This window comes from Oreochromis aureus, linkage group 5 (genome assembly GCF_013358895.1).
Source record: "Oreochromis aureus strain Israel breed Guangdong linkage group 5, ZZ_aureus, whole genome shotgun sequence".
Classification (NCBI taxonomy): domain Eukaryota; kingdom Metazoa; phylum Chordata; class Actinopteri; order Cichliformes; family Cichlidae; genus Oreochromis; species Oreochromis aureus.
In genome coordinates, this window is record NC_052946.1 from 11,559,794 (window position 1) to 11,630,762 (window position 70,969).

Here is a 70,969-nt window from a genome sequence, read left to right on the forward strand (position 1 = left end):
GGCAACCCTTGCTATTGGATTCCTGTTTTCTCAGGATGGACACATGCTTATTGTGCTAAACCAAACCTTGCTCTCTTTAACACCTTTCAGCACTTTTCCCCTTCCTGCCTTTGGGATGTGTATTTGTGTGTGTACATGCGGGGAAGCGGCCCACATTTTATCTACAGCGGCACTTTTCATTACTCTCATAAGGTGAGGTCAAAGGGTCAGGTCTTACAGCGTGGGTGCACAAGTATTGTCAGTGAAATGAGATGTAATATGTGGCAGAGTAGCTTTTATATATATATATAAAAGTGGCTTTGTGGCAGACACTGAGCCGAGCAGATGGTGACAGGCAGGGAAATGAAGCTTTAGGTGACAGCTGAGATGGAGCAAGAGATGTCTCAGTCAGATAGATAACAGCAAACAGCAGAGCCGCTGATCCCTGCAGAGACCGTCAGCAGAGCGAAACATAAATCACAAGACGGACACATTTACACTTGTAGGCTACGTGGTGACCAGACAGACGAACAGAAATTTTCATCAGAGACGTGCTTTGAACATTTGAGATATCAAATTTGATGATATTAAAGCAAACTTCTAAAATACATTTCCTTTTATGCAGCTGTGACCACCGTCCTAACCTGCAGAGGACAAGCATGTCACAATCTCATCTCAGATGTGCATCCATTACTGTGTGGAATTATAATGGGACAGAGTCACTACAAGGGCAGAGTCAAACACTAACATGATTATGGTAATGACTGCCAACAGCTACTCCTCCAAGTGCAAGGGAGATGGCACTGAAAAAGCCAATTCCTAACAATTAATCAAAACACATAAGTAGACTTAATGTCATTGACTTTCACTCTTGGCAGACAAGTGATTGGTGAATATTGTTGATACCTCTAAAGCTATTCAATCACTGTGATGCAGGGGGTTGGAGGTGGAGGAATTTGGCAGGCTATGATACATCATGTCAACATTTACCTTACACTTTGTAAGCAAATGTAATTAGCCAGTATCACAGTTTCTCAGGTCTCTTGCATGTAAAACGGTTGGTTGCATTTCGGATTTAACTGACCGAAGGTGTTCCTGCTGTGATGACAAACTGCAATTTTCCTCTAACGTGATGTGAAAAATTGCTGAAATTATGCTTTTAACTGTGTAAAGCAGGAGGGCAGCGAGAAGTTTTGACAGTGGAGAAATAGAGGCTAAATAAACTTGAGTCCTCAGCTATGCTAACAGCTCAGTGAGCGCTACCTATAGAATGTATATGAAAGATGAATGAAGCCACCATGAAATCAACCACTGATTCCTACACTCCACCCCTTTGTCCAGAAGTGAGGCCTAGCGTGCAACTGTCGGCTACAGATGCCTGTGTCAGCACACTGCTCAGTCAAAGCCCAACTTTAGGCCTTAGCAAAAATCCAAATGAATGAGTTATTTAAGCATCTCCTTAGGAGTTATTAGTTATTAAAGAGGAAACTATTCCCTGAGGTTAAGACCTTTTTATATCACTTTGTACGCTTGCTATTAATGCTGTTAGCTTGGACATTTTAACATGGGAATTTCTGGGGACTGACTTATTTTTAGAGCCAGTCCCATGTGACCAAGGACCTGCAGCTTTGCCACTTAAGTAGTGGTTTAATTTTTCAGTTCTGGGAACTGACGCTTGACTTTCAGTCATGCTAGCAGCCCTGTGAAGTTGCACATGCACAGCTAAGCTTTGAGCTAAATGCTAACATGGCAGCAAAGGTAATCTGTCCACATGTTGTTTATCTTAGTTTAGAATGACCAGAAGAGATGGAAATTATTAGAAATAGATTAGTAAGAGAGGCAAAGATGTGATGGTTTAGACATGCTGAGTTGAGGGACTGTGGATATACTGGACAAAGAAAGCTGAAGATGGAGCTACCAGGCAGGAGGAAAAGTGAAAGACCACAGAAAAGATTGGATGTAGTGACGGAGGACATGCAGAGGGTTGGTGTGACAGAAGAGGAGGCTAAGGATGGTGTGAGACAGGGGGAGGTTATCTGATATAGCTACACCTTAAGAGAGAAGCTAAAAGAAAATAAAAATGTATCTTCTTCGTTTGTGCTTCTAGGTTTATCTTTGCTTCTAGTCCTTGGTTCCTTATGATTTTAGTTTCTTTCTATGTCCAGTCCTTAGTCTAAGTCTCATTCTGCGTCTCCTGTCTTGCATGTGTGAGGTTCAGTTTTCTTTCTCCAGTCTCATCAGGCTGATTTTGTTCAGCTGTGTTCCCCAGGTGTGTCCACTCCGCCCCAATCTCCTCGTGTATTTATTGTCTGCCTCTCCCTTGGCTCTTAGTTGTGTTCTCCCTGATTGTAGGTGATGTTTCTGTTTATCTGTTTTCCTTCCAGTCAGTATATCATGTCCTGTTACTATTTACTTTTGCATTTTGCTTTTTCTTACTGTTTTTACCAGCAATGAAGCTGTGATTTTGAGTTTTGTTCTGTTTAGCCGAGTCCCGCATTCTTGGTTGCCACACACTTGCTTAAATGACAATTTGCTGAACACAAAATACCACCAAGGCAATGTTAATGTCTATTTGGTAATAACCTTGGGATCAAGTGAAGTGAGATGGACCAGTGTCAGCAGTAATGCAGGCATGTACTTGTCTTCTGAACACGAGCTGAGTCAAAAGGTGAAGCTTTCAATTTACCCATCTAAATTTCAGCCCTCACCTATAACCATAAGATTAGAGTAATGATCGAAAATGTAGAGTTACAAAGATGTGGCAGAGTCAGCATTAGACTGCATTAGACTCTGCCACAGAGTCAACTGTAGACTCAGCATTAGAAACAGAGTGAGGCACTTGGACATCCAGACAAAGCTCCTGTACAGGTATTCCACATTGCTGAAAGGAGCCAATTGAGGTGGTTTGGGAATATGGTCAGGATGCCTGCTGCCCACCTTCCTTTGAAGGTTTGGAGATTATAGATCGCATCTGGCCTGGATGCCTTGGGGTCCCCCAGGAGTATCTCAAAAGGGGTGACAGGTTCAAGTGGAAGATGATGGATAGATGGATGCTCAGTGAGAAACCAAAGAAATCTTGATGATGGTATTAAAGGTTAGAGAATGAGCAAAGAAAATACATTCCATTTAAAGGAGGACACGAATGCTGATGCTATTAATATAGCATTATAAAAATGTCTTGTACACAAGGAGCTTTTATCCTAAAACTGGGCTTATCTGAGTCAAGTATGAAGCCTATGAAAGCAACACTTTCCTGGCATGCCATCCTTCTGATTGGGTCTTCCACTGCTCACTAGAGCAGCAGTTACCTACACTGGGTGTAAAATGCCTTTGAGCCACCTTTTTTTTTTCACAGGAACATCCCACCTCAGCACATACGCTTGGTGATCTGTGTGATCAGTCGAACATATGCTTGAATGCAAGTGTTCAGTACTTTGTCCACAGAGACAGATGGTGCTGTCTCTTTTTCACACCCCCTTTCTTTCCCAATCTCCCCCTTCGCCTTCTTTGAAAAAAAAAAAAAAAAAAATACATGGCTTTGATTTATGTTCTCCACCCATTAGCAACTTTCTCTTTTACCCCCTTTCTTTTTAATTGCCACAGTATTTTAGTCTGTCACCACTTTCTCTTTAGGCTTTTGGGTAGGAAATAATAGGAGAAAGAGCTACTATTTGTAGTATGTAGCTGCAGGCTTTGAATTTAGTGATAAAGCCTATCTTGTGCTTTTCTACCTGAAGCTGCACCTGAGGGCAAGACTGGCATCTAAGAGGATTTTATATATATATAAATATATATATATGTTTCATATAAAGTACCCTAAATATCTTGAGGGATGTTTCTGTTTATCTTGCTGGTGTCAAGTTATTGAAAACTCTAAAACCACACTAAACAGTAATCTTTTTCCTTTAGCCTCATTTATGTTTCTGTCACTTTCCTCATAGCACATGCTGTAATACTTCAACCTCAATACTGCCATGGGGGATGTACAACCAAGACACATATGGCTCTTATCAAACAGTATCTGTATTTCAGTGAAGGCTTATCACCACTGCATTATCTCAAGAAAAATATGATACTGGAACAACTGATCTCGTCAGATTTATTATCATTTATTTGGAGGCATGCACAATATGTTTTTCTTCTGAAATGACACTAGAGATCACTTTTCTAGACATTCTTTGCCTTCAAGACAGCTGGAAGCACGACTTCAAATGCTGCCGATAGTCCAGGGGCAGGTTAAATAGAAAAAACCCCCCATACAATATGTGATGTGTGCGACCACATCCGAAGAGAACAAAATTTACTAATCTTGCAGGATGGTCAGTGTGTCGTGGATTTGGTTTGCTCAAGTGGTGTTCAAGTGGGTGATGGTTTGCGTTTATTAGAACTGAGGGAATGGCTTAGTCCTGATGGAGTCGTATCGATCCTCCGTCAACATCCCACATGCTAAATCCTCATCTTGACAGCTCTGATTGAACACTTTACAGATATTTGCCTGTGGGTTGTGTGTGACAGTTCTATGTTAGAAGTACAAATTGACTACAGCACTTCTGCATTTGTAGTCAGGCTTTCGTCCAGGTCTTAGGGGCTGAGAGGAGGTTGTGTGGCCTCCATCTTAGTGCAAATGTGATATTGTCTCAGTCTAGTCTGACTGCCATTGCATGTCTGATATTGTGAAGTCTTGGCTTTGTGAAGAAGACTGTGATTTTTTTACTGATGGATTCAAACTGGAAGCTAAACCAGGCACTACAGTCATGAAGTTCAGTTACATACTGTAGTGTGCTGAACCATTAATTAGTGTTGATATGTTTTTCCACATTGGTATTTCAATGAGAAGCTTGCTAGTGCTTATCAAACAAGCTAATAATGTGCATGTTACGGTCTCCAAAATATAGCATAGTACTAACGACAACCATCTGTCCCCCTCTGTGTTAATAGATTACTTCACTTTGAAAACAAGTAAATTAACTGTAGGGAGACAAAATAAGAAACACAAAAAGCAAATAGATACACTAAAAACTAAGGGGCCTGCCCTAGGCTGTTCATAAATTGTTTGCAGTGAAATCTGTGCACTTGTGTCAATTGCCTTTTTTTTCCCTACATACCTGTGTGCACAAGCTGTTTGTTGTGTAAATGAGTTAGACTCCCAGCAGGAGTCTTTTCCTAGTATCTGATTCAGTGAGCTTGCACGTATACGTTAAGTAATGCTGGTTTTGCAATAGTGGTTGCTCCAGAAATGCATCCACCAGGACATTTTAGGAACAAAAACAAATGTGGGTTGATGTTTTTAAACCATAAATTTTGTATACGTCTTATTGTCTTCTCTTCAGGGTAGCACTTAGTTATCTGTTTCTATCCTTACGTTTTATGCCCGTTGTTTATTACTTTCTCTTTTCAAGAGACAAACAACTGTTGGCAACTCGTAAACTAGATTTTCAATAAAAAAAGTTATCCAACTCCCCCAGTGGCAGAAGATTTCAAGGGCTTCATTTATAATCAAGCATTCTGGTGACTTTGTGTCGACTGTTATGATCACTGGCAGAACCATTATCTACTTCTACAGAGAGATATAAACTTAATGAGTCAGCATAATCTCATTTTCCACAACATTATTAATCTGTTCCTCGGCAGCTGTTATCAGGAGGGTAAATCTGTTCAAAATGAATGGCTATATAATACTTGTTGCAGTCACGGTGCACGGTGTTCATCGCGTCTCGCTAGCTAATAATGAACAAAAAAAGGTATGATATCGTCTGTGAAAAATATATTAGTGTTATGAAACAAAAAGAAACCTGAACTTATACTTTTGATCTTGCAGTGAAAGACATGAGATCCTAGGAAAAGAATAGCAATATGCTGATTCAGATGAGCTTTAATTGTGTAAATAAGCAGCTGCGAAGTCTTATCATCCATATGCACAAAGACAAACATGTGTGTTGAGGGTTAATCTAGCATTGTAGCTCTTCCACCAAATTCAAACAGTTACCGTGTGCATGAAAATATACTTATAATGGATAATTTGAGATCAAACTGCCTGGCACACCACTCTCACCCACAGGCGAAGACTACAGCTGTGGGCATGCTGTTTTTGGAAAAGTCGTAAATCCCCACTAGATGAGGTGTAATGAGGGAATGCTGAGCTGATCCCCTCTGTCTGGGCTTAATATGGTAATACCTGCCCCCACAATGCCCTGGCCATGGGCAGAGAATACAAGCAGGATTTACTCTCTTTATTACCTCGGTAGAGCATTTAATTTCCTGGGCATTTGGGTGGGTTTGTGGTACAAGCAGGCGGGTGTCATGGCTGGCAATCACTCAGGGTGATGCTGGGAGACAGTGACATACTGAGAGATACAAAGAGAGAGAGAGAGAGAGAGAGAGAGAGAGAGCCTTTGTTTGTTATGTTGAACCACAGCTGCCCTGGGTTGAGAAACGGGATGTGTGCAATGTACACTTGTAGCTGTTAAATATAAATGTGTGGGTGTCCCTTTGTTTCTGTGTAATGTAAGATACATTCACTAATGCATAAAGAGACAGCTATTACTTCACTGAGAGGCCCACAGGAGCAGATGACACTGTTTGCCCATCATCCTAATAAATAAGTTAGCATCCAAATTGGTTTAATAAACATTCTCCTTTTAGTTGTGCATTTGTTATGGTGGGAGGGGAGAATGTGAACTCGACACTAGCTGGCACTCTGCTTGCATCAGCACAAGGAGAAACACAAATATGCCATTACAGCTGAATGAGTGAAGTGAATGTACAGGTATAATAATTTCTACAGGTGAGAGGATGGGGTAGGAAGCGTTCTGTTTACACTGTTAGTTAATTTCATCTTCTTTTACACTCTTTTCCCCCCACAAGTGATTTTCTAAGTGCTTCACATCCTGCAAAGCTCACCTCTCATTTATTGTAATTATGGGTTATATTCCTTGCATAGTTCAGCCTTATGTAGACATCATTTACAGGTTATGTGGGCTGTAAAATGAAACTCCTTTTTCATCCTTTTATTTTCTCTATGCTTGCTGTGTAGTTACACAGTATTACACCTATAAATTAAGGCAGTTCTCTTTTCAGTGTGATTACAAAGCAAATGTTAGGTAAGGAGACTGTAACCATATTAGTAAAAGGTATTTGTCCTGGCCATCGATTTAATATTTTACATCCCTCAAATGAATACGCGTATTATTAATGTTTGATATGTGAACAAGGAGCCTCATGATTACAGCCCACCACTTAAAGTACTCAATTAAAATGGAATAAAATGTTACTACTCTTTTCATTAGGTGACATAGACAGTCGTTATGAATGCATTTAAAAATCAATTATTGCTTCAGTAAATATCACTGATATGACCAGATAGAAGGCAAATATTAAAAAGCTAAATAGATTTTATTATAGATGCGGTGAAGCTGGTACAATAGAAGAGCCTGTTTTACTTTTACAGTGCAAATCTCGTGAGCGCTTTCACTTTAGTGCAGTTACGCTGCCAGCTAGGCTGCTGAGTATTTCAGTATTGCAATCTTCTGTGACTGCTTTGTGTGAATATTACCTGAATACATCTCAGTGCAGTGATGGAGGAGATATGCTTTAAGTTGCTTGTGGTTTCTGAATTCTTGCCAGTGGTGCCGAGACACAGCCATCCAAACCCGCGGCCTCTCCCTCAGTCATGTTCTCATTGGAGAGGAAGGATATACCCCACTTCCTAAAGCTCCACCCTGGCCCATGCTCTGTAGAGGAAGAGGGAGAAAATAAAATGAAGGGCCAAAGAACTCCTAGTGAAACCTTAGGGTGGGAACTAGCCTGACCCTAACCCTCTATTTTGGAGAAGACAAAATGTACTTTTTTGGAAAAAAAATAGTTTTTGAAATGTCATCTAGAACAATTATTTTCTTGTCTTCTTGTTGCCAAGACTTGGGAGAACAATTAAACAATACATATCTGGATTGAATTGAAGGTTACTTTTAGGGTTGGGGTCATCACAGATGATGACTTGGACCTCAGAGGGTTACATTCAAACAAAACTTGCCACAAATAAAGAGGTCAGAGGAAATCACTGATGCAGTTTTCATTTGCTGACTAAATGAGTTCTGCAGTAACTCTGGGCCTTACCTTGTTCTGTCAAAAACTAGAATACTAGGAGCATTAAGGTTGTTGAAGCAGAAAGAAAATTACATTCTGTGTCACAGACATCTGTTGAGGGCATTTGAATGGGAAATCAATGAGACTTCTTCGGGGTTATGATATATTTTCTGCCCTACAGTGACATAAGAGTAACACGTGACAAGTGCAAAGTGGTGAAGCGCACCTCTTTTTTGTCCTTTATGGACCGCTAGTCAATAGATTTAAGAAAAAAATGTATGTTCTCTGTTCTGCATTTTCTTCTATTTTATGTTTTGTTTTATGTTTTGCAAGAGTTGTTTGTCACTTAATTCACTTCTGTGAGGAAACTGTAACTGCTAAAGGACTGGATGCTGTCATTACTATGTACAGTGTCTCCTTCAGGCATGCAAAGGACAACAGGGATGGAGGAACAGTAGAAATGGCAGAGCAGGAAGCATACCGAGGAGGTCAGGAAATAGGAAGTACAAGCAGGAATAAAAGCAGTTGAAGTAGTCAGAGGAAAATTCCGTCTCATGGTCTTAAGGATTCCCGTAATTCCTCTGGAGTCCTTGAAAGAAACCTAGAATTAGCCTCTCCCAAATATCCGTTAAAAGGAATATATCAGCGTTGCTATCAACACTACACAGATGCACACCAAGAAAGATGACAGATTTTCCTGATGCTAGAAAAATAGCAATAAGCTACTTGTTCCAAACCTATCCCCAAGGTAAAGTCTACTACTAAGGAATAGATGTCTCAACTCAAGCAACCAAGAGTCGAAATGAAAGTAAAAGAATTACAGGGAAAGAGAGACACCTCTCCCATGTTTGTACATTGTTAGTCTCTTAGCTTAAGATAAACCGGAGAAGCACTGTCATTAAAAACTCACTACAATAATATATTTCATGTGATTCATTTCCTGTGTAATTCCAGTTTTCTGTAAAAGCTAGATAATGAAACTAATCATCTACTGACTGAAGCTTTAAATTTAGTGTAAGGATGAGTGTGGTATACTATATATAATGAACAGTAACAGTCCCTTTAAAATCTAACAAAACAACAGTAAATAAATAATAACATAGTGCTAAATACACCCAAACCAGTGGAGTGGCTGTGTTTAATGAGTTGAGTTACATTTCACTGAGCACAGCTGTATACCTTTTGCTTTAAAATCACCTTATAGTTGTTGCTTTCAATGTTTAGCTCTCCCTTCAGAGCAGAAATAACTCTATTGGACAAAACTGGGAGGTTAAATGAAAAGAAAGAAGAAAAAAAAAAGCAAAATCACAACAACAACAAAACACCATGTGCTGCAAGGTCAGAGCGAGTCCCCCTCCCACGTAAGCAGGAAGTGTCAAGCACAAATTGTCTGTGGGCGCTGCCCATCAGCAACAGGAAGAACAAAGTGCAAACCAGCAATGACACCACACTCCTCACATCATAGGATGATGGATTATTTTATTTGAACACCTTGGAGACGGTACAGCCAGCCTGAACTTTCTATTTCACTTCAGAATGGTGGCAACAATGCTAGCCTGAAGTTTAGAGCTGTTTCCATACATTTCAAAAAAGGAGTAGGATCGTGTAATTACTTTTAAAGTATACATTTAGTGGGCTTTTAATCTTCTAAATTGCCATTATAAGGGGAATTTTGGATGAGCTCTGTATCTTTCCACTTCTCCTGCCACACTAAGGACATCTCAGCAGACCAAAAATCCATTGACCCAACCATAAAAACAGCAAGGGTTCATTTTCACAGCAAATATCTACTCGCAGAGCATCCTGGTAATAGCCAAGTGAAAACACTCCAGACAGCTTCAGTCAAAGGTAATCCATCATACACTGAATAAATCTTGTATCACGTGCAGCACATTTCCTGGCTACATTTCCTACTTTAAAACAGAAAAGTGTGCAGGGTGAATTTGCTTTAATGTGAATGTATTCACACTTGGCAACCATTTAGATGCACATCAGCAAAATATACTGTACTAGATGTATAGCTGTGAAGATAACTCATAGCACCCACAGGCACAAAAACACACCCACACTTGCTGGCATCCTACAGTATAGCAGGACAACACTGTTTTGTTGAGTGTATATAGAGTCTAATTACATTGTGAGCAGTGGCGATAAATCACTGGAGTCTTAATCAAAGCACTAGAACAGAGAGAGTCATCAATCACCTACAACAGCACAACACAACATCAGCCTGAAGCCTCTCCTTGTCTTCTTGGCTGGCAGCCCTGCTTTGCGCCTAACTAGGGCCATATCGCTGTGACACATTATCATTAGCACAATCAGCTCTACTTTGGATGTCCTGACAGAAAGCAATCAGATGGCAAATGGATATGAGATATATGGAGCTATAAAGCTGACAAACTCTGATTCCCATGTCACTGCATGCAGAGGAGAAAGCAAAAGATCTCTTTTCCGGTTTTCCGGGGAGTGCACGCAGCTCCTCTGAGGTTCTTCTTCCGAGCAAGGTGTCATTGTTTTGATAGCCTGCCATGATCTAGTGAAGGCCTGCTTAATTCTGATCTCTTCGGTCTTTGCATGAACCTTAACTGCAGTTGGCTGTGATGGATCGCCAAGAGTGGGGTCACCTCAAAAGCACAGTAGTGACATTCAAAATGTCCCAGCTTAAGGTGGAGGAGTGACAGATGGCATTTCAATGGAATCTATAAAAATGTGTCAGCACCAGAAGATTTTGACTTTGCCCTACTTTTCAACTAGTGTACATCTAAAATAACAATACAGGGAAAGCCAACAGAGCTGACACTGCTGCCGTCTGGAGCATACCTAACACCTTAATAAAGTGCCCAGGAGCAAGAGTGTGATTGAGACCCACGGCAATGGGTTTCAGTCATAACCAAACTGGTTTTCAAGTGTCTTCTGGGAATCCATTTCCTTTTTTTTGATGAAATGTTATCACATCATTCTGCTGTTTAACATGAGAGCATGTCCGAGGTTAAATGAAAGAGGACAAGGCGGATAGCACAAATCGAGAGAGAGAAGGGCTGAGATAGCGGGCAGTCAGCTATGAAGGACATGGCCACAGCAGTTATTTTTAGTTATCAGTTTTCAGAGGCTGTCATTCGGAACATCTCATTAAAAATCAGTTTAAAAAAAACCCCTCCAAAAAACACCACCACATTCAAATCAAAGAAACTCTGAGGCTTGTGTCCTGCGTCCACATATGAGCACACACCCCAGCGTCAAATATTATGAGCTCATAAGGTTATCAGCTATCAGTGCATACATTAGCAGACTTCTGGTGACCTCTGTAGAAGACACCTTTTCCACATTTGCTTTAATTTTAGAAGCGGTGTAGACAGGTGGATTAATTATGTCCACAAACCCACAGGCACCACTCTTAAAATGCAAAGAGGCCAATCCAAGGTTTATTAATCATTCTATAATAAGAGATTCATTAACACGATTTGGACACATTAAATCAGATACTTTAGGTAGATGCCCTTAAGTAACATAATACCAAGATTTAAATTTCCTGTCTCATCACTGCAGAGTGGAAAACAACTCAAAGCAACAAATTAATTACTTTTTATGTAGTGTAGTAGAAATGCAGAAGAAAGGGTGCTGTATATTTTAGGACTTCATTTTTCATTCAGTTACTTTGCATCCACTGCGGACGATAATATTAATTCATCAGATAGTTTTATTCCACTCAAGCAGGCCATTTCGCTCTTTAATGCTCATTAACTGGTTTTATAGATGATTGCTAGTTGCGGGGCTAAAGCACATAAACCAGAGCAATTATCAGGTAATTACTAGTATAGACTTTATTTAACTCTCAGTGCCATTGTTAAACTCCAGTGCCCCACGGTGATTTAGAAAAGTTATACTAAGATTGCATGAAAAGTATCAGCATTCGAACAACTGTGCTAAATACGATCGCTAAAAATTGATTTCAGTGATATACAGCGACAAGAGTCTAAAGTAAGTGTGCACAAATATACGTGGGCATAATTATTAAAAATAAATCAATCCTCTGAAATCATTTGGCACTAACAAAAATAACATGTTTTATGAATGAATGAAAAAAAGATTAATACTGGATACTTCACTGTGGTCCAGTGTTTTAAAAGCTTTAAATCGTTATCCCGTTAAGCAATAGAGCCCTCTAGCTGTATGTTTCTCCCCATATGTGTCTCAATAATCTCCTGATTTTATCCTCCAAGGTGCCCTATGGCACACACAGCAAAGCATCCCCATAAGGCAACTGAGCCGCCTCATATATCACAGAGGGCAGGGCGTGATGCTCCTTAAAAGCTTAATTCTCTCCCGTGAACATGATGACACTTACTTTTTGTTTCTTCTGTTTGAAAAGCAGCTGCTCAGCAAGGATTTTAGAAAAGTAGAGCTTTTGTAATGTCTCCCTTTCAAAAGTGGGCTTTTCCTGTTGTATTCAGAAAGGGGCGCACAGTACAGTCGGAGTGTTTTGATCTCGGAGGTCAAGTAGTGTATGTTTTGAAGTTTTTGTTGTATTTTTTTTCCTGTGTCAAATAGGCTACAGCCACATCTAAGGAGTTTAAATATGGTCCCATAAACTTCAATAACATACAGAGATCAGATGTTAGCAGAAGAAATTGCAGCCTTTACCAAGACCATACATGGCAATTATTTTCTTCCTTTTCTCTTGTTTTGTTTCTTGTCTCTGTTCACTCTGGTGAACACAAGAGCACAAACAATTTTTTAATTTTAAATAGCCTGAATGACACAACACAAGATTGAGAATCCCTGTATTACAAAGCAAAGGCAATAATCTGCGTGAAATGTCACATTTCACAACATATTTGTGGAATACCCTAAAGCATTTAATCTCTTTTCACAGCTCTTTTGTTTCCTGGCATGCCCAGTTGACAGTATGCTAGTGTTTAGCACAGATGTTTTAATTTCAACACTTATCAGGATGAACAGAGGACCACTACAGTAAGGTGTACGGTGTAAGGGTACTGTATTGAACCAATATGGACAGTATTGATACCAATACTGGCATTGGTATCGGATCAATGCTAGGTGATAGGATCGATACTTTTTTTTTTATCAGTATGTATTGTGAATGAATGAATCAGTACATACAGTACAATACATACAGTTTTATCAGTATGTATTGTGAATGAATGGTGTCAAATAACTTTTTTGGAGGGGGGTGAAAAAATATAAACATGCACTATTAAAAATGTCTGAACCGTTTTGTTTTGACTGTCACATCTATTTTATTTATAGCCTATTGTACATGTAAACAACAGATGATGAAAAGCTTGAAAAGCTGAAAGGTGTTTTTTTTACATTTACTAATTGTTGTGGACAGTAAAAACATTACAGTGGTTGATGGTCATTAAAATGTGTTCAGAATTTGAAAATGAATAAATTATCTCATAAATCATGACACACTGCCCCACCCACATAAGCATCGGTATTGGTATTGGTATTGGTAATACTGGCCCTTGATTTACTTCGTACTGGATCAATACTAAAATGTGCAGTATTGCCCAGCAATACAAGTCTGCACTTGAAAACTGGTGAGTTGTAAAGCCATAACAGGTAAATACTACCATCTGTTGGAGCTTCGATGTAATTTCCGCCTTTATGGCCGACTGTTGACAGTGCTACCTTCATGATAATGGGAATATTGAAATTCCACCTAAGTAATAAAATTAAAACTAATTTAGCATATATAGATTATATGCTCTACAGCCTCTAGCTGCGGGACACATTAATTCTAAAACTGTAAACCAGAACATTGTCAACAGAGACTTTTCTCCGACAGTAACGCTATTGTTGGCTGACAGATTTCTTGTTTACTACTGCTAAATTGGACATTTGAAGTTACTCAAAGATGGCGGAGACGGACGAGCCGTAAGTAGCTGCTGAAGAAACAAGCAAGAAACCCCGGAAGATGCTTTCAAGTCACCTTAATCTGCGAAAGCACAGCATGAATCAACCTTCTTTTATTCTCTCTTTTTAGGGAGAAGAAAAGAAGGAGAGTAGTGGAGCTGACTGAGAAGTTAGTGATCAATTGGTAGAACTGGCGCAAGGTTTGAGGTTAACATTAGGAGGAAGGTTAACATTAGCTAGACGAAAAGCTAAGCTAATGCTGGTTGTAAATGAAACTTGTGAGTAGCTAGTTGACAGAAATATCCTGCCTAGTTGACCGTGAATAACTAACACGTCTGTATAGTGAATAAGCAGTGGTGTTATTAATCTCTGTGCGAAGTCAGAGGTCTGTTGTACCTCCTCACTGTTGACATGTTAGCTATTCACTTAGCTTAGCTGCCGGTAGGCTGGGAGCTATTCAGGCAGGAGATATTACCCAAAATTCAGAGGGTCAGAAACGCCCACCCGTGAGACAGGCAGTTTTAGTAAGATGTTTAAAGGGGACGAATTATGCTCACTTCCAACTCTTTGCTGCCTATTTTTAATCTTGGACTCTTCTCAAGAAGTTCACTTTTTTTTTCCATCTTATACTGGACCTTGGTGTAGCCCTTCAGGCATTCTGTCTGCAATAATCACTTTCAGCTCCCGCCCTTTAAGGGAGCTTTCATCTGATTGGCTACTCTTCACAACTAGAAAGTTTTAATATGAGGTCGGTGGGGCTTTTGTGGTCACGGCCAAAGTTGTGTGCCTGAGATGACCATATAAGTAGAAACAAGCTTTTGAAGCTGAAAGCTTTTGGCTCAAAGATTTGGCCATGGTTAATGTGAGCATCCACCATTGCAACAACTATGAAACTGCATAATAAAGCCCCTTTAAAAGAGCCATATATGTGAGAGAACAGAGGTTGATGCAGAGTAGACATTAAAACATAAGTGAATGTGTACACATGATGCCTACTTAGTTTCCTAAAAGTCGTTTAATTTTCTGCTGTAAATAGCACTCTTTCTATTAACATTAATCACAACATTGAGCATAGGATTTAGTTCATTTCCATGCTGTACGATTTAAGTAGCGATAAACGTTTTGTATGTTATGGGGCCATATGTTGCCATGCATGCACTATTTAACATTTTTGTCAGAGATACTGTTGATAATGCATCCTAAACACGAATGTCATCCTTAGGATGTTGGTGGATGGAGACGCTGGAAGCACCTCTGATTGGGATGACCGTTGGAACCATATCAAGAAGTTTTTGGAAAGATCAGGTCCATTCATGCATCCTGACTTTGAACCTAGCACAGAGGTAATATTTGCAGTGAGGAATCTGATACAGATATCTCATTTTTTCTGTCCTGTGCCATATTTGATATCTCTGATATGAAATGTATTCTCCTATTTTAGTCCTTGCAGTTTATGTTAGAAACCTGCAAAATCTTGGTCATTGGTGCTGGTGGTTTGGGATGTGAGCTGCTAAAAAACCTGGTATTATTATTATTATTATTATTATTATTATCATCATCATTTGAATGGTATAATTATAATTGCAGTGAATAGTTCGTGTTTAATTTTCATCTTTTTGTTCGTCTTGTGGCTCAGGCCTTATCAGGCTTTCGCAACATTCATGTTGTTGACATGGACAACATTGATGTTTCCAACCTAAATCGACAGTTCCTCTTCAGGTGAGTAGAATCAGTCAGTTCTGTGTAAAGTCTGATCCTTACTGTGTTATGTTTTATCTTTGATTGTCATGTGTCTGTAATTTTCACTAGAGCTAAAGATGTAGGTCGGCCCAAGGCGGATGTTGCTGCTGACTTTATAAACAGCCGTGTGCCTGGATGCTGTGTAATCCCGTATCCTTTTGATTGAGCAACTATTCTGAGACTTCAAATGCTTTATCACGTGCACATGGTTAAAATTTTAACGTACAGTCCTTGTGGATAAAATGTGAAAAATGTTCAGATATTACAGTTTAAGAATGCAAAGACACCATACTACTTTTCTGTGATGCAAACAATATGAAGTGAATGTTGTGTTAAAACCCAAACGTTTCCTAAATGTTTTGTGCAGCTATTTTAAAAAGATTCAAGACTTAGATGAAACATTCTACAGACGTAAGTATCAACAGGGCAATCCATTACTGGCTTTTGTAATGTCTGAATGGATTTGCTCACTTGAGATTAATTTTGTTTCGCATTAAATATCTCACTGCAGTTTAATTTATTTTTTTTAAGTGTGTGTAACCCACTCTAAATGAAAAGTCATTGCACCACTTAATAGAATAGAGAAACTTACTTCACATGTCCACTTTCCTGTGATGTAAACCTGCTCCTTAATGATCTCACTTGCCATTAGCAATTTACATGTTAACTATAGTTACTTGAAAAAGAAAGTTTTCACAGGACCCCATGAAATCCTATGAAAATCCTCCATGATATTCTTAAAACCCCAAGGGCTACAGACTCTACAAGTCTCAGTTAACAGGTCAAATGCTAAAGTTCATGACAGCACAGTTAGAAAAAGACTGAAGAAGTACAGTTTGTTTTGAAGGGTTGCCAGGAGGAAACCTTTTTGCTCTAAAAAGTGGGTGATGATTTTGGATCTTTTGCAGCCACAGGACACTGGGCACTTTGCTGTCTTTGATTCAACCATGAACTCCTCAGTGTACCAAACTATTCTGTGAGGCCATCTGTCTGATAGCTAAAGTTCACAGCAGCGAATCTATAACAGAAAGGTTGAAATGCTGTGACAAGACTTCAAGAGAGCTGAGCATCTTAGTGCTGCTAACGGTGGTTCTGAAAGCTACTGAATCACGGGATGTCGTTAGTTTTTCACATAACTGCATAGAATCCATAAACTTTATACTCCACTTTTTGATACCTCCACTTTTTTTGACATTTTCTTCACAAAATTTGAATAAAAAAACCAATTAGAAAACGTAGAAAATTGGATTTGAGTTTGTCCCTCTTTCTATCTTTACCTAGAATTCCATATAATTGTGTGTGGATTGGACTCTATTGTGGCGAGGAGGTGGATGAATGGTATGCTGGTAAGTTAAATCTCTTTATTGTGATCTTTAACATGATCTGTTTAGCTCTTCACAGTTGAAAAATGACTGGATTTCTATCTGTAACACCATGCTAGCTAAAGGGAACAAATTTTAAATGTAAACTCTGTGTTTCTGTTTTTGTGTAGCTATCTTTGCTGGTGTATGAAGATGGTGTCTTAGATCCATCATCCATCATTCCTCTGATTGATGGTGGGACTGAAGGCTTTAAAGGCAATGCCAGAGTCATTCTCCCTGGCATGACAGCCTGCATTGACTGCACACTTGAACTTTACCCTCCCCAGGTAAGGTAGCAGATGTTTGTCTAAAATAATGATCATAGCCATGAGTTAATTATCTTTCAGAACCAGATCCCAGTCAGTTTTTCAGTGCTAAACCCAAACTGTGTCTTTAGATCAACTTCCCCATGTGTACAATAGCCTCAATGCCTCGTCTGCCAGAACATTGCATTGAGTACGTGCGAATATTGCAATGGCCGAAAGAGATGCCCTTTGGAGGTAGGAAGTCACACCATATTATATATTTTTTTTTAATAATAATTACAATTATGAGGTAGTCAAACCTGTGAACAGAAAGTATGTTTCAATTTTTGTTTATTTTATTATTATTTTTTGTTTGTTTTAATGTGGATTAGATGACATGGCTCTGGATGGAGATGACCCAGAACACATCCAGTGGGTGTACCAGAAATCTCTGGAGAGGGCAGCAGAGTTCAGCATAACAGGAGTCACATATAGACTAACACAGGGTGAGCTTGCATAAATAGCATTTCTGTGGCCACGAGGTGACTGTTATTTTTCTAGCTACTCCTGTGGAAGATGAGCCAAGTAATATAAAATACAGCAAGCTGATGGTGCTTTCATTTTGTGTGGAAACTCTTATCTTAGTTTGTGTCAGTAAAACATTACAACACTCCCTAAAGTTCATTCAGATCAGAAGATTTGTACAGCTTTTCTTTCTTTTGACCAAACTGCATTTTCCTCTTTGTTTTCTTTCATGATTAGAGATATAAAAAACTAATTGGCTTTAAATGTTTCAGGGGTTGTTAAGAGGATAATCCCTGCTGTAGCATCCACAAATGCTGCCATTGCTGGTAAGTAGCTAAGACTGTATAAATGTAAGACCTGTGGACCTGATTCCTCTATGAACGATTATAAAAGTTAATGATTCACTCATAGTGCTCTGTAAACAGGATTTGTTTTTTCTCTGCTTTATTCGATGCAGCTGCTTGTGCAACTGAGGTTTTCAAAATAGCATCAAGGTGAGTTCGCAGGCTGTTTGCCACATGTCAAAATGTGTTTAAAAACTGAATGCACATCTCACAGTTTCTAATAACATTGTTATTACCTTTTTGCACGCAGTGCATATTTACCTCTGAATAATTACATGGTCTTCAATGATGTTGACGGCCTGTACACATACACCTTTGAAGCCGAAAGGAAGGTTTGTGTCCGACTCGCATCTGTTAGTTCATGACAGAGTTGCCTTTTTGGATAATGCGTGCATGTTTGTGGTTACTCTTATTTCAGGAAAACTGTTCAGCTTGCAGCCAAGTACCTTCGGACCTACACTTTTCTCCATCTTCCAAACTCCAGGAGGTGTTGGACTACCTGACCGAGAGCACCTCCCTGTACGTTTAACTCACTTACTGTGATGCCCTAATATTAGTTCCCACCTTGTTTGTATCACACTACCAGCTATATTCAATTTACTTTATGTTGCAATGCCTTCAACAACCAAATACAATGGATTTTTTCAGACAAATGAAATCACCTGCCATAACAACAACGATGGATGGAAAGAATAAGACTTTATATTTACAGGTAATTAACCTCCCATTTAGTACAGTTTTGTATTCAAGTTCAATCTTTGAGTAATTTGAGGTGTTTTCTGGGAAAATTCAAGTTTTGGTTGTAGCTGAAGTATTTTGTTTTACAGTCGGTTGCTTCCATTGAACAGAGGACGCGGCCAAATTTGACCAAAACCCTGAAGGGTGAGTTGGTTTATTTACTGAAAATGTTTCCACATTGGTCAGATGAGTTCACTGTGAATATGCTGACTCACTTATGTTATGAACATGTTTTCCAGAGCTGGGGCTGGCTGACGGACAAGAGCTGGCTGTAGCTGATGTCACCACACCTCAGACTGTGTTGTTCAAACTCTGCTTTACCTCATGAGACAGAATCAAGCACCTCTACAACTCATCTAAAAGCTATAACAGTTTACTGCTTATTCAGTCAAAATGTCTACCATTATAACCTATTTAACTGTTCCAGTACAAGTATTGACTAAAGTTAACATTTTCCACTGATTTCAACTTGGTCATGTTTTGGTGATACATTGATGTCAGATTTCTGCATTAATATTATTTTTGCTGGAGCCTATAGCATGTTCTGTGCAATGACAGATGCAAGGGTTACTGTTTTAAGATTACTTTGTACTTGTTTTACAAATGAATATTTATTTATTTCAACTCATTTTTTTTAGATGTTTAGCCACTGAAGTGGTAAAACACATCGACGATGATGATGTGTGAACTGGAATAAAATAATCTTTTTTTTTGTTTGTTTTAAAAAGTTTGTGTGTACTTAATGTGTGGCAGGAAGAGGAAAGACAAGTGTTTTTTGGATGTTTTAATTAATTATGCAATAATGTTCCTGAGTAAATACATTTTATACATTGATTTTAATATCTTCTATTCATTTAGACATTAAATTTGACTATTGTTTGATAATTGAGTGGAAAATGAAAAGAATAATTATAAATAAGTATTTGGAAATGAACTATTAATCCATTAAATAAAAATCTTTTTTTTTTTTTAAGAAAAACTGAGTTTTCAAAATCTTGAAAAAAAAGCCATTTCAAAGGAAAATAATGGATTCAAAATTTGAATTGGTAAAACCATATAAAACCAACTTTCTGAAATTTACATTTGTGATTCCTCCACTTTTTGATTTAGTGTCCTTTTAATTATAGGATTAAGGTCAGTGGCTGCCAAAGGTTCTTTTATTCATATTAACATATTTTTTTAACATTAGTGATGACAAATGATCAGTGAGAGCAGTATCAGGCACCAGTACCTCTGAAATGGGACCAAAAGTGCTCAAAACATGTAAAATCCCTGCTGTGACCATTGCTGTAGGGTCAGTGAGTGACTGTTTCAAAAATAAAACAACGTTCCCTTAGAATTTTGTAATTCTGATCTCAGTGACAACTATAACTTTATAATGGGACAGCAGCATATCTGCTAGAAGATAAAACTGATCTCAGAGGTTGACCTCAGCCCCCTAGAGGTAAGACCACTCTGCTGATAGGATAGAACTATTGTTAGCATGCTATAAAAAAAACAAAACAACAACAAAAATACAGTACAAGGTGCTAAATGAATGTGAAGGATTTTTTTTGTATTAGTTATTTAGAATTATTTTTCTGTATTTCTTAACTACTAAAATGAATTGTGGGAGCAAGAACCCCAAAAGAGGGGAGGGGGGCATTTAAATTGTAGATTCTCTTTGAAGGCATCAAAATTATGAATGAACACTTATGGAATTGTGTAATAAACAAAAAAATGTGAAATAACTCAAAACATGTTTTGTATTTTAGATCGTTCAGAATAGCCACCTTTTGCTTTGGTTACTGCTTTGCACACTCTTGGCATTCTATCTCTGAGCTTCATGAGGCAGTCACCTGAAATGGTTTTCCAACAGTCTTGAAGGAGTTCCCACAGATGCTGAGCACATGTCAGCCCTTTTGCCTTCACTCTGCGGTCCATCTCATTCCAAACCATCTCAATTGGGTTTAGGTCAGGGGACTGTGGAGACCAGGCCATCTAGCGCAGCACTCCATCACTCTCCTTCTTGGTCAATTAACCCTTACAGAGCATGGAGGTTGTATTTATACACCACTACTGTTGTGAGATTCGTCTATATTGTCCTAAGGCTACCAGAGGGGGCGGCCACGGGAGGACTCTTTAGGAAAGGCTATGCTACTGAGTATTGATATAGCCATGTACGCTCCTGCTACGGTTCAATAAAGCAAGTCGTGTTGAAGATACCCCGTGTCTTATTACCTCATATCATGACAACTACTGTATGTCATTAACCTTTCTCTTCTATAACTAATAGGGTGTGGTTTGTCCTGTCTCTGTATGCTCTCCTTTTTCATGTCTTGTTCCATTAACAGCCCCAGTTGGACCCAGCAGAAGGCTGCCCCTCCCTGAGCCTGGTTGTGCAGGATGTTTCTTCCTGTTAAACAGAGCTTTTTCTTCCCTGGCCTTGCTAATTGCTTGCTCACAGGGGATCATTTGATTGTTGGGGTTTTTTTCTTGAGAACTATAGTTGGGAATTATTGGCTATATGTGGTATATATAAAAAAACTGAATAAATTTTAAGTTAATTTGAACATAACTTGTAACTGAACTTCAGTTGTCTAATCCAACAGACATACAGCATAATAAAATAAATAAGATGCATCAAAATCAACCTATAATAAGTTGAGGACTGACTATTTAGTCTCCTTTCTGATTCATTTTCTTGATTGTGGATTATAACCTGTTCATTTGACTGATTATACAATTTGCCATGTTGGCGTTTCTCATCCCCTTGTCTTTACTTGTCCAGGTCTGAATATAACACTGGTATCAATGTTTTGGTGTGGTAGCATCTCCAGTGATATGATGAAAAAAGAAATACTTCAAAACCAAGAGGAAAAATTGGAGAAGCACTAATGTTAGGGGTTTTGTTACTATCTATATTCTCCTTTCCTCTTTTTCTGACATGCTGAAATGTCCTCCACCTGACTATGAACCTATAAGTAACCAAATGTATCCCATAGCATGACAGTAAATCTCTTTTCCTAAACTACAGGGATCAGGCTCAACAAAGCCCTGCACCTTCTTCCTGTTCTTCCGGTGTTAGCTGTGTTAGCTGCTCAATTAAAAAAAAGAAAATGACAGATAAACCAAACACAAACAAAAAAATGTATAAATTCTACTGGATTTGCTTCTATCAAACAGGTGGAGCCTAGGTGTCTAAATCTTCGAAAACCTCTCCTGGAATGTCAACATCTCTACCCAACTCAAAAAGCCATTAACAGCAGTTACTTACTGAGGTCCTCCTCACATCCAAAATCTACCAGAGGAGCAGACCAGCAGGCGTTCTATTCATTTTTTTAACCTAATAATTTTTATGTTGTTTATATATAAATGTTAACACAAAAGATGTTACTGTTTTGTTATATGGTTCCATCTCTAATTAAATCACCTGTATGTGTGGTGCGAAGCCAATTTACACTTGATATTAAACATCTTTGTAATTTTCTTTTTTTTTTGGATGAGGTGGAAACAACTAGAAAAGGTGTTAGATATAGATGTACACTGTTGTTGTTGCTCATTTCCTAGAAGTTAGTTAATATTAATGTATGGTTTGCCTACTTATATTTGCCACCACTTAACCAAACTCAAAATGACCCCAATCCCTGCTCCAACAGTTCAGATGATCAGCTGGGTATTAAACACGGCTTTATAAATGGATGTGAATCGGGTGTTTTGGAGCAGGTAAGCACCTAAAACCTAAAACAAGCAGTCTCCAGTGTTGGGGAGTAACGGAATACATGTACCGCCGTTACGTATTCAGAATACAAAATATGAGTAACTGTATTCCGTTACAGTTACCGTTTAAAAAGGTGGTATTCAGAATACAGTTACTTTGTTGAAATAAATGGAATACACAGCGGTACTTCCCTGTTTCATATTGTCGCGGGTCAGGACTGTTTGGGTTTGTTTGACAGCTATGTTCTGTTGTTCCAGGCGGCAGCGTTACGGTTGCCATGGTTACAGGGTGACGCTCTCTCTCTGCGTGTTTCCTGGGTGAGAGAGCGCTTTTTTGTTGTTGTTGTTGTGCTAAGCTAAAAGGCGGAATGCTACAGGCATGGCCCTAAAGCATGTAATAGCCTGATGGGCAGTGTAGTCCGTGCTGCAGGGAGAATGGACTACCATACCCGTTATGTGTCTGTGAGCGAGGGAGGGAGAGAAAGGAAAAGTCCGAGCTGTCACGGAGCAAAACGGGAGCTGGAAGCATGTAAATATAATAATAACCACAGCAGCCAAGAAGAGTGCCTGACGAGCCCAGCTGTAAGTAAGCTATTAAGACTCAACTGTACACTGTGTTCGTGTTTTCCTCCGAAAAAAAATAAGTTCCGTTGAGCAGCCTTTCAACGCTCTCTCTGTCTCCCGCAAGCAAAGTTGACCCAGACAACAAAGTAAAGCTAGTTTTGCTACCAGCCCGACACGAACCCGACGTATTAGCCAGAGGTCCCTTTACTACGTTTGGAGCCGCGGACCTTCAGTAACAGTAATAAATCACAGCAATAGTACATTCATGTAGTTGTAAACAGCATGATAATATATTAAGTATTCCAAAGTATTCAGAATACGTTACTCTCATTGAGTAACGTAACGGAATACGTTACAGAATACATTTTGGGGCATGTATTCAGTATTCTGTAGTGGAATACATTTTAAAAGTAACCTTCCCAACACTGGCAGTCTCAAATACCAAAGTTTAGAGGCACTACTTTATCAGTATTGCCCTAAGAAAGGTGATTTAACTGCATAGTGTCCCTGAGGTAACAAACCAGAAAATACTGTTTTAGCAAACAAATTACATCAAAATCCACCTTTAAATAACCAAATATTTTTGCTCACATATTCAAGCACATTCACATATTTTTAAATATAGATATTTCAATTTAAATGTGTTATAATACGATTATTCTTAGCAGGAGTTGGCACTATGTCCTATGTGGATCTGGTTCGCAAAAGGATTGCTCAAGAGCCAGGGTAAAGGTCAAACCTTATTTCATAAGCTTAACATATTTACATACAGCCTTTGAATGCCAGGGTTATATCACAACAAACAGAGCACAGAAAAAATATAGGAAAGCTAATTTTTTTTAGTTTTAAGGTCCTCAGTCGTTGTGCTATATTGCAAAAGTTCCTGATAGAAAAGTTCCATCTAGTTAAATTAAAGTGAAATTTTTCCAAAAAGATGAGCTGAAAAAGAGAAAAAAATAAAATATATATATATTGTTCATGTTCTTATTTTCAGACTATATTGCAATGTCCTTTCTTTAAAGCTGAATTTTTGGTTTTGGTTTTCCCTCTAAGAAAGTTATTTGCATCAATCAAACAAACATTCTGGTTTCTAAACACTGATGAAACGAATGACAAATGGTTTCAAAGTCAAACTCTCTTTTACTCCTTATTTTACTCGTATTCTGTGTTAATAAATAAAAAACAAAAATAGATCTAAGAGACAGTTTATTAACCAATGAGGCTGATAGCTGTCTGTTGTGCTAATATTTACGGAGGGAAGGGGGGGGGGGGGGCACGGACGCACTTCCTCGCTGGGTTACGGCCCAGACCGGATAATGACGTCACTATGCTACGTGGAAAAGGAAGCAGCGAGCAAGCTAATGCTAGCATTGCTACAAGTTGAGAGCGACCAAAACAAACGATGACGACCAAGGGAAGTAGCCGTGAAATTTGGGATTAAACGTGAGAATGGTTCGAATTTGCAATGGTCGCAGAGTTCTGGGGATAACTGTATTCCTGCATGACTGACCTTTGGCGTGAAAGCGATTTTGAGGGCCAGCTTGTCAGTTTTCGATCTGAAACTCGGGCATTGGTGCTGTCCATAAACACCAGAGGTATGCGTTGCTAACTAGCTGTTTGGTAACTTGCTGTCATCAAAGCTTGGAGTGGACAGACCGTTTTTTGACAGTGCAGATTATTCCCACCCGGTCGGCGTCGATTATATATCTGTATAAAAAATGGAAAAACGGAAAAAATGAACGTATTCTTCTGCTGACGCTGAATTCGCTCTAACATCCGTGTTACAAATCCTGAACTTGAAGTTTGTTTGCTGTCTTGCCTTATAAGCAAAATGAGTTGGTTCAACGCATCTCACCTGTCCAGCTTCGCTAAACAAGCTTTAACATCAGCTCAGAAGTCAATCGACCGAGTTCTGGACATCAAAGAGGAGGACCAATGGGGTGGTACAACTGTAATGCCCCACGACGGTAAGTAATCAATGTAATATAGCGTAGTAACAGCTAATGTTGATGTATGTAAATGATATGTAAATGTAACATTAGAAGTTAAAGCTATCGAAAGACTTGACATAAATAATCTTTCTCAGCAGATGTCACATTACCTGGAAAGCTTTCATTAAGTGGAGGATGGGGGCTGACACAGTGGGAAGCACCCTCCGAGGAAAAGGCCATCACACCACCCCCTTCATCGGAAGCCATCACTACTCCCGTCACTCGTACTGTTGTGGATGAATCCGAAAATTTTTTCAGTGCCTTTTTGTCACCCGGAGATTCACAGGCTGTCACCAAAACTCAGGTTGTGTCTGTACCCCCTACTAAGTCTCAAAGGCGGCCTCAAGAGAAAGAAAAGAAAAGCAAAGAGGCTGTTGTCCAAAAAGATGTGGAGAGTCAAATGTCAATTGTGGTTGAGGGTCCTCAATCTGGACCTGCTGATAAGATCCATGAGAGTCAGAAAGCTGCTGAGATCCAGGTGGTGGAGGCCAAGCCCTCACCAGCAGACACTGTCCTCCTGCAGCCAGTTTCTCCTGTTTCCTCTTCCAGTGATCTTCCTTGTGACTCTGACAGTAAAGCAAGCAGTGTGAAAACAGATGCTGACTCAGTAGTTTCTGTTGACTCAAAAGCAGAGCAGTCACATACTTCAGTAGAACAGCAACCAGAGAAGGATACCACAGATTCCCCTCAACCTAAGAGTGCTGCCCCTTCTGATCCGTCACCTCCTGTATCCACTAAGGAAGTACTCCTAGAGCATAAAGACTCAAAGACAGAGGATCGTCAGAATGATACACCCTCTCCTCCAGTTAGTGCTTTCTCCTCAGGAACCTCAACCACCAGTGACATTGAAGTGCTTGACCATGAGAGTGTGTTGAGCGAGAGCTCAGCCAGCTCTAGACAAGAAACCGGTGAAGGAAAGACTGGCCTTCACCTAATGCAGGGCTCCTTCCAGCTTCTCACTGCCTCCACATGTGGAGATTTTCCTCGACTAGAAGACTACCCAAAACTCACGGAGAGCTGCGGTTCCTCCTCAGATGCATTTGAGCGTATTGATTCCTTTAGCGTGCAGTCACTGGATAGCCGGAGCGTCAGTGAGGTCAACTCAGATGACGAAATCCCTGGCAGTCGGACTCTAGCATCCGTCACTGCGGGTCCTGCCCCTTTAACAGTGCAACAAGCTGAATGTCAGAAGCAGGAAGGTGGAGAGGCAGCAAAGGTAGATGAGAAGGAAGAAGATGACGAGGAGGGATTCACTGAAACAATGAGGGAGCAGTCGCTGGATGAGATGGAGGAAAGCGGACGAAGTGCGACACCTGTGAATAGTGAGCAGCCCGAAGACTTGACAGAGCAGGAGGCTAATCTCACACTGTCTGATGCCACAGCTGCAGCTGAAGAACCGATCACTCCACCAATCACTGCAGAAATGAAAAGTGCCTCAACTGTCCAGATACTGGAGCTTCAAAAGGTAACCAAATGCTATCTGCATCTGGTCCTGTCATTTGAAAAGATTATTTATGCACATGCACATACTGCCAGAGCTAGTTGAAAAAGTCCATATTGCTTCTAAAATCCATTGAATACAACCTGCAAAAGTGTTACTGCTCAAAGAAGGGTAGGTTTTTATCTGTAACTAAAAAGTAATGTATAACTGATGAAGAAGTGGTCACAATATATTATTTTTAACCACTTCTGTGGTTAAAAATAATATATTTACAAAAAACATTTTTAGCACAACAACATTTTGCAGTTTGCATGAAAGAAAGGAATTGCTTTGTTAGATTGTCATGTCACAACACCATGACAGCTCGTGAACTGTACAGCGCTTGTTCTTCAACTCATTTAGTGTGACTTGAGGTAATTTGTTTTTTCTGTTTAAGATTATTTTAAAGCTGCTTTTTAATCAGCAGTTTTATTAAATATTTGCTAAACAAACGACTAAATCGTTCACTTGGTTGTATTAAAAGTAGTTACGGATTCATTTTCAGTGAATTGAATAACAGTGCTTATAATCTAAATAATGTTTCTCTTTAGCCATAAATATGTATTTACCTGACAAATCAGAATCTGCTATTCTTTATCGATAAACTTCTGTAACTTCTTGTAACTTCTTCTTCTTGTTCAAACAGAACCAAATGATTTCTTTTGTGACATTTTTAGACTCTTCTGTAAATACAGAGCATGTTGTGGTCACGTTATAGGTTATTGATGAGCTATCGGGGCGCCTTGAGAAGAGAGAGTCTCAGCTGCTGGCAGTTAGCAAAGACAAGGCCAGACTGGAGGAGGAGTGTGACAATCTGAAAGAGTGAGTATGAGGCAGACACCTGGTTCACAAAGGCAGTGTAAACAATCTTGCCAGGAGTGCTGGTCTTCCTGATGTGTAGGTGAGATGAAATGTCACCAGCATAATGCCACTGTGCAAGCATTGAGCAAGCTTTTATTAGAGGGGAGAATAAGTAAATCTGATTTAATGAAATGGATTTCTCAATTGGCATGACAGTACTGTAAGAGTCTGCTAAGGATTTCAAATCCTTTTTTTAAAATTAAGTGACTCTGAATTGTCATTGCTAATCTACTTGTATGGATTTTTAAAAGCTGGCTTGGTCTTGAGGTTGTCTTTCAAATTGAGCTTTTAAACTAATGAGGCCATTCATCCTCCAGTGAAGTGATAGGTCTGAAGGAGGAGAGCTCCACTGTTCAGTCCCTGAAGGAAGAGTTCACCCAGCGTATAGCAGAGGCAGAAAGGAAAGCTCAGCTGGCCTGCAAAGAGAGAGACATAGCTAAGAAGGTAATGCTAAGAGCTCTTAGTCTGTGACTTGTTTATTTATTTTGTTAATCATAAGTTAAGTTCTCCAATGGCTGTGCTGACCTTTCATGTATTTCTCCTACCAAATATTACTTCTAGATGGACAATTAAAATTTTACATGTCCAAAATTTTTGTGGCAAAGATTTTATTTTATTCTTTTGGTGCTATAGGAGATAAAGGGCTTGCGAGAGGAGCTTTCCACAAGACTAAACGCCAGTGATACAATGGAGATCATCAAGGAGAAGGAAGAGCAGATCAGAGGTCTGCTGGAAGAGGGTAAGACTTGTTTATGGAACATGTTTTTCTTCACCGCAGCCAACAGATGGCATAATCAACACTAGGTCACACACTAGCTCTTACTGGTTACAGGTTAGGTTATTACTGATTACTTAGCGTCAGATGTCAGCTTTGTTAAAGTTTCTGAGTAGGCTTTTATTTTTCTCACTTTCAGGTGAAAAGCTGTCCAAACAGCAGCTACAGCACAGCAACATCATCAAGAAACTGCGTGTAAAGGAGAAGGAGAGTGACACAAAGATCACCAAACAACAAAAGAAAATCAAGGATCAAGAGGAAGAGCTGAGACAGCTCCAGCAGGTAGGGATTTAGGATGTGTTCAACACTACACTTGAATAAAAGTTTATATCCGACTGTTATTTAAAGCATTTTAGTTTGAAGGTAGTTTAGTTTGAGTTTTTGTGTTTAATTTCACTTTCTTGGGTCAACTTTTTTTGTTCTCTCTTACTTCCCTCACCTTTAACCGATCACAGTAGATGGCTTCCAGTTCTTCCTGTTAAGAGGGAGTTTTTTCTTTCCACTGTCGCCAAGTGCTTGTTCATATGGGGGTCATCTGATAGTCGCTATTATTTTAGGGTATTAACCTTACAATATAAAGTGCCTTGAGGTTACTGTTGTGATTTTGTTTTCAGTGTTTAGTGGTTAAATCTTATGTTGGAAGAATTGAAAGGTACCTGTTAATTACAGTTTATAATTAAGCTGAACTTGCTTGTAACTGTGTTGGTTGGGAGCATTTTTATTCTTCAGCTCTCATTTTATGGGAATTCATTTGGTTTTATTACAGGAGGGGTTTACTTTGATTGCATGTTTTGGCGTGTCCTTTCAGTAATGGTACTAGACGGGGCTTGTTTTAAAAATGAAAGTAATTCCAAAATGCTTTCACGCTCTCGACAGCTGTCACCTCCTCCGCCCTGTTTTAAATGAAAAAGCCCCCTGAACCATACTCTTGAGACTGTGGAAAATAAAACTGTCACTTTCCAAAATGATGACTAAATGCAAACCTTAAGAACACTGTTACATTTACTTACACTGCAGTTAAACAAGGTGGAGGAGATCAGTTTGTTATGGTAGTGTGGATTGTGGCTTCAATATGGTCACGTGTAACGCAGGGTATGTCAAGCCAAAGTCTTATACTTTGTTTTCTTGCAGGAGATCACAAGAAAACAATGTTGTAAATCGGGGCATTGACTAGTCATTTATTACTGGTAAATGTAACATGATGTAGTTACTTTTTCTCTGTTTTTTTTTTTTTTCTCAAACACATTTGTATCTCATTTGCCTATCCAGTGTAGACAATTATTGATATTCACTTCAACTATATTTAAAACGACCATGGTTTCCTGTTATGTGCAGGTTCTAGATGGAAAGGAGGAGGTGGAGAAACAGCACAGGGAGAACATCAAGAAGCTGAATGGTGTGGTGGAACGCCAGGAGAAGGAGCTGAGCAGGCTGCAGTCAGACACTGAGGAGCTGCAGGAGAAAAACAGGAGCCTCGAGGCTGCTCTGGACAACTCTTATAAGTAAACAAACCAGCCTCATATTTTTTTGGCTATGTAAAGTTTTTTTCTCTCCCTATGTTTCCCTTGATACTATTTCCTCATTAGCGTATTTATACTGTAAAGACACAAATTATGGCCAAAAGCCAAAAACTAATTTGTGTGAGTCAGGCTGATTAAATGTTTTACAACCTTGAGTTGAACTTTGAAATGTGTTTTAAAACAGAACAAGCCATGTGGTTTTTTTTTTTTTCCACATGCCTTTCATTTAAAGTGACAATTCATGGCCATGCTCTTTCCATGTACACTAGGCATCTCATTATTATATTACCTTAGAGCCGGGACCACTCTAAATAAATATACATAGATCAAACTAACAAAGGGATTACCATTTTTACATGTGTTGATTGTAATATTTATGGGCAGTCACAGTGATGATGGTCTTCTTCAATATATCTGTTGTTAGGGAGCTAGCAGAACTACACAAGGTAAATGCCAGCAGAGCCAGTGAGGCTGAAGAGGTGGCTCTGAGCAGGGAGACGCAGGCCAGAGAACAGCTGAGTCTTGCTCTGGAGAAGGCTCAGGAGGAGGCCAAGATACAACAGGAAGCCCTAGCAAACCAGGTAACACTGGGCCACACAATAAATATATAAAACACGTGATTAACATCAAATATGAGAAACTGGTGCAATTTAAAAAAAGGTTAACTCAACATTACATTGTTGTCTAATGCTGTGTACAGGTGGCTGACCTGAGGCTGGCACTGCAGAGAGCAGAGCAACAGCAGGCCAGGAAAGAAGATTATTTGAGAGAGGAGATCAGTGAACTTCAACAGGTAACATACTGTTTCCAACCAAATTATCTCAATAGATGAAAAATACAGTTTGATAGAAGAAAATCATTTTACAACAATTTCGTGGTACATGTACAATAACAGTAAAGGGCTAATCTATTCTCCAATTTTTTTTTTTTTATTTTTTTTTTTAATATAGCAGCATGATTCTTTTTTTAATGCATGCCATCATTCCTTGTCTTCTGTCAGAGACTTCAGGATGCAGAAACTAGGAACCAGGAGCTCAGCCAGAGCGTTACCTCTGCCACGCGACCTTTACTGCGACAAATTGAGAACCTACAGGCCTCACTGGGCGGTCAAACGGCCTCGTGGGAAAAACTTGAGAAGAATATCTCTGACAGGCTTGGTGAGAGTTAGGGATTTAAGCTTGTACACTATGTCTGTGTAAAACAAAAAGCAAATAACAGTATCGTAGAAAGCGGGGAATAAAAGCTTGATTTGTTTTTGCACTCCCTCTCAACAGCGGATGCCCAGGCGCAGCTAGCCATTGCTGTGGAGAAAGAGCGATCAGCAACAGAAGAACTGTTGTCCATTAAATCCCAGTTAGCCTCTCTGGAATCCCAGAATTCCTTGCTCCGCCAGGAGAAAGCCAGGCTTCTGGCACAGCTGGATGGCGAGAAAAACAAGCGGGAGAAATTGGAAGATGAGAGCAGCAGGTAATAAATTAAAAAAACCCAAATAAACAAACTGGAGTCTACAGGGTTAAATGCTCATGTAGATCACCCCCATCATCATGTATACTGTGTTTACTGGATGTGGCTTATGTGTTGAGTTAAAGTAAACATATGTGTGGTTAGTTTGTTTGATAATTATCAGTTTTTGCAGTTGGGTTGTTGGTGACCTTTCTTTGCTTTGCACAAAAAAAGTGTTAGTGTGACTGTCAAAAATAGGATTTTTATCCACGTTGTCAGAGAGGCTTTGTGTAAAACTTGGAGCCTGACTTTGAATTTCATGTCTTTTTTCTCTGTGGTTTTTCTTATTGGTTCCAAAAATCCTGCTTTGAAACATCAGTTAACAACACAAAGAGTTTGAGCAGCACGATGAAATGCTGCATTTATTGCATTCAGTTGCTCTGAATGAAATGAAATCTCTTTGGTTGTGGTTTTCTGTTGTACCAATAGAAAAATATTCTGTGTCAAGATTAATGGTGAAAAACATCTTACAGTGTCTGTTAGGCTTTGGTTGTAGATTGCACTTTGGTTTTGTTCTTTCATGTGTATGTGAAAAGAAATGAGTAGCTCGGGTTTTTCTCAGTGAGACAGAATAGGAAAACTGAGTCACAGTAGCCTCACTTGTAATGCTAATCCTTCCTGGAGTGCTTTTGTTTTTCAACAAAGCCATTTGTGACTATGAAGCTGAGGCCCCTCAACACCCACTCATGTGTCAGCACGTGGTTTCAGTGGCAGACTGTTTTCTTTGATGAGGAAAGCAGAGGGTGTGGTGGGGCCAGTGGCGCAATGGATAACGCGTCTGACTACGGATCAGAAGATTCTAGGTTCGACTCCTGGCTGGCTCGTCACTGTTTTTGGTCTTTTGATAAAAAACAAGTTGTTGGAAATATAAATACAAGAGATATAAACCTTTTTTCTCCCTGAGGAACCATGTATCTTCTCCTTGAGTAGAAAAGTAATCCTTTATATCACACAGTTAGGCTTTCATTTGTAGCATTTCACAGATGTATTGCACTGTTTTTAATGCAGTTTAATTTTTTTGGTGACTTCTTGCTGATTTTATCAATGTAGGGATCATGTTGAATTGGAAAACCTGCGAGGAGAACACAGTCGAATGTTAGAGGAAACCAAGAAAGAAAAGGTACCAAAAAACTATTTGCTACTTATGATGTTGTCCTGTATGAAAATGATTTCTCATGGGCATCTTTATTTGCTCCTTCTACCAGTTACTGCTGACTAATCAGTTAGAGATGGAGAAGATGAAGGTGGAGCAAGAAAAGAAGAAATGCTATTTGGCACAGGAAGCACTCAAGGAAAAGGTTTGAGAGAATCTCTTATACGTTTTTTTTTGTTTTTGTTTGTTTGTTTGTTTCTTTTCTCTTTTCTGTTTTGACTTTTGTTCATTCAGTCATGACTTCATTTCAACTGTGTCCTATCAGGAGCGAAAGGCCACAGCACCATTGGTTGGAGAGGCCCCAGCATCATCTACACCCTCCCTGTCTCGCTCCAGCTCGATGAGTGGGGCGGACAATGGGCTGCACACCTCTGTTCTTTCACAGGTGCACTCTACTTTTCTCATAGAGGTAGTTAGGAATAACGATAAAAAAGGTTAAAATCTGTAAACTGAAGATGAGTTTTTAAATGCTGTGATGTCCTCTTGTACATTATTTCTCTCCCTCTTCTTAATCCATCCACAGGATGACTCTTTAGACCATTCGCTGGGCACTATGTCCGTATCGATGAGTGGGACCAACCTGTATGAGGCAGCCAGACTTTCTGGAGGCTCCAGCATTATAGAAAACCTCCAGTCTCAACTCAAACTGAGAGAAGGAGAGATAGCACAGCTGCAGGTAATGTCAAATTAAAATTTTAGTGATTAGGCTGTTACTTCTGCTATCAGCAAATGCACGCAGTTATTTATACTGCACCTCACCTTTTTTTTTCCTTTTCTTTTTCTCCCCTTTTTAGCTTGAGATCACTAATCTGGAGAGGAGACGATCTGTGATGGCACAGGAGCTGGTTCGACTCACAAATCAAAACGATGAGATGGAGGAGAAGGTGAAGGAGATCCCCAAGTTGAAAGTTCAACTGAAGGTACAAGGCTGTACAGCGCAGGGAATTAATGTTACACATTTTCCATGCTCCCAGATGTCAAAACTTGAATTGAATCATATTTCCTCTTGAGAGGGCTTATTTGCAGAGTGTCTTCTGATTATTGTGGCTGTGCATTTCAGGATCTGGAGCAGAGGCATAACACCATTCTGCAGATGTATGGAGAAAAGGCTGAAGAAGCAGAGGAACTGAGACTGGACCTTGAAGATGTAAAGAATATGTACAAAACCCAAATCGACGAATTGCTGAAGAACCAGAAATAAACCAGATTCCTTTATGTGTTATTTTGGGGCACGAATCAGCTGACAATATCAATGCATTCACAAGAAACAATGGGGCAGAACTTTTAAGTTGAATCACTGTGTAAGAAGGAAATTCATTCATATTTATGTTATTTTGTTTTAATTGATTATCATATACTTTATTTAAGTGTCAATATTGGAATTGTGCAACGCATACAATGAATACAGAATCAGTATATGAAGAATTGTCGACGTTGACTTGACTCGTCCATCTGGAATCTTCGGGAGTTTGCTTTCAAAATTTCTTGTGATTAAACCTTTGACATAGTATTGTATAGTTTAAATTGTATGAGCTGGTGAAGGTTTTTGCACTATAGGAATTCATCCAACATTTCTTCATAATCAGAAGGGTTTAAGATATATATAAAATGCATTGTACAGAGAAATGTATGTATTGTTCTTAACACCTTACAGATCACAAAGTGTGGTGTAGGCCTGAGTAGTCTTTGACTGAAATCTTGAATATTGGATTTCAAACTTTATACATATGTAAATTAATATACATTTATTAGGGTAGTAAAAAGTAAGTTGGTTCTTTATTTAAATAGTTAAATCACACATTAGAAGATCGAATTTTCATTGCATTCAAACAAAACACTACATCTCAGTACAACACAACAATAAATCTGTTCTGAACAATTATATGTGTCTCTCTCACTTTTTGGCAAGACTAAAACTTAAAAAAAATGAATGATACAAATTACTAATGCCATATTGTAACACCTAGAGTGTAAGATGATTTTCTGAAACTGAGTGGTCTCAGTTACGTTTGAATAATATTCTGTAAGAAACAAAGCACACTAACAAGTTTGCACTTAAATATTTGTCTTTTTATTATTAAACTGAATGATGTATATTGTAATAGTGTGGAGTGTGGAGAGCGTTATAGTGCCGTTTACTATCAGAAAACTGTGGTGGACGGCGCCACCCTATGGCCGAATGTTCGTATTACATGCCGGTGTAAGGTTTCCGGTGTTATGGCGACCGCCGGTCACTGCATCGCTTCAATCTGGGGAAAGCAGACTGCATTCAGGTAAACTGTTTCTCATATAAACTTATAGCAATCTTTCACAGGCAACCACTGATAAGGGTCTCGTTTCTTTTAAAGGTTTTGTTTCTCGGAAATGTAAAAACATTTCTTCTTGCCCATTTTCTTGTCCTGCATCTTAAGTGTAGCTTAAAATTAACGTTAAGGGGGCTCCTTGTCTTCGTCAAGAACTTATAGGCTAGATGTTAGCCTCTGCATAGTATACTTCAGACACCGGGTAGCCTCAGTTCGTATTTTCCGCAGACGAAGAAACGTTTAAGTAATGCGTTATAATCACAACAGCTCCTCAATCTCATCTCACGTGCCCGTTAGGTCACTGTTGAGGGTCGCGACGTAGAGGTAAAGTTTAGTTAACTTGCTAATTGGCCGGAAGCTAGCTAAAACTTAAGAATTAATTAAGCACTCTAAAAACGAAGTTTGCATGCGTTTGGAGAGCTCCTGCACGTCAGAAACTCGAGGAAATGAAGCCAGATTTCGCAAGAGCTTTTAAAAAAACCCTGCTTTTAAAGAGTTAAAATATACCTAACCATAATCGTAATCGTAAAAAATAGATAAAATTCTTCGGTGACGTGTTTTAGACTTGTGTTCCACAGGTATTACTGAGTTTGATGAATATGTGTCGAGTCGGTGCTTTGATGTAGCGCTCTTAATTTCATGTCTCCAGTTACATCAGTACCACAGCCTTAACGTCACACACATTTAACCTTTACCTAACTGTATCAAACGTTATCACCAGGAGAATATGTAATTAATGACCGATAACGTTAACCTTCACCACCTATTGTTACCGAATGTGCAGCATAAGGCAGTTTCCTCGTTTCCCTCCCTTCCTTTGAATGTGAAATTGTGTGGGAGCCATTTGTTATACAGCACAATGTGGCATCTGCTTTAAGAAAGGTCACACTGTAATGTTCAATCATCAGTCAGTGGTATTGGGATGAAGAATATAATTGGCTCCAGGCTGTGCAAGAACATGCATACTTTTAACAAAATAGCATTGATCATGTAAATTTGGCTGTTGTGTAATACCAGGTACTGCACTGGCTACCTGCATATTAGGTCACATTATTAGCAGTGAATAGTTCTCATTTGGCCCTGCAACCTCAGTTGTGATTGCTAATGGAAAAAGGTCACCAGCACTAACAAAAAACAAAAAAACGTTTCCTTTTGTGAAGCTTAAATCTGCCCGGAGCTACACTCCCATGCACTTGCTTGTACCCACATGCTTGTCTACTCCAGTGTTAAGTTTTACCCATTGCAAGTCTGAGTCTGTTTCTCTGCCTCTTGCCTCTTCACAGTGTGCGGTGAAGGGAAGCATCTATTTCGCATGTCTGTGTAATTCTGACTATGCTGCTCCTGGTAGCACTGAGCATAGTTTTTTCACCCATTGTGGTAACCACTGAGACGCCTGAAAACCCACACCACAAACCACCAACACCACCTCTCAACTACAGCAGGATCTCCCTGCCACCAGAGCACGTACCCTATTTCTTGAACAACAATAAGAGGGTCGCCAAGCGATGCCGCCTGGATCCGCTCTGCCCTTTTAAAGTAAGATATGATCTTGGTTGGAGTTAATGTTTGTTCCTTTTTGTGCTTTACTTTCAGAATAAAAAAATACAACAGGTAACCTTGTTAACTTATGACTCACATGAAAATGGTTAATTAATTATTTTGCCTGTGAGTGTTGAACCTGTTAGTATAGGCATCATGCGAGCTATTTCGTTGTGATTCACACAGTAGCAATTTTAAAATACTGGATTTCTGTGCATTGGTTTGCTTATTAATGGATATTGCTTTCCTGAACCCAGAAAGAAGATACTTAACAGTTTATTTTGCTTTGTCTGTGCTTCTTTACAAGAGAGAGAGACTGCTCTAAATAGCAGCAGCTGAATTAAAAGCTTGTTAAAATCTTATTTTGGTGAAACTGCAAACTTTCTACGTGGTTTTTGTAAGACTTAAGTGAATAAAGTTAATTCCGGTAATGCTTCAAAATAACTGCACAACTAAGTGCCTGGGGCCATTGCTTCTAGACAGATTTTGCATCAGCTTAGTTAGGTCATTAAATGGATTAGCAGATAATCCATCACCACTGCTGTGTCTTTCACATTGCATATTACATTCTGTTTCTAATGGATTTTCTAAAAGAAAGATAAGATTTAATGTAACTTTTCTTTATTTCTTTAGCTCTCACGCCCTCTCTCTCCTACATACACACACAACACTGCTTATATTAATTTGTATTTTTACAACAGGATGCACTCCAGGATCTGTCTTTTTGTTGGGGTTATGAGAAGAACTGTGATCCAGAGAAACGCTTCAGCTATCCTATCTGCACCAAAGCTGACTCTGGATGGTACTATATTCAGTGAAATTAACAGTTATTGTTGTGATTTTTCAATTAAGAAATGTTGGATTTACTGAGTTGCAGTGTATGTAATTTTCCACAGTAAAAGTGGTTTCATGCAAAGTGTGCGTCATCGATGGTGTAATGGTTGTGCTTTTGCTGATTTGCCTGAATCTGTCAGGGCCCGTTCACTGGATGCCGCCCAGGAACTTTTCTGGAAGCAGGCTGATTTCGGCTACGTCAAAGAGCGCCTCTCTGAGCTCAAAACACTCTGCAAGGCTACTCAGCCAGTAAGTCTGCTCATTTCCTTAGTTCCCACACGCCTTGTGAGTCAACAGGAAGGAACAACAGGTAGAAATAGATGTAGCATTCAACAGGAGTCCACAGACAATGAGCCCAAAATAATTTCAAGTTCAAAAGCAGTGGTGTAGAGAGAATCTAGTAAAGAGACCACTCTCATGGCCTTTAAGGTCCACACTTTGCTGGTCACCTGAGTACTAAATATTTATGAATTTGCATTTTTTTTCCAAGGGGGACTCCTCATTAAAGTGTTGTAGTTACACTAGATTCTGCAAGGCTACAAATCTTTACCTGGACTTACGAAAGCCACGCAGAAGTCATGAGAGGTCAGTGCAATTGAAATACAGTTTTTATTTTTATTTTCTTTAAACATCAATGAGTATGCTTTGAAAGTCAACCGTGTTTATGCTGCAGGTACAAAGAGGACTTCATTCAGGCAGGAGAGATTGGTGGACACTGCAAACTCAACAAGGAAGCACTTGTTGGAGAGGGGGACCACAAAAGCCCCTTGCAGTCTTGGTGAGGCAGGACACATACATTCACATGAATCATACACTTAGTTATCAAACTACAATGAATGGCTTCTGTTGAAATCTTGAGCTTGTGTTAATAATCTTCCGGAGCCACTGTTAACAAAAGAAAGCTGGATGTTTGTCCCACGGACTTCCTTGATTTACGAATATAAAACACAATATCAAGTGCTGAAACACACCCACAATTTTTTTTTTTAAGACTTTTATGTAACTTTTTTCCCCCAACAAATACAAGACTGGTTCACATCCAAAATAGTAACACTGCACAGCACAAGAATATTACACCTTCTCCAGAGTCCACAGAGAACTTGTGATAATTTATGTCCATAATTGTTGTCCATTAGAATCCAGTTTACAGGTTACTCCCAGCTTCCAGTGGTTTCTTCCATTTGTCCACAAAAATTCGGGAGCTCCCATCAATATAATGTCCCAGCCTGATCAGAGTCATAACATCAATGATGAGCGACTTCCATAGAGAAATGGAGGGAGGCTCAACCCCCACCCATCTCAACATAATGCTTTTCCTGGCCAACATTAACAGTGACTGAATTACATGCTCATGTTGTACCAGTGAGACAGGAATATATCCCAATAAACACATTAATGTGTTTTCTGTCACCTGATGACCAATGGCTGTACTAATATTGGCGCAGACCTCTTTCCAAATTGACTGAATAATAGCACATTCCCACAAGCAATGGAATCTAGTGCCCACTCTGGCCTTACACTTGAGACAATTCGGAGATGTTCCCATATTATACTTACTATAAATACACGGAGAACTATACACATAGTACAAAATTTTGTACTGCAGTTCTTTAAATCGGTTACAAACAGAGATTTTAGATGGAAGGAGCAGGATTTTGTCCCATGCCTGTATATCTATTTCACATTTAAGCAACGTCCCCCAAGATTTCCTCAACCATGCCAATTTGTCCACAATTAGGGCATAAATCTCTGAATAAAACTTTGATATAAAATGTTTATGCTCTCTATTATCCAGAAGAAATTCCTCCAACCGAAAAGAGGCTGTTGAGATTTGTAATGATTTAGCATTCTTTAACACATAATGTCTCAATTGCAAATACTTATAAAACTCAGTATTTGACATAGAATACTGGGACTTCAGGGATTCGAATGATTTAAACTCACCATGTTTAAAGAGGTCATAAAACCTCTTTACACCTACTTTATGCCATCCCACAAAGCTCGACCCCATGTTTTGCAGCAGAAGGTCTGGATTATTTATAAGTGTTGACAAAATATTAAACGGGAGACTACTGTTAAAAAGTTTTCTCAGTTTTCCCCACGTCCACAAAGCATTATATATCAGCGGGTTATGCTTTCACAAGCTTTATTAAAAACCCTTAAAATAAACTATTTAACTTCACTTTCATCACCTTAAAAAATTCTACTGGGATGCCATCTGCCCCAGGACATTTTTCTGACTGGAGTGCAGATATAGCTTTATCCACCTCCATCAATGTTATGGGTGACTTTAGCAGGCTAACCTGATCTTCAGAGAGCTGAGGGAATACTAAGTCATTTAGGAAAAAGCCCGAGTTAAGCGTTGTTATGTCCATCTCAGTCTGGTATAAATTTGTATAGAATTCTCTAAAGCACCCATTAATCTGACGGTTTCCTACTTACCTTTTGCCATTCACATCCACAATAGCAGTGATAAAAGAACTTGATGGAGTATTGCTCGTAAGACGAGCCAGAAAGCGGTTAGGCTTATTAGCTGATTCAAAAAGCTGTTGTCTGGCAAAAAGGACATCTCTTTCATCCTTTTGCATTATCAAATTACGCAAGGATGTCCTGGCAATATTAAGCCCACTTAATGTTTCAGCTGATTTTGTTACATAATATTGTTTCTCCAGCTTTTTTATATTATTCTCGATCTCTAACTGCCTTGTTAATCGTTGTTTTCTTTTAAGACTTGTGTATGAAATAATCATCCCTCTCATGTAAGCCTTATAACTATCCCATAAAGTTCTCGGGTCTATCTCCTCTTTATCATTTATTTCTAAAAATAATGTTGTTTGCTCTGTTATGAAATGTATACATTTCTCATCCAAAAGGGACAGTGTGCTCATCTTCCAAGACATGGAGCGCTCAATATGTCTCATGGGTTGAATGGTTAGGACCACAGGAGCATGGTCAGAGAGACCTATATGACCAATATTTACCTGCTGAACTAACTGACTAATACACTTGGACATAAAAATATAATCTATACGAGATGCTGACAAGTGAGGGTTAGAGTGGAAAGTGTACTCTTTAGATAGTGGATTACATTGTCGCCAGACGTCCACAGAGACTTGCTATAGGTTCCAGACAAAATCTGTGGCGCAATGGATAAAGCGTTTGACTACGGATCAGAAAATTCTAGGTTCGATTCCTGGCTGGCTCGCAGCGCATGCTGTTTTTCTTGTTGGAATGGATATGCTCTTAAATACTGTACAAATTCGGTCTGAGAACAAACTTTGAGCTCACCTGACCTTTTGAGTTTCTTGGCGTGGGGCCAGTGGCGCAATGGATAACGCGTCTGACTACGGATCAGAAGATTCTAGGTTCGACTCCTGGCTGGCTCGAAGTGTCTGCTTCCTTTTGTGTGTATTTGGAGCGATGCTGTCACTTTCGGAGGGTGAAAACCACCGAGGCGCAGCGTTTTCAGACAGTGCATCTGAGCTCCTCTCATACTCCCTAAAACATAAGGGATCACCAAAGGTTTTCTTTAGCCAGAGCTCGTCCTTCTTCCCGCTCAGTTCACCCGTAGTGTTCTTTGGGTGCCTTCCAAGGTTTAACAAATATCCAGCTAGGATTATCACATTTACTCACAGCAGCCAATCTCATGGTGTTCCCTCTGTCTTATAGCGTCCTGATGACATCTAGGTTGTGCTAGGTTGTGGATGATGACAGTCAAACCTTAAGTACTGTTTGCGTTGGCTTACACTACGCGATGACTTTCAAATGTCCACTTTTACTGATGGCAATTTCCCAATCTAAGATAGCTAATGTGTCATTTTTCATATCCTTCCTGGTGAACCTGATGCGTTTCTCCACCACCTTAAAGTAATCTGTGATTGGTTTTACATCCCGAAATTTGACTTTCACCCAGGCGTCATCCACATATCTGAACCAGTGGTGTTCGAGGATAGGATGACTTAGCAGTCTTTTTTCCCACTTCCTCCTTATAACAGTTAGCCACAATGGGTTAAACTGGGGAATTCATGGTGCACCCACGTTTCTGCTCGTGGTAATGGCTCCTGTATGTGAGTTATATGGATCGATGACAGAATTCCGAGAGCACACACACACACACACACACACACACACTCACACTTTGTTGGTGTTGAGAGTGGTCCTGTTGGTGAGGGTGGGGTCATCCTGTAAGCTCTTACGAACTAGCACCACTTCTTCAGTAGTTGTAAGACAATTGAAGAGAGTTCTACCATTGTAAGCGACCGTAGTGTCAACTGCCTACATAATGATATGGCTGACCTTGTTCATAAAATCCATAGTGTTCTGAGCATGGCGTTTCCAGCTGCCTACCGACGGCTTGAGGACCAAAGCCAAAAGCCTTTAGATATTGTATGTAGCACAGTTGATCATGCAGACAATGGGTCTTTAAATTACCTCCCGTTTATGCAACTTAGGCAAACCACAGAGACTTGCTGTAGCTTCCAGACAAAATCTTTACCCACTTGTCCACATCCTTGGTGTGTGTCTGTTTAACTGGCCTTGGAGGACCCTCTTTGTCGCATGCCAATGTGTCTTGTGCACAGTAAGTAGATGAGCCTGCCTCTACTCCCTGGTCTTCGGCTATTTATGCAGTGTTAGACAGCATGAAAAGTATGACTGAATTCACTTCTCAGTGAATTCAATTACCTTTGAAGAGTTTTTGTCAACTAGAAGCGTTGCAAGTGTTTTTGGGCCCAGCTCCTCTTTTGGTTTTAAAAGATGGTAGGTAAATAAATTTTTCTCACCAGTTGGTTTAGCATCTGATTCTGTGGCTTTGGGAAGATTTTAGTAGCTTGGAGGCCTTAAACAGATGATCTCATTTGCAGACTTTAGGAGTAATCCCAGCCTGTGTACATCTGAGGCTAAATCTCAAGCGGTTCCTGTAGACTGCCATCTTTCATGCCACCTGCTTATACTCACGTAGCAGCTTCAGGCAGTCCTTGCCAAGGGAGGCAAAATGTCTCGATGGATGTTCAACCAACCACGTAAGGAAATCCGACAAAGTTGATTGTGCTCACCTGAAACTGAAACACTACATCCAGATAAACAGAATCAACATTGTGGGATTTCCTTACCTGGATGTTTTGAGCCTGCATCAAGACATTTTGCTGTCTGGAATATTTTGAAGGATTATCTTTGAGTTTTGCCGGCGATCAAAGTGTGACCTCATCTCACCTGACCTTTCAGGGACTGTCGTGCGGGGGCCAGTGGCGCAATGGATAACGCGTCTGACTACGGATCAGAAGATTCTACCTTCGACTCCTGGCTGGCTCGCAGCACGTGCTGTTTTTCTTGTTGGAATGGATATGCGCTTAAATATTGTACAAATTCGGTCTGAGAACAAACTTTGAGCTCACCTGACCTTTTGAGTTTCTTGGCGTGGGGCCAGTGGCGCAATGGATAACGCGATCTGACTACGGATCAGAAGATTCTAGGTTCGACTCCTGGCTGGCTCAAGTGTCTGCTTCCTTTGTGTGTATTGGGAGCGATGCTGTCACTTTCGGAGGGTGAAAACCACCGAGGCGCAGCGTTTTCAGACAGTGCATCTGAGCTCCTCTCATACTCCTAAAAACATAAGGGATCACCAAAGGTTTTCTTTTAGCCAGAGCTCGTCCTTCTTCCCGCTCAGTTCACCCGTAGTGTTCTTTGGGTGCCTTCCAAGGTTTAACAAATATCCAGCTAGGATTATCACATTTACTCACAGCAGCCAATCTCATGGTGTTCCCTCTGTCTTATAGCGTCCTGATGACATCTAGGTTGTGCTAGGTTGTGGATGATGACAGTCAAACCTTAAGTACTGTTTATGCTGGCTTACACCACGCGATGACTTTCAAATGTCCACTTTTACTGATGGCAATTTCCCAATCTAAGATAGCTAATGTGTCATTTTTCATATCCTTCCTGGTGAACCTGATGTGTTTCTCCACCACCTTAAAGTAATCTGTGATTGGTTTTACATCCCGAAATTTGACTTTCACCCAGGCGTCATCCACATATCTGAACCAGTGGTGTTCGAGGATAGGATGACTTAGCAGTCTTTTTTCCCACTTCCTCCTTATAAGAGTTAGCCACAATGGGTTAAACTGGGGAATTCATGGTGCACCCACGTTTCTGCTCGTGGTAATGGCTCCTGTATGTGAGTTATATGGATCAATGACAGAATTCGAGACACACACACACACACACACACACTCACACTTTGTTGGTGTTGAGAGTGGTCCTGTTGGTGAGGGTGGGGTCATCCTGTAAGCTCTTACTTAACTAGCACCACTTCTTCAGTAGTTGTAAGACAATTGAAGAGAGTTCTACCATTGTAAGTGACTGTAGTGTCAACTGCCTACATAACGATATGGCTGACCTTGTTCATAAAATCCATAGTGTTCTGAGCATGGCGTTTCCAGCTGCTCACCGACGGCTTGAGGACCAAAGCCAAAAGCCTTTAGATATTGTATGTAGCACAGTTGATCATGCAGACAATGGGTCTTTAAATTACCTCCGTTTATGCAACTTAGGCAAACCACAGAGACTTGCTGTAGCTTCCAGACAAAATCTTTACCCACTTGTCCACATCCTTGGTGTGTGTCTGTTTAACTGGCCTTGGAGGACCCTCTTTGTCGCATGCCAATGTGTCTTGTGCACAGTAAGTAGATGAGCCTGCCTCTACCCCTGGTCTTGGCTATTTATGCAGTGTTAGACAGCATGAAAAGTATGACTGAATTCACTTCTCAGTGAATTCAATTACCTTTGAAGAGTTTTTGTCAACTAGAAGCGTTGCAAGTGTTTTTGGGCCCAGCTCCTCTTTTGGTTTTAAAAGATGGTAGGTAAATAAATTTTTCTCACCAGTTGGTTTAGCATCTGATTCTGTGGCTTTGGGAAGATTTTAGTAGCTTGGAGGCCTTAAACAGATGATCTCATTTGCAGACTTTTAGGAGTAATCCCAGCCTGTGTACATCTGAGGCTAAATCTCAAGCGGTTCCTGTAGACTGCCATCTTTCATGCCACCTGCTTATACTCACGTAGCAGCTTCAGGCAGTCCTTGCCAAGGGAGGCAAAATGTCTCGATGGATGTTCAACCAACCACGTAAGGAAATCCGACAAAGTTGATTGTGCTCACCTGGAAACTGGAAACACTACATCCAGATAAACAGAATCAACATTGTGGGATTTCCTTACCTGGATGTTTTGAGCCTGCATCAAGACATTTTGCTGTCTGGAATATTTTGAAGGATTATCTTTGAGTTTTGCCGGTGATCAAAGTGTGACCTCACCTCACCTGACCTTTCAGGGACTGTCGTGGGGGGGCCAGTGGCGCAATGGATAACGCGTCTGACTACGGATCAGAAGATTCTAGGTTCGACTCCTGGCTGGCTGCATGGCGCTGCTGTTTTTCTTGTTGGAATGGATATGCGCTTAAATATTGTACAAATTCGGTCTGAGAACAAACTTTGAGCTCACCTGACCTTTTGAGTTTCTTGGCGTGGGGCCAGTGGCGCAATGGATAACGCGTCTGACTACGGATCAGAAGATTCTAGGTTCGACTCCTGGCTGGCTCGAAGTGTCTGCTTCCTTTTGTGTGTATTGGGAGCGATGCTGTCACTTTCGGAGGGTGAAAACCACCGAGGCGCAGCGTTTTCAGACAGTGCATCTGAGCTCCTCTCATACTCCTAAAAACATAAGGGATCACCAAAGGTTTTCTTTTAGCCAGAGCTCGTCCTTCTTCCCGCTCAGTTCACCCGTAGTGTTCTTTGGGTGCCTTCCAAGGTTTAACAAATATCCAGCTAGGATTATCACATTTACTCACAGCAGCCAATCTCATGGTGTTCCCTCTGTCTTATAGCGTCCTGATGACATCTAGGTTGTGCTAGGTTGTGGATGATGACAGTCAAAACTTAAGTACTGTTTGCGTTGGCTTACACTACGCGATGACTTTCAAATGTCCACTTTTACTGATGGCAATTTCCCAATCTAAGATAGCTAATGTGTCATTTTTCATATCCTTCCTGGTGAACCTGATGTGTTTCTCCACCACCTTAAAGTAATCTGTGATTGGTTTTACATCCCGAAATTTGACTTTCACCCAGGCGTCATCCACATATCTGAACCAGTGGTGTTCGAGGATAGGATGACTTAGCAGTCTTTTTTCCCACTTCCTCCTTATAAGAGTTAGCCACAATGGGTTAAACTGGGGAATTCATGGTGCACCCACGTTTCTGCTCGTGGTAATGGCTCCTGTATGTGAGTTATATGGATCAATGACAGAATTCCGAGAGCACACACACACACACACACACACACTCACACTTTGTTGGTGTTGAGAGTGGTCCTGTTGGTGAGGGTGGGGTCATCCTGTAAGCTCTTACGAACTAGCACCACTTCTTCAGTAGTTGTAAGACAATTGAAGAGAGTTCTACCATTGTTAGTGACTGTAGTGTCAACTGCCTACATAACGATATGGCTGACCTTGTTCATAAAATCCATAGTGTTCTGAGCATGGCGTTTCCAGCTGCCTACCGACGGCTTGAGGACCAAAGCCAAAAGCCTTTAGATATTGTATGTAGCACAGTTGATCATGCAGACAATGGGTCTTTAAATTACCTCCCGTTTATGCAACTTAGGCAAACCACAGAGACTTGCTGTAGCTTCCAGACAAAATCTTTACCCACTTGTCCACATCCTTGGTGTGTGTCTGTTTAACTGGCCTTGGAGGACCCTCTTTGTCGCATGCCAATGTGTCTTGTGCACAGTAAGTAGATGAGCCTGCCTCTACTCCCTGGTCTTCGGCTATTTATACAGTGTTAGACAGCATGAAAAGTATGACTGAATTCACTTCTCAGTGAATTCAATTACCTTTGAAGAGTTTTTGTCAACTAGAAGCGTTGCAAGTGTTTTTGGGCCCAGCTCTCTTTTGGTTTTAAAAGATGGTAGGTAAATAAATTTTTCTCACCAGTTGGTTTAGCATCTGATTCTGTGGCTTTGGGAAGATTTTAGTAGCTTGGAGGCCTTAAACAGATGATCTCATTTGCAGACTTTTAGGAGTAATCCCAGCCTGTGTACATCTGAGGCTAAATCTCAAGCGGTTCCTGTAGACTGCCATCTTTCATGCCACCTGCTTATACTCACGTAGCAGCTTCAGGCAGTCCTTGCCAAAGGGAGGCAAAATGTCTCGATGGATGTTCAACCAACCACGTAAGGAAATCCGACAAAGTTGATTGTGCTCACCTGGAAACTGGAAACACTACATCCAGATAAACAGAATCAACATTGTGGGATTTCCTTACCTGGATGTTTTGAGCCTGCATCAAGACATTTTGCTGTCTGGAATATTTTGAAGGATTATCTTTGAGTTTTGCCGGAGATCAAAGTGTGACCTCACCTCACCTGACCTTTCAGGGACTGTCGTGGGGGGGCCAGTGGCGCAATGGATAACGCGTCTGACTACGGATCAGAAGATTCTAGGTTCGACTCCTGGCTGGCTCGCAGCGCGTGCTGTTTTTCTTGTTGGAATGGATATGCGCTTAAATATTGTACAAATTCGGTCTGAGAACAAACTTTGAGCTCACCTGACCTTTCGAGTTTCTTGGCGTGGGGCCAGAGGCGCAATGGATAACGCGTCTGACTACGGATCAGAAGATTCTAGGTTCGACTCCTGGCTGGCTCAAGTGTCTGCTTCCTTTGTGTGTATTGGGAGCGATGCTGTCACTTTCGGAGGGTGAAAACCACCGAGGCGCAGCGTTTTCAGACAGTGCATCTGAGCTCCTCTCATACTCCTAAAAACATAAGGGATCACCAAAGGTTTTCTTTTAGCCAGAGCTCGTCCTTCTTCCCGCTCAGTTCACCCGTAGTGTTCTTTGGGTGCCTTCCAAGGTTTAACAAATATCCAGCTAGGATTATCACATTTACTCACAGCAGCCAATCTCATGGTGTTCCCTCTGTCTTATAGCGTCCTGATGACATCTAGGTTGTGCTAGGTTGTGGATGATGACAGTCAAACCTTAAGTACTGTTTGCGTTGGCTTACACTACGCGATGACTTTCAAATGTCCACTTTTACTGATGGCAATTTCCCAATCTAAGATAGCTAATGTGTCATTTTTCATATCCTTCCTGGTGAACCTGATGTGTTTCTCCACCACCTTAAAGTAATCTGTGATTGGTTTTACATCCTGAAATTTGACTTTCACCCAGGCGTCATCCACATATCTGAACCAGTGGTGTTCGAGGATAGGATGACTTAGCAGTCTTTTTTCCCACTTCCTCCTTATAAGAGTTAGCCACAATGGGTTAAACTGGGGAATTCATGGTGCACCCACGTTTCTGCTCGTGGTAATGGCTCCTGTATGTGAGTTATATGGATCGATGACAGAATTCCGAGAGCAATTTCCCAGACTAAGATAGCTAGCGTGTCATTTTTCATATCCTTCCTGGTGAACCTGATGGCTGGCTCGCAGCGTGTTGTGTTTTTCATGTTCGGATGGATACGCTTATAAATATAAATAAATAATATTGTTATTAACATAACTATATAATTAATAACTAAATATTGTTCCAGGTTCATAGAAGTGCTAACTACATTTACATATTTACAGTTACATGAGCCTTGAGAGAAATAAATAGTTAATGTATGTTCCCAGTCATTGGAAATTTACAATTGTATTGTTTTAATTCTCATTGAATTTTTCATTTCACTTGATTGTCAATCTTCATAAATGCCCATGAACTGTTATATGAAGCTTCTTCAAGTTAGCTAAGCTCATTGCATAACATGATTTTCTCCAGGCAGTTAACAGTAAACACTTGTGACAACAGCTCAGAAAATCATGTGTTTGTTTTTTGATATAGATTATTCTGCATCACTGAATCTTATAAAAGAATAATTTGTTTTGATGTGTTAATTTGTTTGTGTTTTTTTGTTGTTGATGTGTTAATATATGTTTTTTCATTGTGTCCTGCCTTTCCAATTACATATATAATTTTTACTGTTCTATTTACAATAGTTGTTTGATGTTTTTGTAGGTATGCTGAGCTGCAGACATACACAAATCTGGACTTTCATCCCATAGAGGATAGTTACTGTGACATAATAGTTGAAAAACCTACTGTTTTCATGAAACTTGATGCTGGTGAGTAATAAAGATTTACTGGACTCAAATTAAAGCCCTGAAATCTTAACAGAAAGCTTGATTCTTTTACTCTTACTATACTTGACACTGACGCATTTAAAACCTCATTTAAATGTTGCAGGAATGTATTGACAGCATTTTTTCTGTTTTTATCCACATAAATGAATACTAATGGTATTTTTTGTTTAAAATCAGATGTTTAAAATTAAAGAAATCAAAATAGATAGTTCGCAATCTGCCTTAAATGTGACTTTGCATTGAGCAGTCAAGCACACTGTGCTTGTGTCTACCAGCTTGAATAGGAAACCAAATCAAGGTGAGATGGAACTTTACCAAAAATAACACTGTTGTATGAGGGGTTCAGGGTAGTGAAAACATAGAATAGGAGATGTTACATAGCAAAGACATCGTAGAGAGGCAACAGGTATAGGCCATTGCCAAGATGAAGATTACAAGGAAGGTGAAAATGTAAAAGCTCTGTGAGCTATTCTCATGTCCATATTTGATTCTTTAATTCTACTAGAGCAGCTTTGCATGAGTCACAACTCAGAATAGTCTTTATTTGTCTTATACTAGCCTATCAGTTAATTTACTCTGATCATGATTTTTGCTCTCTTTAGGCCAACTTTCTGAGTGTGCCTTCTAAACACAAGCTTTGGTGTTGTACAGGGCCACAGTTGAGATGACAATATTAGTGATATCCCATTTCTATGACATTTTAGAGATCTGAGAATTAAAAAAAATGTCTGAAAGTGTAACAGTATAATATAATAATTATTATTATTTATATATATATGTATTTTATTTGTGTGTGTAACAGGGGTGAACATGTACCACCATTTCTGTGACTTCATCAACCTGTACATCTCCCAGCACATTAATAACTCCTTCAGCTCAGATATCAACATTGTCATGTGGGACACGGTGGGTACCTGATGCTTGCCACTGCTGTTTCAGTGGTGGTTTTAATCTACAATGGGTTTGTTAATTAATTATTTCCGTTTAAGGAAAATAATAATGGATAATGAAGTAAATACATGTTAATAACCTTCCAAATCTTTGTTTTGCTGCACTTAATGCCCAAGATGTTTATGCCACACTTGTCTGTCAGAAGAAGACACAGGGCTGGATTTTCCCGTTGTCTTTTTCCCCCCCATGAATTTATAAACGCCTCTTTTAGATTTAGAGAAAACTGGCAGGAAGAGGGAAAGCAGTGACCTTTCATCAGAAATTGCACAGTGCTGCAGGCTGCCGCATAATAGTGTGGTAATAGATTTTTGTATAAAAGCAAAACTTCAGAAGAAAAAACAGATGACTGCCTCTGGTGGTGCTTGAGGCATAATGTAGTTAATTTGGATTTTATTGCTTTGTTTTTTTTATTTCTGCTGTGACACTGATTGAATCAACATTTGTTCCCTATTTTATGTTTCTCCCAGAGTTTTTATGGTTATGGAGATCTGTTCAGTGAAACGTGGAGGGCCTTCTCAGAGTATGACATCATCCATCTGAAGACTTTTGACTCAAAAAGAGTAGGTATAATCACAACTCTGGCAAACCAGGTATTTTTAGATGTTCTGGAGAAGATGCCCTGTACCTACAGAGCTGTCCTGGAAAATAATTTTGACATTATCCTCTGTTGCTGAGGCCAAACTATAAATGTTCCACCTTTTCTTTGGTACTTGAACTGGACTATATTTACATAGTTCTTCTACAGACTTATTAATTGCTTAACATAGAGATACACTAATTGACTGGAAATTCAAATTCAACCCTGAAATTTGTTCAAATAACAAATTGTGACCTCACCTTTCATTTGCTCAGTTTCAGTGGCACAATGAACTCAGATGTTCTTGGGTTTGACTCCTGGCTTGCTCTGAATGTGTGTGCTTCTTTTGTTTGGTGTTTTGTTTTTTTTTTTGGTAGTGCGAGGGATGCTCTCATGAAAGTTTTGAACGATTAGTCAGAGATCAAAGTCTGATCTCACAATTCTCATAAAGAATTAATTTATTAAACTAATGAAATCAAGCCAAGTTGCTTAAGAATGGCACAAGGAAGTGCTTCCTAGAGCGTAGAAAAAAATTTGAGTTGATCATTCTTTTAAAGTCGACTTCAAACTTGTTTAGGACGATACTACTACTTGCATTTGTAATGGCCGAAAATGAAAATTTTAAAAAGTAAAAAAGAGATGGAAGAAATACTCTTCAACTATGTTCTGAGTGTTTACATGACATAGTTTTCCACAAGAGGGCACTCTGTAAGATCTTTGTTGGCAACACACATATTTGAAATGCTACAAACATGACAACCAGTGGTTCCATGAGGGGTAAGGTAAATAAATAACTATGAATAACACATGTTAGGAAAACCTATTTATGTTTATCATGTGTGAAAGGTAAAGAAAACATCCTCGATATTGTAATATGTTATTTTTAAATCCCCAAATATTGGTAAGGGTATCAATCCTAAAAATCCTTTACTGGTCAGGATCTAATATCATTCCAGTGTCACAAACAATGTGCTGTTTTTGAAAGAGTTGAAACCATCAGGGGATTGTTTGGTTTTTCCGATATGGTAGTAGAAGTGTTGTTATAGACTCCAGTGCATGCATGTAGATGTCGTTATTACAACTTGACAATCATTTCTGTGCCATATCAGTTAGTTACAGTTTGATCGCTTCCCATTTGTGTATAGGTTTGCTTCAAAGATGCCTTCTTCTCCCTTCTCCCAAGAATGAGATATGGTCTTTTTTACAACACTCCTCTTGTAAGTTACCCCCCACGTGTGTGTGTGTGTGTGTGTGTGTGTGTGTGTGTGTGTGTGTGTGTGTGTGTGTGTGTGTGTGTGTGTGAATTAGTGTAACTACTGAGATTCATATATGTATTTGCTATATGAAAACTGCAGTGTCTTACATTTTCAAAACTGCTTTGTTTGCGTCTCTATCTATTTTTAGCTCACATTCCATACATATATAGGTCTTTCCTAAATTCAAGATATCTGGTGTAGTCGTAAACATGCAGTTTAGGTCAAATATTTATGTAATATATTCAAAGGCTCAGCAAGTGCTTATGTTATTTAAATGATAATTCCAAGGAGATTACTACAAAGAGGATCCCACGTAAATATGTGTCGTCCTGTGGTTCCAGCCTTGAGGTGTGAAATATTGATAGGTCAGCCTCAAGCTGCTTTTGATTGCCCCTGCTGCACATCATGTTTATATTCATGTGCTCACATTTACAGCTGCAGTACAACGGTGTGTATGTGATATTCTAAAACCTGAGAAATGCCTCATCTCATATGATACTCACTCCAGGGAGATAAGCAAATATCTATACAACTGTCAGTTTCCCTGTGTGTGTAATATACAGTATATATTTCTTTTATTATTTCTTTTTATCACAGTCCAGTGCAGTAATGTGATGCTATTGCTAGATTCAATTAGTTTTTACTTCATTTCAAATTACAGAGTAGTATTTATGTATGACTGCATACATATTCTAGTACAATATTTGATATTAAACAGTTAAAAATAGACGTTATAAATGTTTTTGAAATTGGCTCTTTATGTACTGTGTTAATGGCAGATCTCAGACTGCTACAGTGAAGGGATGTTTCGGGCATTTTCCCAGCACATCCTGCATCGACTCAACATCACACGAGACAAGCCACAGGTAGGAACAACATTTCTAGGGAAACACATCAATTACTTTTCCTGTATCCGAGTTATACCATATAATATACATACAGTAACACCAAATCATTTCTCATAAATAACATTATGGCTGCATTTCACCACTATAGAAAACCTGTGAAAGCATTCAGAAGTTTCTTTCTTGTGCATAGATCATACTGCTACTGAATCAAGCCTTTGAACATTTCTTTAGTTAAAACGTTTTCAGTTAAAAGCTCGTGTGCAACCACTTCTGTGGACTCACTGTTTGCATTAACAATTAAGATATTGTTTCTTGGGCAGACTTTAGGGAAAGCAGTACTGCCTCTTACCCTATGTATTCACAATAAAATTGTGGGACTATGTAAGGTAAAAGTACTGACTGAGCTACTTTGGTTTGCTCATTGCCATCATGGGTTTCATTCACTAAAAAGGCTAAACTGTAATCAGTGGGACATTGACTAATACATTCAATAAATAAAGACTAGGCATAAGTTGGATGTATTTTACAATTTTTTCTTGGCTAATGCACTTTTTTCTCATCTTATAATGTCTATATTAAAATGTTTGTTTTTCTGTAAAGCCATTTTCAGAAACAGCAGGTCTGATGCAATAGGTAATGCCTTATCAGGCTATGAGTTTAACAGTAAGAGCAGGTAAAACATTATGAGTGAAGGATGGTCTCCTTTTGAGGGATTTATTGCCACAGGTTCAGGCTGGTGTCTGTTTGTTTAGTCTTTATCTTTGACTTCTCTAGAGAGGTGGGTGGGGCTTTTGTCTTCTGTTAGAATTACTAAGCTTAAAGACTAACAAAAGCACAAATAGGAACAAAAATTGTTGCACATATATTTTAACATTTTCCCCTAGTGACAGTGCTTATTTTATTGTGTCTTACTTTGTCTGTGTCTTAGCTTTCATGGCACTTAATGTTCTTCTTTCTTTTACTCTTTTTGTGTACAGTATTTTGTCACTGTTTGTTTGTGAAAAGCACTTAATAAATAAACTTTACTTATTTTATTTACTTACTTGCTTACAGCTACAACCTGTGGACAAGGGTCTGGAAAGTTCGTCATAGAGCCTACAAATGGCCAGTGTACTTTAAGGACCTGTAGTTTTAATTTTTTTCTTGTTTTTTTTACAGTTGACATGAATATGTGGAAGCAAATAGCCCAACGGTAGAATTGTCTTGAATCTTCTGCAGCCATAGTCTCATTGATGGTCTAGTGGTTAAGATTTGGTGCTCTTGCTGCCATAGTCTGGATTCAATTTCTGATAGGAAATGTCAGGTTTTTTTCCACGTTGCAGTTGAATACCCTTTTCCTAATTCTGTTTCTTTTTGACAGCAGTTAGCTCAAGGCTTTTCATATTGTATGATTATAGCCCTGTAATACAAGAGGGTCTCTCTCATATCGCTCTCTTTTTCTAACTGCTTTTTCCTCACTTTGGTGGAAAATGTAATGAAATCAAGGAAAGGTTTGAAGAAGACTTTACTAGGTCTTAGGAAAATAGAAGCATGTTGCTTAGAGAATCCCAACTGTACTTACCGACTCCCTAAGAGCATGATGGGAGATCTGTGCCATTTTGAAACTAGAGTTTCAAAAAGATGGACTACAAAGTGCATATTTTACTTTTACCTCAACGTGTTCTCACCATGTTTTTTTCATGCGGGTCATATAGTACATAATATAATGTCCTATTCTTAAAATATGACATTATATTATAGAAAATGAACATATAGCCTATAAAAGAAAATACATTATACTTTCTTTTCTTTCCCAGTGATTCAGTTCCTCCTTTCTGTAAAGGCTTTCGATGGCTGAAATGCATTTCCCTCCATTAATCAATTATCCAACTCAGGGTGGGGGGTGGGTGTCTGCATCCTATCCCAGCTGACCTGAAGTAAAAATTAATTTACTGATAATTCGAATTGCTTGCAATAATGGAAACGGAACTATGGCAAACCGTAAATGTGGTTTATTTTAATACAGTATAATACAACCTATATTCTTCACTCAAGGCAACACCTGAACAGGAAGCAGATTTCGCTGCAGCATTGAAAACAATTTATCAAGTTAATGCATGAGGTGGAAAACAGTTTTAATTAACATTTACATGGTCTGTTCTACCTCTGGTGTTTTGTTGATCACTGCTCTAAGTAGTAGGATGGTATTATCGTCTCTCCTTTCATTAAGGATAGTCCACTGTAGCTTATGCTAAATGAGGTAATTAAGAAACAATGTAACTAAATTTTCTTAGTATCTGGAGAACCGTAGTCATCTCTTTCTTTGGCTACCACACAAATACTTCCAGGGAAACTTCCTAAGCAAAACTGACTATTCGGCTGCACCCATAATTTGTAGAAGCAAATTACACACATGGACGCTTTAATGCTTGGCAGTTGAGTATTACACCTACATTATGGATGTGCACTATAAACTTCAATAGGAAGTCTTTAGGAATAAGGAAAAGAAACATAATTTCCTCTTCCATATTCTGTAAGTAACATTCAGAAACATCTGGCCCAGACTCTGCAAAAGTCCACGATCGATGCCTTTAAAAATGTTTGCCTTGATGGCACCTCCTCTTTTGCACTGAGAGTCTGCCATCATTTGCCATCAGCAGTAAGTGTAACATAACCATGATGCTGACTTCTACAATAGTCGATTGGTTATTGGATACTAAGTGCATCAATGACACTACACCTACCCCAACACCCACCTCACCCCAACCTGATATAGTACTTTCTGAAAGAGTACATGCATAACTGTATACTGACAGTGCCATGCACTCACTTCCTTATTCATATTCTTCATCTATAACTCTCCAGACCTCCTCATAAGTGCTTTATGGTGCCATGCTGGTAATGATTGACTGTATCTTTATGACCAGCAAGGCCCGATAACTTCTTCCTTCCTGTGAAGCAGCTCATTGGGTATTCATATTCTTCACTGGAAATATGCTAAGAGGCTTTTCAGCGAGACACGGGGCTACGGCCGATAGCAGGCTGGCAACTGAATGAGAGGTCTTCCCAGCCCTGATCCTCTTCCCAGCTCTTCCTTTCATCCCTAGATTAATGACATCAGGCAGAAACTCACGCTGCTCTCCTTTATTGTGTCCTATTCATTTGTAACTGCCATCCCACTCCTTCTATCTCACCTCATCATAATTTGCTGTCTTCTTGTCTTGCTCAAATGGCTTTTCCCCAATACTCTTTGAAATATATTTGAATTCGAAAAAGAGAAATTGTGTATGTACTGATTGCATATATAATTACCACTGAGGTATAGTAGTTTGGTTTTTTTGTATTTAGATTATTTCACTGGTTTGAACTTCCTGCATTTATTTGGATTTTAAGATAATGAAGGGCCCTTACTGTTTAACTCAGTTTGTTACAGATTTTGACCCCTCCAAAAGTCTCAATACTCTTTCTGATCACAAGATGGCAGTAGTAGACCGGGAAAAGAAATATCCCTAAACTGGCTGTCTGGACTAATAGGATTATGTCAGAAAAAAAAATCTCATTGTCACATTAAAAATTGGACTCTAAATGTGATTTTAGACTATTGAGATTATCCACTGCGTAGTAAGCACGTTAATTTGTATGAGCACCATGTTTTCCCAGCTGTCTATCTTTTGTTTGTCCTTGGCTGATTGTTTATTGGGTGCGTTGCTGATTCCAGGAGGGGCGTGTTCGTGTCACCCTGCTCGCACGCAGCACAGAATACAGAAGGATACTAAACCACATGGAGGTGAGTCCAGCACCACTGGCCCTTCTCTTTGTCTCTTTCTTCCTTGTACCTGTTCTTCACTCTGCAGGACAGGCGGCACAGAACTCTCTGTTCTCTTACTGCTTGTCCTCCTTTTTCTTTCTCTTTATCTTCTCTCTCTTTTACATTTCTGTCTTTACTTTATACAACTCCCTCACACCTCCTCCTCCTTCAGCTATCGATTTACTGCCCACCTCTGTTAAGTGCCTATTTAAAATCTTATTTGTTATAAAAAGTATGAGTAAAAAACAAGGCTTGTGATTTATATCATCACTGTCTGTATTTGTTTGCCGTCTCATTGATCACAGAACCTGTTCTTTTGTTGTTGTTACAGCTGGTAAATGCCCTCAAGACTGCGCCTTTACTGGAGGTCAATGTGGTAGACTACAAATACAAGTGAGTTATAGAGCACTGGCTACATGAGTCTAGGAAGCTTTCAGTGCTGCTCAGCATTGGTCACCACACATTGTTATACAGCTGTGTGTAAGAATAAAGGAATCAGTCACAATGACTGATGTGTAACTCATTGTCTGTCTTTCAGGGATGTTCCCTTCCTGGAGCAGCTGAGGATCACCCACAACTCTGACATCTTTATAGGGATGCACGGGGCTGGTCTCACCCACCTCCTCTTCCTCCCTGACTGGGCTGTCATCTTTGAGCTGTGAGTGACATTGTCCATCTGTGTGTCAGCTATACACATGCATGTGTGTATAGTTGTGTGTATGTGTGAGTAAAAGCCAGGTGGAGCACAGGCACGGGGAGAGCAATTTGTTTGGCAGCCTGCTCCGTCCAAAGTACCCCTCAGCCACTTGGTATATGACTGTGAAATACTGCCTAATTAACCAGCCCCTCATCACACCTGGCAATCCTCAGCGAAGGAGCTACTTGAAATGTGTGTGTGTGTGTGTGTGTAGAAGCATAGAGAGAGTTGGGTGTAGATTTTGGAGGGTGACACAAAGGAAGAAGCACTGTGTGCATAGAGAAAGAGAGAGAGAGAGAAATTGAGCTAGAACGAGGGAAAGAGAGGCAGATCGAGGAGAGCAAGAGATAAAGTGTCTGCATCCGTCCCTCCTAGATATAACTGTCAGGATGAGAGCTGCTATCGAGATTTGGCTCGGCTGCGGGGCATTCGATACGTGACTTGGCAGAAAATGGACAAAGTGCTCCCACAGGACAAGGTAGGGGAAACTCCTGTATACGCCATTAGCTTCCCAGTACCCCAGCAGCAGCTTTCGTAATTCATCTCACCTGTGTAACATAAGTGTACACACACTTATCCTCACATGTGCACACTGAATTATGTGCAGTTATTGGTGCAAGAGAACAAATGTAAAGACTTCATTTCGTACTTATACGTCTTTGTCCTCTTCCTGTAACAGTGAGGTTAGCCTGTTAACACAAACACACACGCCTATGCTCTTATGTTGTGTTTCTCCTGTGCTTCTGTGTTTCACACATCCTCTCTAATGCTTCTCTCAGGGTCACCATCCCACCCTTGGGGACCATCCGAAGTTTACCAACTACTCCTTTGATGTGGAGGAGTTCATGCGCCTTGTGCTGGAGGCAGCCGATTATGTCACGCACCATCCTAAATGGCAGCGCCGTGCCCTTCGTGATGAACTCTAGAGCATCTGTGAGTGGACCGAGGGGGCGCAGACATCTGGCTGCTGAAGAACTCTAAACTTTAACCTGCTTTTTTTCTGTGATGGGAAAAGAAAAACTTCACATTGGCAGAGTAATCGTTAAGGTATCTTGAAAAGTTGCCACATTTACCAGTGAATCACAGTGGTGCAGCGGGTTTTTTGTCACCTACTGTCTGCTGCATTGACAGGTCTGGATGAATGAAAACAGTATGGCGGACAGCTCGAGTTTGAATGGCTTTCACTAGCTCTATTAGTGTCAAATCAGTTAAAGGACTAGGCGTGTGTAGTGGAACCATCTGGAAAGCAATAAGATGTGTCCTATGCTTCTTCATTACCTCCCTGCGTCTGCTTCATTCCACGTCGCCAGAGTTAGCAAATGAGCAGCTGTTACGACATTCCTTCACATGCGACATCTTGTCCCATTTGATCAGTGTCACGTTGACGGGAGCCTCTAGAGTTGTTGACAGTCACGCTAGAATTTCTGCGCACATCCTGCATAAACTAGTCTAATACGGTGAGCAGTATTCACACGCTGGATTCTCACATCCAGTTGTAGTCTGACATTTTGAAATCATGTGGTTTTAAGTTACAATCTCATCCCAAACACATAAAAGTCTAAATGGTAAGAGACAGAATGTGTCATCCCTACTGCCATGATGTATTTTCTGTTGTATCAGTATTAATGTTTGTGTGTTTAAATGCAGGAATAGTATTTAGAACAGTAACGCTGCATACATGTATGCGTATGTTGTATGTTATCATGTATGCGTGTGTAAACCTTAACATACTGATGAAGATTGTTTTAGGATGAAAAGCAAAAATATTTAACTGGCTTTGCGGCTCTACTCTTTGCTGCTGGATCTTTATTTAAATTTGACCTGGTTTTCTTTAATATTTGTCACATTTATTATTTAAAAATGTGTTGTGCTGGTTTGATTGAATACCTTTTGATGCCAATGCCTTTTTCATTATAAATTCCTTTGCATTCTACCAAAGGAAATGTCAGCGTCGTTATGGTCAAATAATGAGAGTGCTGCTATTATCTGTTACCTTTTCCAGAGACTTCTGAATGCTGTTAGTTTTGTATTTTACAATAAATTTGTCTGAATTGGAATGACAATTTGCATGCAGTCTGGTGCTATCCACAGGAGTATTTTGAGCGATCACAAGAAAATTTTCATATTTCTTGGCCTCTGTGAGCCTGATGTTTTATTTATCCATGAGACTGTGTTGGACTGAGTCAGACACTTGGTTGGGGCTTTCCTAGACTTGCAAGGCAATTTCATATTCAGGAGCTGTGTTAAATTTTAAAATAAATAATTCTAGAAAAAAAACGCTGAAGCATATCTTTGTGTCTATGTAGGCCATATTAGGCATCAGAGATTTAATTCATCTTAATTTAATCAATCATCTTTTGAAGTCTGACCTTGGAGGGAAAAACCAAAGCCTCTGTCTTGCCAGTTCTTGCTGATGCCAGACAGCTCTTTGCTGTGGGTTTCATTATTTTACTGAGTTCAAGTCTAAGGAGGGAAAGGGCTCCTCGCAAAAGGGCACTTGTTCAGTTTTTACTGTCACCGTAATAAATCTGGATGACCTCAAAAACTACCCGAAGTACCCGCGTGACGGATCGTGGCCACATGGGGGCAGTACAACACCACACATGAGGCCAAATCGTCAGCCTGCGCTGTGTGATCGTTCCTGACAGACTTGGTTCAACGGTGTAGACACTGAGAGTAATTTATTCACAAACATACCCAGTGGGTCACAAGGAGACAATATTTGTTCAAAAGCGTTTGCTTCAATATTCCAAGTTTGCTGTCAGCAGTCGTTCTTCTGCGTGTTCTTTTCGGATGTTGTGTCTGAACTTTCAGAGTATTGACAGACACCGGGCCTGTCTGGGATGGACACTATTTATGGCCCTGCTCGGGTTACTGCCAGTGACCTCGTAAAGAAATGAAGAATCTTGATGCAGAGGGGGATCAAAAGCAGAGGAACCAGGATGTCTGTTTTCATTAACCTTCATGACCGCTGCGAATCGATGAGTAAGTCATGCTTTTTAGCGCAAAAACCCAAGCGCATTCAAAATGGATCGTCTGAATGGAAGAGAAGGCACACTCGATCACCCAAACCATTTCGAGAATAAGATAAACTGCAGAAAGTTACAAGTACTTAAAACTTTCCCTATGTGTACACGCACACGACAGCTTTTGCTCAGGGTTCCTTCTCTTACCTGTCAGGTCTTACCGTTCTACCTTAGGCCTCAGTTCAGACTTCTAAGGATGCACATTACGGCTTTTCTAACTGGTGTAATCGGTCAAAAATAATATTCCCCCTCCTAGAAATGTGGATTTTGTTTTTCTTCAGTGAGAATTAATAATAGCATCAAGATGATAAGAGCGATTTCAAATAAAGACTGAGGTTTAATTACTGGATGGAATTCCAAACAAAGCGATTGGATCACGTCTGAGCCGTCAGTCCTTCATTCTTTCATAAAGCCATTTCTTGCTGTAATTTGCAGCACGATCATTAGCATAGTCTAATATATCTCAAAAGACAAACATTTCTCACGCCGAACTCAGACAAATCAATTGCAGCCCGCTCATCTTACCATGGCCACTTTTCCAGGCGTGCCCACACCAGAAAAAAACAGTGCCTTTCAGCAGGATTAATGCAGGAATATCGATCTAGCAGTAAGAAATATTCCTCAAGTTATGAACAGACATTTCCCTAATGTTTTTCTCCCCTGTGCGACGGTTATTGGGGGAGGAGAATTCCAAACGATATCTTATAACCCTGGTCTCTCTTTACATGACATGCCAGGAGGCCTTCAAGCATATACTCTTACTTTTTCCACAACACAGAAGGACATTTCTGCGACCTTTTGTCATGTTAGCTTAAACGCCAAAACGATTTGGGGGTTTTTTTTGTTGTTTTTTTTAGGAAAAATAAATCTGGTGACTTTTAAATCTCTAAATGCAATGTGAGGTAAAACGCAAGGAAATTAAATTTCACACCATTCGGCGCTCTCCAGAAAAGTGGCCAGGTCCACATGATGCAGCTTCCTTTTATACTATCTGACCCTCTGACGAACGATAGATGAGATAAGTGCTGTGGGCTGTTGCATCCATTAGCTGCCTCACTTTAAGATAAAAGGCCTCCGATCCCCACTGGGACACACAGGTTCAGGACTGTAGATACAATCACTTGCCGCTGCAAACAGGATATAGTATCAACTTTTTTCCCACCCCCTCCTTTACTTACCATTTACACCGTTAAACCACTTTTATCTGCAAAGTGGATTAGCCGCTTGACAGCAAAGTAAACCCACAGAAAAGCCCGGTGACGGAACACCGGAACAGTCTGGAGCTGTCCAACTCGCTGAATTTGTATGCAGCGCGTCTGGCGCTCTCCGTGGTGCTGAAACTAGGATACTTGCTTCGGTTTAATGTTTTTTATCTGGATCTTGCGAGTAAAAGTGCTGCATGTACCTCACTCCTTGCAAACCTACATCAATGTCTAATCTGTTCTCAGTTCAAAGCCAGACAGATCGATTTGTAATAGATTCAAGCAAAGATTAATCGGTTCAAAGCAACACACTGGACTTTCTCACTCTGTACACAGGGGGCAAAAATGGTCCCTAGGTGCTTAGGGCAGTGTCAGATGAGGGTGCCTGAGATTATCTATGCCTCATGATGTGGTTCACGGCACGTGGTTCATTTTTGTATAAAATTTAAAGAAGCAATAAAAGGGGAAAAAAAGAAGCCATAACCTCAAAAAATACAATAAAAAAAAAATCCTCAGCTGACACTGAGTCCATCTTGTCGCGCAGCAATGCTGACAACAAGAAGACAAGGAAGACATCTGACTCTGTCGGATAGCCCTTACTTTTGGGTCGTTAGCAGGCATCGACCTCCCCAAAGTCTTAACGACTGCAAATGCAGCGCAAAGCAATCAATCGCCATCAACACACTAGAATATTCTGGGGATGGAATAATTGATAGGCTGTCTCCTGGTGCGTAACGGAGAGGCTACGGTGATTAAATTCTGTTTAACATCTTGGTGGGTGAAAGGGAGGTGGTGATAGTGGGTAGTTTTACATCATCCGCGTGTATATCCGAGCAAGGAACCAAAGTATTGATATCCACACACTGTTTGTAACATGAGCGAAGTGTTGGGGCGAGGTGGGCTATTATTTGGCGAGCACAGGTCAGCGACTCATGCACGGTCGTGCACCTGTCAGTCACACGGGAACACACACACACACACACACACACACACACACACACACACACACACACACACACACACACACACACACACACACACACACACACACACACACACACACACACACACAGGTACAAGGGTACACGAATACACGAATAATGAAGTGGCGATAGCTGAAGTGTGAATGTTCAGCTTGTGATCATTACTAGGCAAATCCATAGAAATCACCGATGTGCATTGTACGTGTACTTCGTACCTTAACTGGCACTGAAACTACTGATCGGCTTAAACAAACAAGCCAAAGCGGGAAAAAATCCTGTAAAATCCTTTTAGATCGACATCTCTGATTTCTCATTCAAATATAATTTGCAACTTGTGCCACATAGCTTATGTCCTGAAGAAATTTCAGGACTTAATATAACCTCAGCGTTTAAAAATTCTGGAAATCAAAAGTAAGATGGAACAACTTGTTAAGATTAATTAATGGCAATCCAAACAAAACAAAACAAAAAAATAACAAAAAAACAACCCACTGACGTGTGTCTCATCTCTCCTCGGACCTATACGTACGGTCCAGGCTACTTGTAAACTACATGACATCAGTGAGGAAGAAGGGGTGTACTAGGGAGCTGGTGAACTGGGCGGGCGCTGTTGCACGTGTTCTGAATGGGGAAGACGGGCTCGCATCGCATTTCTCAGGTCCAATCGATCCCTGCTCGGGAGGAGCGACGGGAGAGCAACTATCACTCCTATATCACTATACCATCACTCTCATCAGCATCTCCCCGGCGACTATAACGCCTCTGTGTGACAGACTCACGTAAGGAGATGAACTTGTGCGGAGTGTCATCAACCCGGTGTCGCTTTGGGGGAATTACGCACTTCTGATGACTTTCTCCTCAGTCTGGTTCTGAGATGGGACTCAACGAGATCATGGCAAGTTGGAGCACGTCCTTATTACGCGAGCCCTGTTTTCTAGCCCGGTTTCGGAGGGTTGGCTCTGCGGAGTGGCAGCATATCTCCTCACTCATTCTTTAGCGTGTTTGTGCGCGGGTACCCGGGCGGAAGACTTACAAGGATTGCCCTGTTTGGTGTGAAAACAAAACGCCTTGGAGTTGAAACAGAAAGTGGCAAGGCTCTACTATCGCCTCACCTGGACTCTGTACAGCTACCAAAGATCATGCCATTGCGGTTATAGATTTGGGTAAGATGTTTTACCACCTTCTCTTTAGATTAAATTAGTATAATTCACGTTTAAGTTCTCTTTGTCTCCTTCATAACGCGCGGTCAGTAGGCTAACGCGTAGAGGCTAGGGTCAGAGGAGGACTTTGTATGTGGAGCATTTTTCTATGTCGAGCAGGGAGAGAAGAGGTGGCGACTGACTGGCAAACTGAAAGCAACTTTGCTGCTGTTTGGCTCAGAGCGCAGCGGACACGTTTTGCTGGGGAACGATGTGTTATTAACAACGTAATTTTCAAAGAAAACCTCGCCGATCTCCTGATCACTCATCTCTCCTCATTTTCATAGCTTTGCGTAAAAGAATGGAACACACGACGAGCCCGTTCAAACGGCCGTCGGTCTTGTGATCCTGTGCAGCGCGTGCCGTTAGAAAGACCGCGGAAAAATGAGGTGAGATTGATGCAGTGTTTCATCACTGTGAGGTTAAATAAGCGATCGGTCGGAGCTCGGCTCCGCTTAGCACCTATTGAGTGATCCGCCAGGCTGATCCGCTGACCAGACTCTTTTTTGCTCGCCTTCTAATCTCTTTGCATGGATTGAGATCGGCTGGGAATAGCGGGGGGCGCGCAGCTCAGACGTACAAGAGAGAAATGAAGTGCCGCCGGGTTCTCCAAGCAGATTGCGCACGGAGCCAAGGAGGTGTGTTGCAGAACCTAATGGCCACACTCTATTGGGCGTACACGCACAGAAGCGTCTCTCTCTCTCTCTTCTCTCCCTTTCTCTGTGTGTGTGTCTTTGTCTAGTGCACACACACACACACACACACACACACACACACACACACACACACACACACACACACACACACACACACACACACACACACACACACACACACACACACACAGCCCGAGTGGGGAAAATTACTCGGTGCATGTTAATGGGCGCAGTAATGAGACCCAACCCCTATCGTGTTGTAATTGTTAGTCATCCTTGTCTCCACCCTCCCTCTCCCATCCCATCCCCTCCACCCTCCCTCCCCCTCCCTCCCTTCGCTTGTATCCCTGCCCGTCCTGTGGCTCGGCTCTGCAATTTGTACTGTATTGTGTAATTATTTCCCCATTGTTTTGAGCGCGCCGGTAGTGGCACTCCACAGAAAGCGGTGTCATTAGTGTGACAGGGCCGACAGGCGAGGGAGAGGGGAGCCCGGTGGAGGGGATCGGTCCGGAGACTTAATTCTCATTGACAGTCACATTAACACAGGAGCAGCACTCTTAATCCTGTGGAGATTACTCTCTCCAACCTGACTCCCTGTCACCCACCCGTCCTCCAGGGGCTCACTCACTCACACGCTGTGACAAACACCTGTAAGAGGGTGGCACTCTGATATCTGTGCGTCTGTCCGCGGTGGATGGCTTCTCCTCTGTCTTTGTCAACCTTTTCCACCCTTCACCCCCTCTGCCTCTCTTCCTCCGCAGCCCCCCTCCAGATCTATGCACGTACACAGTTTTCACACACACAATTTTCTCATCCATACCCTTCCCTTTTTCTCCCCCTTCCTCTTGTAGCAGGTCCCAGTGATGGGACACCAGGTATCCTCTGAAGACTATTCTGCTCTACATGTCTCAACAACCTCCTATCTACTTACCCCACAGAGAGCTGTTTGGGATGACTGGATGGGAATGAGGTGGGAGGGATGGATTGTGTGCATTTGTGATTGTCCATGAGGACACAGTCAAGCAGAGAGGCCACGGCAGCGAGGAGGAGGAAAGGGAGAGCAGGGGAGGCGAGAGAAATGAGCTGGAGAGACAGAAATGATGATGCAAGGGAAAGATGTGTATGTGCGAAGGGGAGAAACAGAAAGCCTATATGTGAAATGACGTGTGTCTGTAATAGCAGGAACTCTGCACAATGGCATCTTGCAAATCTGTGTACTTGTTTATGTGTGATGGGGTGGGGGGGTGGGGGGGACACTGCATATTTGAGATGATGATAATCTGTGCATGTGTGTAAAAGGTGTTGTGGGTGATATATGAATAAGCAAGAATTAGACATGTAGGACTGATGAGGTGACAGCAGCGTGACGGATTGGACCTCACCTCCACATGTACGCACACACGCACACACACGCACACTGGCATAAACAGATTTCTGTGATAAGTGGATACTTCCTGACTAAGAGGAGGAGGCGGACAAGGAGTGGTGGAAAAGAAAAAAGACCAGAGAAGAAGACTAGAAAGGCATGTCACTTTCCATGTGTCCGTGAGAGGGATAGGGGAAAGGACCCTCATTTGTAAATGACAATGTCCTGGACAGCTTTTTATTTCAGGCAGCTTCTGGGGATATTGAGCCAGAAAGCATGAATAGGCGTCATGTAATAGCACTGGAAAATAATGCCGTCACTCATCGTCATGAAACCAGGCTCAGTGAAAGCCAGCTCTAAGAGGACTATTGTGTCTTCTCAAAATATGAGATCCATGACTTTAATGGAGGAAGGAGCGATATTAGATCAATAAGTAAGAATGTGGTATGCATCTCACTTTTCTTTCAACCACAAAACCACAAGTGGACAGAAGTCATGACCTGTGGTGAAAAAAGAGTAAAGTTCAGCTGGTGCTTACAGGCCAGGGGGATAACATTTGATACATCATTAACTGTGAAAGGTGGCTTGGAGTAGAACGATATCCAGCGTGTATCTATCTGTTAATGAACGATACATCAATTCAGTTCAATTCAATTCAATTCAATTCAATTCAATTCAATTCAATTCAATTCAATTCAATATGTATAGTACCAAATCACAACAACAGTCACCTCAAGGCGCTTCATATTGTAAGGTAAAGATTCAACAACAATACAGAGAAAACCCGGGCAATCAAACAACCCCCTTTGAATTAGCACTTGGTGACAGTGGGAACGAAAAACTCCCTTTTAACAGGAAGAAACCTCCAGGAGCCATGCATCACATGCTTCACTGTACATTCTAAAAAAATTAACTCAAACAAATATTTTATCAGATTATGAAAGCATTTTAAAGCATCTCATGTTTTAACGTTTTCTTTCACACAGCAATCATTTTCTCATAGTAGGCTCCAGCTGGTCCCGGCAGTAAAGATCTCTTGTTGCAGGGCCACAGTTGTTCTTTACCCTTCATCCTGTCCTTTGTCAGACAGTCAATCAGTTGAAGACAACAAGGGCTTGGTTTTTCTGTGTGGTGTCATAACACCAGCCCTCTGACTAAGTCTAGCAGGTCTTGCTTAGACTGGCAGCTCACACTGCCACATGAAAACTCCTGTTGTCCAGCTCAAGAGAAATGGTGAAAGACGTAGGAGTGTATTTCAAACTTCTCACTTGTCTTGAAAACAGTAATTTGACTATGAGCTATTGGATTATTGTCCACTTTGTGTCAGGAGCTTTTAAAGAATCCGTCATGTACTACTGAGGGATTATTTTTTTTAAAACATCTGTTTGGAATTTTGGAGTAATTCATTTATGTTTTAATTTGAGTCACTTCCAATTGGAAGAGATTTTTGAGAATGTCGTCATCCCTTTGCAAACACTGAAAATAACTCCACCTTACAGCCCTCAAGGTGATATTCTCTGTAGCTCCGACTCACTTTGACCATGACAAATCTCCCTAAGTGATAGTAATGATTGTAATTGAACAGGCACAGTTGCAACCCACAGTGCTCTATCTATCACCTTGGATGCAATATGCTGCTTCCACTTGTGTGTGTGTGTGTGCTTGGATTTTTTGTGTCCATCTGTGTGTGTCTCTTTGAGAGACTGCGTGTCCCTGTTCGGGGCCCCTCTGGCAGCTGGCAGATGTGCTGTTAACTGTGAGCGACAGTGTGAGTGTGTTCGTGGGATTATGAAAAGCTCCCACTGTGCTGTGCTGCCCGGGTCCACTGTAAAGCTGCTGCGAAGAAGCCGTGTGGTGACGGCAGGGCCTGGGGCGGTCATCACAGCAGCCCTCAAACAACGCAACAGCTCATGAGGGGGAAAGAGGGTTTCACCCCTGCGGGATTGGAGCTTTAAAAGGGAGAAGTTGTGAAGAAGAGGAAGGGATAAAAAAACAAAAAACCCCACAGAGTTGCAAGAGAGGAAGTGAGAGAGACGGCCTAATGCGGGAGCTGAATGGGATGCTGAAACTGAATGAGTGTATAACAGAAAGACTTCAACAGGGAGGAGCATGATAGTCACGAGACGTTCAGAGGAATGTATGTCTGTGTGTAGGGAGTAATGGCTTCGTAATGAAAACAGCAGGCAGCCAGCGGTTGAGTGTCCCTCCTCCTGGTGGCTGACTGATGTCAGTCACTGGCAGACAATAACCTCTCTCAGGGATGGATTTTGATAAGGATGAATGATTGTTGCACCCTGTCAGGAGTTTTCCTGTATTGCAACTTTGTGTGTGAGTGTGGGCGGGAGAGAGAGAGTAAATACCCCAAATCAATTCAACTTAACTGTAATTTGCTGTAAATCATGCATGAAGTGGAATTGTGCAAGCGTGCTATCTGTTGCCCATATTCCCCTGTATTGAACAATATATTATGTTTCCATCAGATCTAGGGACCCTTTAAAAAAATCGCACCATGGGTTCATTTAAAAATGTGTTTCCTCAAATGCATTTTGTGGACGCAGAGCCAACAGCTAACCCACGCACAAGGACACTAATACATTTTTGCAATCTACAATCCTCCTAAAGGGTTTTGTGTGTGGTGCAAGCTTCCACATGGAATCACAGGCACTGGTGTAATTGTATTAAAAATTTCCTTTGTTGGTAGATCTGTTCCTGATATCTGTGTATGATCCTCACATAGAATTGCTTTGTAAGAGTGTGTGAGAAGGTTAAAGGCCCCGCTTGTCTCAGGGGAGCACAGTGATATGGTGTCATGCCCGGGAGACTCACAGACAAATTAATTCACTTATTGACACTGCTGACACGTCTCAGTGACTTTGTAAAATGAACAATTGATCACCTCCCCCCCTCTCTCTCTCTCTCTCTCTCACACACACACACACACACACACACACACACACACACACACACACACACACACACACACACACACACACACACACACACACACACACACACACACACACACACCTCTCTCATACTCTCGGCCTCTCTCTGTTTTTTCTGACTTCTTTTTCTCCTTTCATTCCTTCCACTCTGCTATTTCCACTGTCTACAACTCTTTTATCTGTAAGCTGCTTCCTTCTCCCTCCTTTCACCCCCTTTCTCTTTCCTACACATACCAACCTCTCTTTTTTAATTTGACTGGCCAATTGACAGCCATGGCACGTATGGTAATTAATATAATTACACACAAGCTGGTCATTAACAGGAGTGGGGACTGAAATAATCAAGATGTCACTTGTCTGCATATCTGAGTTCGGTGGGGATGTGCTCAGACAGCAAGAGAGTGAGAAATAACATGTGCGTTTGCACGAGTGTGAGGGAGAAGAAGGGGAAAGGGAATGTGCTCCTTTACCTGTGTGTGTGTTTGTGCGGGCATTTAATTAAAACAATTGTGTGAACGAATCTAGCCGTCCAGAGAGTGTTCAGAGTGTTTGTCCAGTGCTTTTTTCTGGGTCAAAGCCGTACGCACAACTAGAGGCCAAAAGCTCAAAGAAAATCAAAGCCAGCTCCACATCAAGGCTGTTTATTTTCCATTAATCATAATTTGGGCACAAAACAAAATGAATGGCTGCTGCTCTCAGGGGACTCTCTGTCAGGGCTCAGGTCTCCTTTTGTTTGGCTCCAGGCCGCCATTCAATACCAGCAGCCACAGAAGAAGGGTCCAGTCAGAGTTAGCAATACACTGCAGCATGCACACTTTGCTCTTGACTCTTTCATTTTCTTATTCTTTGCACAGAAAGGTGAAGGGATCAGTCGCTTTATTACTAGACTAGGTCACGCTGTGTCCTTCCTGCCTCGCTGTGGTTAACCAGTTTTCTTCTTCATATAAGTCTTCTTCTATGGCTTGGGGAAAACAAGAAGAACTGGAAAATAACATATACTTACAATGAAAGTGTAAAGAAAGAGAAGAGAAAACAGACAAGGAAATATGCACACGAGACTAAAAAGTTGCTTTCCACTTCATGCTAAAACCACGCAGACACACTGAGTGCACGATTACTAATTTGGCACTGAAGAAACCGAGACCGTGAAAAGCTACTTCATATTTGTTTCTGTGCACAACACGGTGAGTAAAATGTGAAAGCCTGCTATGCAATCATTCTAGCACGAAGGCAGATCAGTTGCGCAAATGGAGAACTTACTGAGCGAGCAGAACAGTACATAAAGATTGTGCTTCACCCCCCTAAATCACAGTCTCTACTTGTTTTTTTCTTCTTCTTTATCACAAAAGCAAGCTATGGCAAGAATAAAAGAGGAGTAACAACAGGAGAGAAGCATCAATACTGCAGATACCTAGTTTGTCTCGAGTGGAGAGGGGGGAAGAAAAGCTGCCAAAATGGGTGTGGGTGTGTACAATCACCAAAAAGTGTCTCTTATTCTTTCCTCCTTTCCATCCATCTTCCACCGCTGAGGGACACTGACTTTTAATGGCCTTTTATTGCTTTATTAGGGTGCGGCAGATTTACTGCTGGACCGTGCCTCTGTCTGTCAGCAGCTCTGAGGAGGATTTCTCTGATCTATGTCTGCTCAAGCTGGCTGTCTAGGTTTTAAATGACAAACTGAGGAAACCAGGGAGTGGGCCTTGGACACAGACTTGTTGTATTAGTGAGCTAATGTTTATTAGCCTGTTAGTGCCTACGCTTCATCCCCTTTTATAAAACAACTAACAGCGTACTTCCTCTCCCTGCCGCCCAATTCAGTGGAAGAGGATGCTAAAACACTTTAATGAGACTTGTTAGCAATGTGGGAACATGACAGGTACATTTAGCAACCTTAGAAGTGCTTCTGCTGAGTTAATCTAACTGTACAACAGGTGTGATCTGCATAGATGGGTGTATCAGTAAAACGGCATGTTTGTGAATGGGTGACATGTGTACACCAGCTTATGAGCGGCATCCAGACTCCCAGGAGTGGCTGGTCGCCTGCTGCACATGAAACGTATAGTGGGACTCTGATCATTTCTGGCTTTTATCTATGGAAGTGAAGCAAGTAAAATAAGTGCTGAAAAGTAGGGGATGTGGAAGTTGGCAGAGAGAGAATGAGAGCGGTGCCAAAGAGCAACCTTGGAAAACACACCAAAGAATAGAGACACAAAAATAGATTCATTCTCTAGCTTGCTGCACATACCGCTCTAAATACACGTATATTTCTTGGCCGCCGGATTCTGAGACGATAGCTTGTGCAACAAGGTGGGATTTAGACTTAAGTGCAGGCCGATCAATTGAGTCATAATGGTACCTCAGTGCCAAGGCCATTCTCTGAACTCTGCAGTCGATACCGGTGCCAGGTAATGGTCCCGAACTCAGACTGTTGCTCGCAACTCTCTCTCTCTCCTCTCTCTCTGTCTCCTCACCTGGCCATTTCAGCAAATGTGGGGTCTTCCATTTAATTGCTTGCTGATTTATTGGAGGAAGAAATACAGTGGAGGAGGTGTGATGTTGCGGGTGGATGACAGTAAACAGATTCAGTGTTGCTCTGTATCTTTCAGGTGGCTTCTGACCCCCCCCCACCATAAAATATTTATAAGAATCATGTGCTATGACGTATTATTAATCCTCAGCTGCTGTGTACCTCACACAGAGACCTAGTGCAGATTTTATTATGCAGTTATGCACACTGTCATACTGATTCTACCAAAGATTGTACTTAAACACCTGTTCATAAAATGTTAACAGTACAAAACAAAACAAAGTAATTTAGGATTTTAGGCATCAACTAAAAATTCTGTAGACGCTGTTGTCAGTGTGAAAACAAAACATGCCTCACTTCTGAAGATTTTCTGAAGGGTGGCTCGGATTTTATGCGTGCCCTTCATGTGTCTGACTCACATGCGTAATGTCTGACATTTTAAGATGTCTTCTTCATTATGAGTTGAAGCAGAGAGATTGTTGGGGTGTCATTAGAATTTGCAGTTGGGAGGTATTGAAAAAAGCAGAGATGCTTATCTGCACACTGAGGAGAGAAACGAAAAGGCACGAATGCACACACACACACACACACACACACACACACACACACACACACACACACACACACACACACACACACACACACACACACACACATAGA

At 40.6% G+C, this 70,969-nt stretch overlaps 3 protein-coding genes and 7 non-coding genes across 13 annotated transcripts; all 10 read left to right on the forward strand.

Annotated features, from left to right (window-relative positions):
• The first annotated feature begins 13,898 nt into the window (after positions 1-13,898).
• Positions 13,899-19,621, forward strand: uba3 (ubiquitin-like modifier activating enzyme 3). Of its 2 annotated transcripts, XM_031752418.2 has the most exons (18): positions 13,926-13,962; positions 14,072-14,110; positions 15,164-15,284; positions 15,383-15,463; positions 15,578-15,660; positions 15,751-15,831; positions 16,049-16,092; positions 16,963-17,027; positions 17,174-17,329; positions 17,440-17,542; positions 17,680-17,793; positions 18,085-18,138; positions 18,270-18,306; positions 18,407-18,488; positions 18,575-18,675; positions 18,805-18,868; positions 18,984-19,038; positions 19,134-19,621. In XM_031752418.2, the coding sequence occupies exons 1-18, from the start codon at positions 13,943-13,945 to the stop codon at positions 19,220-19,222; spliced, it is 1,389 nt and encodes a 462-aa protein (XP_031608278.1). In that variant the 5' UTR covers positions 13,926-13,942; the 3' UTR covers positions 19,223-19,621. The 2 variants fall into 2 exon arrangements, with proteins under 2 accessions (XP_031608279.1, XP_031608278.1); XM_031752419.2 differs by lacking the exon at positions 14,072-14,110 and having other exon boundaries at positions 13,899-13,962.
• Positions 19,622-24,488: 4,867 nt separating this feature from the next.
• tmf1 (TATA element modulatory factor 1) lies at positions 24,489-34,322 on the forward strand. Of its 2 annotated transcripts, none has more exons than XM_039612385.1 (17): positions 24,489-25,124; positions 25,244-26,613; positions 27,347-27,450; positions 27,807-27,933; positions 28,123-28,228; positions 28,404-28,546; positions 29,600-29,766; positions 30,209-30,365; positions 30,485-30,577; positions 30,785-30,941; positions 31,059-31,251; positions 32,338-32,407; positions 32,493-32,585; positions 32,706-32,825; positions 32,964-33,116; positions 33,235-33,360; positions 33,501-34,322. In XM_039612385.1, the coding sequence occupies exons 1-17, from the start codon at positions 24,989-24,991 to the stop codon at positions 33,639-33,641; spliced, it is 3,456 nt and encodes a 1,151-aa protein (XP_039468319.1). In that variant the 5' UTR covers positions 24,489-24,988; the 3' UTR covers positions 33,642-34,322. The 2 variants fall into 2 exon arrangements, with proteins under 2 accessions (XP_039468319.1, XP_031608261.1); XM_031752401.2 differs by having other exon boundaries at positions 25,247-26,613.
• Positions 32,039-32,111, forward strand: trnar-acg. Its single transcript has one exon. It is a non-coding gene; the product is annotated as a tRNA-Arg (tRNA).
• Positions 34,323-34,635: 313 nt separating the features above from the next.
• On the forward strand, positions 34,636-58,462 carry eogt (EGF domain-specific O-linked N-acetylglucosamine (GlcNAc) transferase). Of its 2 annotated transcripts, none has more exons than XM_031752365.2 (16): positions 34,636-34,713; positions 36,027-36,279; positions 36,984-37,084; positions 37,257-37,365; positions 37,607-37,701; positions 37,790-37,894; positions 48,165-48,271; positions 49,092-49,195; positions 49,708-49,800; positions 50,963-51,034; positions 51,853-51,939; positions 55,619-55,687; positions 56,040-56,101; positions 56,247-56,366; positions 56,781-56,883; positions 57,185-58,462. In XM_031752365.2, the coding sequence occupies exons 2-16, from the start codon at positions 36,076-36,078 to the stop codon at positions 57,329-57,331; spliced, it is 1,578 nt and encodes a 525-aa protein (XP_031608225.1). In that variant the 5' UTR covers positions 34,636-34,713; positions 36,027-36,075; the 3' UTR covers positions 57,332-58,462. The 2 variants fall into 2 exon arrangements, with proteins under 2 accessions (XP_031608225.1, XP_039467756.1); XM_039611822.1 differs by lacking the exon at positions 34,636-34,713 and adding an exon at positions 34,930-35,067.
• trnar-acg lies at positions 40,430-40,502 on the forward strand. The gene has a single exon. It is a non-coding gene; the product is annotated as a tRNA-Arg (tRNA).
• trnar-acg lies at positions 42,535-42,608 on the forward strand. The gene has a single exon. It is a non-coding gene; the product is annotated as a tRNA-Arg (tRNA).
• trnar-acg lies at positions 44,452-44,525 on the forward strand. The gene has a single exon. It is a non-coding gene; the product is annotated as a tRNA-Arg (tRNA).
• Positions 44,633-44,705, forward strand: trnar-acg. The gene has a single exon. It is a non-coding gene; the product is annotated as a tRNA-Arg (tRNA).
• trnar-acg lies at positions 46,557-46,629 on the forward strand. Its single transcript has one exon. It is a non-coding gene; the product is annotated as a tRNA-Arg (tRNA).
• On the forward strand, positions 46,738-46,810 carry trnar-acg. The gene has a single exon. It is a non-coding gene; the product is annotated as a tRNA-Arg (tRNA).
• Positions 58,463-70,969: the final 12,507 nt, after the last annotated feature.

Bases quoted from the DNA above. Each gene is read 5' to 3' on its own strand.
- eogt (XM_031752365.2), top strand. From the start codon at position 36,076: ATGCTGCTCCTGGTAGCACTGAGCATAGTTTTTTCACCCATTGTGGTA. The intron at 49,196-49,707 runs GTGGGTACCTGA...TGTTTCTCCCAG, and splicing joins ACATTGTCATGTGGGACACG to AGTTTTTATGGTTATGGAGA. The intron at 56,102-56,246 runs GTGAGTTATAGA...TCTGTCTTTCAG, and splicing joins GTGGTAGACTACAAATACAA to GGATGTTCCCTTCCTGGAGC.
- tmf1 (XM_039612385.1), top strand. From the start codon at position 24,989: ATGAGTTGGTTCAACGCATCTCACCTGTCCAGCTTCGCTAAACAAGCT. The intron at 28,229-28,403 runs GTAAGACTTGTT...TCTCACTTTCAG, and splicing joins CAGAGGTCTGCTGGAAGAGG to GTGAAAAGCTGTCCAAACAG. The intron at 29,767-30,208 runs GTAAACAAACCA...ATCTGTTGTTAG, and splicing joins GCTCTGGACAACTCTTATAA to GGAGCTAGCAGAACTACACA.
- uba3 (XM_031752418.2), top strand. From the start codon at position 13,943: ATGGCGGAGACGGACGAGCC. The intron at 13,963-14,071 runs GTAAGTAGCTGC...CTCTCTTTTTAG, and splicing joins ATGGCGGAGACGGACGAGCC to GGAGAAGAAAAGAAGGAGAG. The intron at 15,285-15,382 runs GTAATATTTGCA...CTCCTATTTTAG, and splicing joins ACTTTGAACCTAGCACAGAG to TCCTTGCAGTTTATGTTAGA.